The following is a 72,089-nucleotide window of genomic DNA, read 5'->3' as shown; positions in this document are numbered from 1 at the left end:
CTATTCCTGGTAAAAGAAGTTGGACTTGAAGATTTAAAAGTTGGCTTCGACTTCCAGCTCTACCTTGGGGAAAGCACTGAAACTCAGTTTCCTCTTTGCAAAATGGAGATAATAATGTTCATTCTGTTTTCTACAAAGATGGAAGAGGGACCAAATCAGTGATAACAGACATAAAGATGGCTTGAAAAAAATGTTTAAGTATCAAGCAATTTAAGACATACTGTTGCTGTTCAGTCAGTCGCTCAGTCATGTCTGACTCTTTGCAATCCCATGGCCTGAACAACACTAGGCTTCCCCGTCCTTCACCATCTCCCAAAGTTTGCTCAAACTCATGTCCACTGAGTCGGTGATGTCATCCAATCATCTCATCCTCTGACGTCCCCGTCTCCTCCTGCCTTCAATCTTTGCAGTACTACCATGCACTCCCCTCAAAATATAAAAATGTGAGCAGTCTGAAAGATGCATAACACCCTTTTCCCCTCAAGCTATTTCCATGGAGCTTCCCCTTTCAACTTTTCATGTAGACAAAGTGACCTGGGAATTGTCCGATGTCTGCAGAATTCCATCCTAATCAATCTTGATCAACAAGCTCCTGTCCATCCATTATATACATTTCCTTTCAACAAACCAATGTGATACTTCATTTCTATTCTTTGTCGTTCACAAACCTCATTTGCTTAAAAAGATCTCTAAATACTAGCTGGCAGGAGAAAGTAATCCCCAGGTAAACATTTCAAGGAATAAACATAATATCTAACATTTCAAGCTGAAACTTGATTCAGATACTTTTTTTATAATCACCAAATAAACACTATGTGAAAAAACAGGACTGACTACACATCTTAATTAGAGAGTAAGCTTTCATTTTACAGAGATCAAACTCAGATTATTCTCTCTGAATAGCCAGCTTCCCTAAGTGAGACTAAACAGAATTCAATGAAAAAAAAAAATTCCTTAACACAAGTTTTCAGGCAAACACCTGCTGAATAAATAGTGAAGACGACCTTTAGTTGATGAGTAGAAATTTTCCATAATAGGTAAGCCCATCCTCCACATTTTGACCCTACATTTATGTTTAGCATCAAACTACTTCTGTTAAACCAAATTATGACATTGAAAGGTCTAGCAAGAAACGCCAAATATAATGTTAGAAACCTCCCGTGAAAACAAAGGCATCCACATCTTAATTGGCTCTGTTACTGTAGCTACCTTAGACTTGCTGAGTCCTGGGAGTTCTGTGAATAAACACAATCAATATCAAGTCTGCGGCACAAGTGCTTGGTTCATTAATATGACAAATATAACAACTGTACCTTATGCATAAGAAGTCAGGCTGTCCTTAAATTTCTATTGTGTGTAAATGTTCTGATACTGTGAAATTTCACCCAGTTTTGAGTTTCTTCCAATAGATGCTACAGTGGGATTCTGCTGGCAAGTAAGCAGAAAGTGGGTCAGCGACTGACTCTGTAGGTGTTTAAACAAGACTCCTTGGAGCCCAACAGTATCACTTGTGATCAAGAAAATTCACAAGGAGGGGAGACATGCAAATTCTGGCCACACATTTTGCTCCCTATGGAAAAAAATCCCTCTGAGTTTTTCGGATGGTCTTGTGAGCCACTCCCCCATTCCCTGAAGATGCAAACTAAAAACTTCGATAGAAAGAAGGCAGACTCTTTAAATCAGCCTTTAAATCCTCTCCTCCACAGCAGCTCTACACTAAAATGAGGAGCCAAGATCCTGGCCGATCCTTGGCATCAGCTTGGGAAGGCAAAGATTTCTTTGAGAACTCCAAACTCTTGTGGGTCCTCTATTTTGAGAGCCTGGCAGGTTTTTCGCCAGCCAGATTTTTCGCTCTACATGTTCGGAATGTACGCAAGTCGGGTTCTGTCAGTGACCCGGACGCACAGGGGGCATCTGGGCACATCCATGTAGCACCTTACAATCATTCTGGAGTCTAACCCGCAGGCCCTCTTTCTAATCAAGCGACCTTTCCAAGGAGCATCCTCTTACCGTGTCCTCGGGGACCGGTCAGGGTCTGAGCAAGGAGGTTCTGTGACATCCCTGCGCTAAACACTCAACTGTTTGTTCTCTGCAAAGTAACACATTTCGGTGACCACTGCAGCCCCCACTCGCTCCTCGGCTGCTGACCACTGACTGGCATCGGGGACACTGCAATCAAAGCTTTCAAAGGCGCAGATCTTAGTCTCCGGGAACTTCTCTACCACCGCTGTGAGACTGAGAGGGGAGGGAGAGAAGAAAGAAAAGCCCACACAAAAGCAGCCAGCCCTGCAAGCTACGGCAGCACAAAGGCCCGCTCGCTGGTGCGGAGCCGTGAGGCTGGGCTGGAGCGAGGAGTGAGGCTTGTCCTCGGAGGCCTGCGCGCCGCGCCCCACGCTCTCGGAGCTGCCCCCGCGCACCCCGAGCCGGGGCACCGCGTTCTGGCAGCGGCGCGGGGCGCACGCTTGGCGCGCCCGGGGCTGCCGAGCTCCCCAGACACAGCTCCCGGGGCGGCCCCGTGCCGCCAGGGACTCCGGTTCCGTCTCCGCCGGCCGCCCCGTCTGCAGCCGCGGCCGCCCGAGTGGCGGAAGCCGAGCCCGTCCTCACCTGTGAACCTTCAGCAGAGCAGCGCGCAGAAGAAAGCGGCGGCGCCCGCGCTCGGCATCCCCGCGGCGGCCCCTGCAGCGGCGGCGGCTCCCTCCGCCGTCTGGGACGCCAGGGGGAGGGCGCTTCGCTTTGTTGCTTATTCATGAGGCCGCGACTAAGCCTGGGGATTGGGCGGCAAGAAGATGCGCCCGCCCCGGCTCGGCGGGCACGGACAACCCGAGCCGTCGCCCCACGCCCCTCCGCGCCCACTGCCCCGCCTCCGCTCGGGCGGGTCTTACCAGCGTCCGGGCTCACGAGACCCCTTTGAGGCACCCAGCCCTTCTGCCTCTCTTCGCTCTCTGAGCTTCCGCGACAGTTCTTCCTTATTCCCTACAGAGACGAGACCAGGGCACTGTTTTCTCTAAAAGAGCCCGAATTTCTCTGGTCCTTGGGGCGAGGGGCGCAAGTCCGAGGCCGCAGGTTGTTCCTGGTGGAAACTACGGTTTTAGTCTCTTACCGTGCCCATAAGTAGGAACCAGTACAGTAGCCCCTCACGAAGTGTTCCTTTCTCAGTCAGATAAGTAGTAATAAGAAGTACGGTTTATTGAGCCCGTGCTTCTGCCAGGAGCAATGCTAGGAGTTTCACTCTTTGTAGTTGTTTAGTCGGTAAGTCGTGTCTGACTGTGACACCATGGACTGTAGACCACCAGGTTCCTCTGTCCATGGAATTCTCCAGGAAAGAATTCTCCTGGAGTGGGTTGCCATTTCCTTCTCCAGGGGATCTTCCCGACCCAGGGAACCAACCTGCGTCTCCTTCATTGGCAGGCAGATTCTTTACCGCTGAGTCGCAAGGGAATTGGCATTTATTAATAATCTCCTCAGTAACCCTAAAAGATAGATATCGGTAAACCCCACTTAACAAGGAGGGAGTTGAGGCTTAAGGCTGTGAACTTGCCCAAGGTTTTATGGCTAACGTGGGCCCCGGGAATTCATGACTTATCTTCTTGAGTTCCTGAAGGATTCAATTGATTTCCTTTACCTGATATTCCTAATATTGGATAGAAGGAGGTGTCAGGAATCCAAAAGCCATTCTAGAAGAACCCTCACAGCACTTTATGTTTGCAATCCACATGAATCATCTCTTCTACTTATTAACTCTCTGCTTTGTAATAGCTTAGTTCGTTTTGTAGTTATTTGTAAACATCCTGAAGTCAGAGCAAGGTCTTGCACCTTTGACCTCCATATCTAACACTGCACAACTCTGCACTATGTTTGCTATTCCACCTCTCTTTAAAATATTGTGTTTGTATTTCCAGAAAAGTAGTCAAAGAGTTCTTGAACGTGATTGACTTGAATCTGAAAGATCTGTTTTTGATATGTATTCAGTGTAATAAAATATAATATATTGTACTGTGTGACCAGGCCTTCTACCTGGATTCAAGACCCACCAGTGGATAAGCTACACATGCAGCCTGACCAGGAAGTGTTGTAACATTTTGTTTTTATGTCAGATGTCTGAAATTCAGACCACATCTCATAAAAATAATGTTATATGGTGAGATTCTCAGCTGGACCACAAAATTGATTCTATTTACCCAAATGCAGTTAAATAATAGTACTAATTTAAAAACACACACACACAAAATCAATCAGGTGGACCAAAGGATCAAGGAGAATAGGAGAAGCAAGCAGGAGAAAGGGATTTCAGCTCCCCATGCAGGGAGAGTCAGCCCTATACACAAACTTGAAATATTCAGTTTCTCTGACATCTTCCTGGCTCCCTTTCTGCATCCCTCTCAAGCATCCTAGTGTTTTTCTAAAACACCTGTGATTTTCTTAAGTCCCAGCTACAGAACTCCGCTTCCCAGGCTGCCTTATTCTCAAAGTTTTCCATTCTCCAAAACTATCCTTCTCCCATAGTAGAATTCCTATTCTCCTTTTCCTTGATACAAATTATTTCAGCTTACTTTACAGTGATCTTATTGGAACCCATTTATACTCCTCCTTTAGCCTCCCCTCAATGGTTTGTATTGCTTTAAACAGCTCTGATGAATGCAATTTATCTCAACAGCTGCTGTGGGTACATGACAGTGATAATAAGATCCTTTCTTCCACTCCAGCACACACACAAACTATAAATCAGGGAAACTTACATTCTAATCAGTAAATCCACATACAATGAATGTTGTTAGTCTTTTACTAGTAAAGCAAGACATTGTATGTGTACATTAAAAGAGTTTGGCAATACCCAAAACACCAATCAAGGTAACAAGAAAGGAAGCTCAGGAAGACAATTTTGGGGTTGCCAGACTTAGTAAGTTAAAATAGAGAATCTCCAATCTATATTTGGAACATACTTATGCTAAAATGATTTGTTTATCCAAAATTCAAATTTAACTATTTTATCTGATCATCTTTGCTGTATTAGGTCATCACCTGGTTCTGACTGATAAAAACCTGTATCAGAGAGGATCTGGTCACATGAAGAACTGGATAACCAACCCCAAAAGCCAGAGTGGACAATATCCATGTAAATACCACCCAGAAGTGAGTCTTTGCAATAGGATCTGAGCATTGTGGTGTCCTTGGTAAGGTTATCAGTAAATTGAGTAGAAATGCTCTGCAGTACAGCACCTAATTTTCTTTACCAAGTACCAAGTACTCTATCTGACAGCTTGATCCCTCGTGTATGTTGCCCATAAGGCACTGCTGAAATGAGTGTATGTGAGCTGGATTGTGTGTGTCTGTAACCAAGGTAACATCATCAAAGGAAGTACCACTTAAGGGCTCGCATTAAGGGCTCTTGAAAACCAGCTGCAAGACTTCCCCAGACTCTGCACCGCTGTTTGATGAGGATGTTTTTTTGTTTATTTTTGTTTTGTTTTCATTTGAAATTACACCAGCGACAACCATGTGAGGCAACAGAACAAAATAAAATGAAAGAGGCACATGAAAAAAATTCTTCTTGGAAGGCTGTGTTTCCCCGGAATCTCCTCAAAACATTTCCCTCAACTTTCTCCAAGTTCTTTTTTTTCAGTGATTTTCCCTTCCTTTATTTTTGACCCCTTTAAAACTCCTTCCCTGGATTTTGTTGTTCTTATAAGTCTCCCAAGGCAGCCAACAAAGAGATCCAGCCACAGAAGAAGGATAGGAGCTGCTAGAGTCGCAGTCATTTGCATATTGGATATTTTCCTTCTCACTGTAGAAGCCTGTCTTTTCTTCCTGGCCTTCCTAAGTGTTTATGAACACGAGTTTTGCAGCATCTTGCAATGTTCTTCTCCCCAGGTCCTCCCTGACTCAAATTCTCTGTCAAGGGCTTTCTGTTTGCTTTTAATTTCTTAAGTTGAAATTCCTAGGAATAGACTTCCATATGCTAAGTATAATCAACTCACTCTGGGTATTCAATATTTGATGGTTGTGGTGATGATGTACTAATAATGGTAATGACATTAGAATAACGTTAGAATGATGTTAGAATAAGCTGTTGAAATTCTGATACATGTTTTCATTGCATTCAAAACCTTCAAACACTTGACAGTATCTATTTCAGTACTAATGAGCTTAGATTTCTACCTTGTACTAAATTATGTGTTTAATACGAAGTTTATTGGGAAGACAAGTCAGTAGAATAAATCCAATAAAATGATTTTCTTTAAGCAAAGTTTGGAGTGGCAATTTTTTTCTAAGTATAGTTGATTTACAATGTTAGTTCTGGTATACAGCAAAGTGATTCAGTTTTACATATATATATTCATATTCTTTTCCATTATTGTTTATTGAAAGATATTCAATGTGTTATACAGTAAGACTTTGTCTATCTATTTTATATATAGTAGTTAGTATCTGCTAATCTCAAATTCCTAATTGATCCCTCTCCCACCCTCTTTCCCCTTTGGTAACCATAAGTTTCTTTTCTATGTCTATGAGTCTGTTTCTGTAACAGCAAATTTTTGTACACTGTAGTTGCTTTAACTGTCAACACAAAGTCCGTAATATTTACCTACCTTTATTGTTTAACTCTTATTATGCAAACACACAGATGAATCCTCTTGTTTCTCTGCTTTCCCCTAAGAAACCTATTATAATTGTTGAAGCAGAGTATTATATGCTTTATAGTCCCTTCTTTTTAAAATTTGTTATTTTCTATATTCCCTCATTAAGTGTTAGATTTCTTTAGGCCTTGAACTTTTTGATTCTGTTCTAACAAATGGAATTTTGACTGTTGCCTTGAAAAACCAAGATAAGAGAGGAAAGAGCTACTGATGTAGGTACAAAAGCAAAATGTTCGCCAGTACAGCTCTTTAAAAAGAAACTTTTTAGATAAAGTCATGGGTGAAAACATTTATAAGAAATAAATCTTCCTTTTTTCAGCCATAAATAATGTCCTTGTAAGACTGTCAGTAAAAAAAAATAAAAAGAGATTTGAACATCAAAGATCTAATGTCTTCTGTGGAATATACCCTTTAATCCTGAGTTGGTCCTCATGAATAACTCTATTCAAAAATGACATCTATAACTCTAGAAAAGATAAGAATTGCCTTTTACAATGTCGAAGAGTTTAACTCCATCTTTTCTTTTTTTACATGCCTAATGATAGCTAAATCAATGACTTTAATAGATTCATTATATTAAGTAATGAGCATGAGATATTTATTATTGACATGGGGGTGCATGTATGTGTGCTGAGTGCTTAGTCGCTCAGTCGTGTCCTGCTCTTTGCCACCCCATGGACTGTAGCCCACAAGGCTGCTCTGTCCATGGAGATTCTGCAGGCAAGAATACTGGAGTGGGTTGCCATGCCCTCCTCCAGGGGGTCTTCCCAACCCAGAATTGAACACAAGTCTCCCACACTGCAGGCGGAGTCTTTACTGTCTGAGCCACTAGGGAAGCTGTATAGGTGTACACACCTACCGCCTATGTTGCAAAGAAAAATTTACTCCTTTCTGCCTCTATCAAGGATAGAATTTTTCAAAATGGCTTTACCAGGAATGGCAAAACTAGGGCCCAAGGAACAACTCTTGTCAAAGAAAGTTCTTAGAGATGGAAGTAGATTAGCTAAAGAGGTTATATATTCTCTTTTGTTCTAGGTTTCTAAATAAGGATAAATTTTATTTTGGCTGGGATAAACATCATTAGCTCACTCAACAAGGAAATTACAGGGTTAGGTTTAAGTGTGGGAAAACTACCAAATATATTGACTATGGCTCACTATATTGTTGTTCATTATCTGGTTTCCACAAACATTATCTCACATTTTAAAAATGCGACTTGGGCATTAACATCAAACTCAGGATACATTATATCAGTCTGTAGCACACTGACAGCAAAAGCAGAGAACAGGATATGATGAAGGGGTTATCAATACCACTACAATGAAGACATTCTTGAGACTCTTAATCAGAATAGTACCAACAATTTGAACATTTTGAACATTGATTTACTAAGGTTTAAATATGGCATGGATGTAAGTGCAAAAAGAAAAGAGATTTTCCTTCAGTATCGCACTCAACCTCCTGATAAATTCCTTGTCCGTATACATTTTAGTGAATTCTTCTGGCTACACTGTCTAAGAAACAGCATAATTGAGTCCAAGTTTCACAGTCATTAAGCAACGAGAAGCACATCATTTAATGTAGGCTATGCATTTATCTTGGCATTGAGTTTAGCTCTATGGTTAATCAATCAGCATGTATTTTTGTTTTGTGAAAAGAATGTGGTTCTTGTAAAGATATCTAAGTCAAACTTAACTTTCCTCACAGATGTTCATTTTAGCTGAGAGGAAAAGGTTATACACACAAAAACATTATGAATAATACATAATATAAAATTTCCTCATATGCTTCTTCAATAATCTAAAAGTGGCACTGATATTTATTATCTGTTTTCATGATACCACTACAGAGAGGAACTAGCTGATAAAACCTATGTGGAAGCCTATGCAGAAAGGCCACGCCCTGATATAGTAAGTTCAGTTCAGTTCAGTCGCTCAGTCGTGTCCAACTCTTTGCGACCCCATGAACTGCAGCACGCCAGGCCTCCCTGTCCATCACCATCTCCCAGAGTTCACTCAGACTCATGTCCATCCAGCCATCTCATCCTCTGTCGTCCCCTTCTCCTCCTGCCCCCAATCCCTCCCTGCATCAGAGTCTTTTCCAATCAGTCAACTCTTTGCATGAGGTGGCCAAAGTATTGAAGTTTCAGCTTCAGCATCATTCCTTCCAAAGAAATCCCAGGGTTGATCTCCTTCAGAATGGACTGGTTGGATCTCCTTGCAGTCCAAGGGACTCTCAAGAGTCTTCTCCAACACCACAGTTCAAAAGCATCAATTCTTCGGCGCTCAGCCTTCTTCACAGTCCAACTCTCACATCCATACATGACCACTGGAAAAACCATAGCCTTGATTAGATGGACCTTAGTCGGCGAAGTAATGTCTCTGCTTTTGAATATACTATCTAGGTTGGTCATAACTTTTCTTCCAAGGAGTAAGCGTCTTTTAATTTCATGGCTGCAGTCAGCATCTGCAGTGATTTTGGAGCCCCCCAAAATAAAGTCTGACACTGTTTCCACTGTTTCCCCATCTATTTCCCATGAAGTGATCAGACCAGATGCCATGATCTTCGTTTTCTGAATGTTGAGCTTTAAGCCAACTTTTTCACTCTCCTCTTTCACTTTCATCAAGAGGCTTTTTAGCTCCTCTTCACTTTCTGCTATAAGGGTTGTGTCATCTGCATATCTGAGGTTAGTGATATTTCTCCCAGCAATCTTGAGTCCAGCTTGTGTTTCTTCCAGTCCAGTGTTTCTCATGATGTACTCTGCATATAAGTTAAATAAGCAGGGTGACAATATACAGCCTTGACGCACTCCTTTTCCTATTTGGAACCAGTCTGTTGTTCCATGTCCAGTTCTAACTGTTGCTTCCTGGCCTGCATACAGATTTCTCAAGAGGCAGGTCGGGTGGTCTGGTATTCCCATCTCTCTCAGAATTTTCCACAGTTTATTGTGATCCACACAGTCAAAGGCTTTGGCATAGTCAATCAAGCAGAAACAGATGTTTTTCTGGAACTCTCTTGCTTTTTTTGATGATCCAGTGGATGCTGGCAATTTGATCTCTGGTTCTTCTGCCTTTTCTAAAACCAGCTTGAACATCAGGATATAGTAAGTACATGTGCTATATAAAACCATCTTCCTCCTCCCCCCTAAAATTGTAAGTTCTGAATTAAGACAGTGTGTTTTATATAGTCTCACATCTCCCGCAACACCTATGGCAGTGCCTCTCCTTAAGACAGCAGCTGTTCAAAAAGTATTTGTTGACTATTTAATTATGGCCATAAGCCTATTACCAAAATAAGCACTGTGATGCTAATCATTTTACAACTATGAAGCACAAACTAAAACTACTAACCGAAAAGGAAGTTTGACCAGCTTCAGAATGAAATATATTAATCCCAAGCAAATTAGGAAGATATATCCCAATGGAGGGCTTCCCAGGTAGCGCTAGTGGTAAAGAATCAGCCTGCCAGTGTAGAGGATGTAAGAGATGCAGGTTTGATCCCTGGGTCGGGAAGATCTGCTAGAGAAGGAAATGGCAGCCCACTCCAGTATTCTGGCCTGGAAAATTCCATGGACAGAGGAGCCTGGCGAGCTACAGTCCATGGGGTCACAAAGAGTCACACAAATGACTAAGTGACTGGGCACACACACCACATTTCAAGGGAAGTGGCTTTGAGACTCAGGATTTAATTATTTTTTTATATCTTATAAGAAGGAATTATTCCTTGCTTGTATATGTCCTATCTGAAACCAGGGGACTAGGCCAATTGATATATCAAGTCACCTTCCTGCACAAGTCTGCAATCCTTTTCATTGGTAAAGTTCACATTCATTTAAAGAGAAACGGCATATGAAAACAAGATACAGCCTGAGAATAAGATTTGAAAAAAAAAAAAAAAAACCTGCTTCAAGCTGAATTCAGAACTCATATTCTATCCAGGCCCAAATCCCTTGAAATAGTCAAAGCAATTGGTTTTGTTTTTATTTGTTCTTTGTCATGATCTACAATATAAAATGGACGTAAAAGATGCATTTTACAGAATCAGTTCAAAGCAATTCCTCCATAACTGGTGTATAAAAATAGCCAAAGGGAAAAAAATTTCCTTCAGAATCAGAGTGATTGAAAATATATTTCACACAGATAAAATTATTTACTTTTGGACTGGTCTAAATCTAAAGTGTGAGGCATCACCACAAAAGAAGAAATAAATTGGTCCCCAAAAGATTCCTAGTAAGGATACGTAGGATGATCACTTGATGTTCTTCCTTTTCTCTTTTTGCTTTTAGGAGCTTTCTATAAGGGGTTTACAGGCCTAGTGACATATCTTGTTTTCCTTCCATTTCTCTCTTTGTAAAAGGCATTTTAAGGCACTTATCATTGCCAACTAATGTTCATTTTACGACACTGTTCTCAGCAGTCATTTTCCATGGACGAGCACTTTTCACTAAGATCATATTCTGCTTAGCTCATCAAAAATATAAGACTTCTTTTTTTTTCTGTCAGACTTCATTTTTCCTGTAAAGTCTACTTCTGTGGTCTTTTTTTTTTATCACACCTCTGCTTGATTCCTAGATTCCATACTGCTGCTTTTGTAATTTATTGTCTTCTCCAGTGTGTATATTGTTTCTAGTTTTGAAGAGGCAAGTCTGGGCACTTTGGCCCAATCCATTTTGATCTCATAGTCTTTTTTTCTCATTTTCTCATGATCAAATGATTATTTTCAAAGCAATAATATGGAAATCAATATTCTGTCCCATAATTCTGTGCAACTAGGACTATAGAAATGTCACTGTCCCTGCCCCTCATCTTCAAATGAACATTCTCAGGTCTCAACAGCAAGTCTTCCCAAAGGGTAACTTCTGGAAAAACAAGCTATTTCCTTGGCTCATATTTCCCCCTTTTTATAGGATGCACCAACCATATATCCAAGAATATACTGGGGAGCAGAGAGGCATCCACCAAGAAGCCCACAGTGGTTGACAGCCATAAGACTAGAGACAGGCACAAAGGTACAGGTCAACATACTGGCAAAAAATCCATGACAGCTTGGGAGTAGCTCTTCATTTCATTCATGGTGGAAACACAAAACATCCTAGGATGCCCTCTTCCTGATAGATAGTTGCTGTGGAGTCACCAAGTCCACAGTACTTGGATTCTCTGCCAGTGAGCTATACCCTAGGTCTCAGAGTGATCACAGGGAAGCAATGTGTGATGACAGTAGCAGCAGAAGCAGCCATCCCCTTTCAGACTATCTCCCCGATAACTTGGTCAAAGGAAGATCACACTTCTTTCTGTACATTTCCAGAGCCTAATTCCTTAGCCTTGTCACACTCTTGGTAATGCTGTGAAACTTTGCCATGGACCACAGTTCCAAGGACCTCTGAACACAGTCTTAGAGTTAAGCCTGTGAACAACCCACGCTTCCCATGGATGACTGCAATATGCTGAGCATAATAAATGAGTCTAGGAAGCTGACAGATTTGCCACCCCAAAATATTTCGTCCTATTGTTGCAGAAAGCAGCTCATACCCTACCTGGAGGAGCACCGTCATGTACATCAGCGGCTGGGATGGTAAGACCAGGCCCAGGAGCACCTGACTGGCTGCATCAGCCATGAGGGCGCCCGTGGCCAGATGGACAGACAGAGCCACCAGAAAACCGAAACTGTCCCGACTCATGTGCCAGGGCTGTCAGCTTCACTGCCCCGCCTCCCAGCCATTGTTAGAGTCTTGAATTCCAGTATGCCGCCATGTTTGAGGCAGCCTGAGGACGAGAGCCACATTCCATGTGGTGCAACGCCCTATTCACTCATGAGCAGTTGACAGACCCACTACTTTGCCCAAGACACAATCTCAGCAGTTGGCTTCACCTCCTTTACCTGGGGGGAGGAAATGTGGCAGACAAGAAGGCGTCATAGGCAGATGATTTTTTAAAAAGATACGGGAGAAATAAAAACACTAGAATATAGAAACATTCTCCTCATCACAAAGAAAGAAACAAAGGCAAAGAGGACTACCTCTACCCTTTTGCTCCTTCTCCATTCCTTCCTCCAAACCCAGGAGCTGGACTTCCGACCACAGAAATGGAAGAAGGAGGCACTTGAGTTAGGGGACTGAGCAGGAACTCTGAGGTTGCACCTTCTTCAGGAGCAACCTTGAGGGCAGACACTGAGGAGGTGCAGCTTAGGTCTGGGGTGATATGCCTGAGACCTGCCCTTTCTACAGGAAAGCTCAGTGGGGTTGGCCAACTGGGGGATTTTCCTTTAAAACACACTGGGACAGTCACACTGGTTGTTAAAACATTTATCAGTTGGTGAAAAGCCATGATCCCAAGCTGTTACTCCAAGCCCTCCCCTTTGCTTCAACTCCTCCACCAACTCCCCATCATCCCAGACTAAAATGTGGGGGAGCAGGTAATGCCTGGCACAGACAGGGGTCACTTCTGATCAGTTAGTATCAGGCTCACCCCATCTGAATTATTTTTAATAGCTTCTCTGGTTAAAGCAGAACAGTGACATCTTTAGAGAGGGAATATGAGAAAGATCTTCTCCCTCCAAAAGCACATTTTCAGACTAAATAGTCCACAGTGGCATCTTTGTTTCAAAGTGAATCTTCCTACTTTGGGTTCTGCCTGTGCCTTGTAAAAGGAAGTAGAACTTACTGCATAATTTTTTAACTTAATTTTTAATTGAAGGATAATTGCTTTACAGAATTTTGTTGTTTTCTGTCAAACATCAACATGAATCAGCCATAGGTATACGTATGTCCCCTCCCTCTTGAACCTCCCTTCCATTGTCCTCCCCATCCCACCCCTCTAGGCTGATACAGAACCCTGTTTGGGTTCCCTGAGTCATACAGCAAATTCCCACTGGCTATCTATTTTACATATGGTAATGTCCACGATATTCTCTCCATACATCTCACCATCTCTTCCCTTCTCCCCCGTGTCCGTAAGTCTGTTCTCTATATCTATTTCTCCATTGCTGCCCTGCAAATAAATTCATTGGTACCATCTTTCTAGATTCTGTATATATGCGTTAGTATATGATATTTATCTTTCTCTTTTCTGACTTCACTCTGTATAATAGGCTCTAGGTTCATCCACCTCATTAGAACTGACTCAAATGTGTCCCTTTTTTATGACTGAGTAGTATTCTATTGTGTATATGTACCACAGCTGCTTTATCCATTCATCTCTCAATGGACACCTAGGTAACGTCCATGTTCTAGTTATTGTAAATAGTGCTGTGATGAACACTGAGATACATGTGTCTTTTTCGATTTTGTTTCCTCAGGGTATATGCCTAGAAGTGGGATTGTTGGGCCACATGGTGGTTTTATTTCTAGTTTCTTAAGGAATTTCCATACCATTTTCCATAGTGGCCATATCAATTTACATTCCCACCAGTGCAAGAGGGTTCCCTTTCCTTCACACCCTCTCCAGCATTTATTGTTTGTAGACTTTTTGATGATGGCCATTCTGACCAGTGAGAGGTGATATCTCTTTGTAGTTTTGATCTGCATTTCTCTAGTAATGAGAGATGTTGAGCATCTTTTCATGTGTTTGTTAGCCATCTGTATGTCTTCTTTGGAGAAATGTCTGTTTTGGTTTTTTCCTCACTTTTTGATGGGGTTGTTTGTTTTTCTGGTATTGACTTGTATAAGCTGCTTGTATATTTTGGAAATTAATCCTGTCAGTTGTTTCATTTGCTATTATTTTCTCCCATTCTGACAGTTATCTTTTCACCTTGTTTATAGTTTTCTTCACTGTGCAAAAGCTTTTAAGTTTAATTGGGTCCCACTCACTCATTTTTGTTTTTATTTCCGTTACTCTGGGAGGTGGGTCACAGAGGATTTGCTTTGATTTATGTCATCAAGCGTTCCGCCTGTGTTTAATGTGTTTTCCTCTAAGAGTTTTATAGTTTCTGGTTTTACATTTAGGTTTTTAACCCATTTGAGTTTACCTTTGTGTATGGTGTTAGAAAGTGTTCTAATTTCTTTCTTTTACATGTAGCTGTCCAGTTTTCCCAGCACCACTTATTGAAGAGGCTATATTTGCCCCCATAAGATATTCTTGTATCCTTTGTCAGAAATAAGGTACCCATAGGTATGTGGGTTTATTTCTGGGCTTTCTATCTTGTCCCATTGGTCTATATTTCTGTTTTTGTTGCAGTACCATACTGTCTTGATGACTGTAGCTTTGTAGTATAATCTGAAGTTTAGAAGGTTGCTTCTTCCAGCTCCATTCTTCTTTCTCAAGACTGCTTTGGCTATTCAGGATCTTTTGTGTTTGCATATGAATTGTGAAATTTTTTGTTCTAGCTCTGTGAAAAATGCCATTGGTAATTTGATAGGGATCTCATTGAATCTGTAGTTTTCATTTATTAGTATAGTCATTTTCACAATATTGATCTTCCTACCCAGGAACATAGAATATCTCTCCCATCTATTTATGCCTTCTTTGATTTCTTTAATTTTGTAATTTTCTGTATACGGTTCTTTTGTCTCCTTAGGCAGGTTTATTCCTAGATATTTTATAATTTTTGTTGTAATAGTGAATGGAATTGATTCCTTTATTTTTCTTTCTAATTTTTTATTGTTAGTATGTAGGAATGCAAGTGATTTCTGTGTGTTGATTTTGTATCCCGTGACTTTGCTAAATTCACTGATTAGCTTTACTAATTTTCTGATAGTATCTCTAGGGTTTTCTATGTATAGTTTCATGTCATCTGCAAATAGTGAGAGCTTTACTTCTTCTTTTCCAATCTGGATTACTTTTATTTCTTTTTCTTCTCTGATTGCCATACTAGAACTTCCAAAACTATGTTGAATAATAGTAGTGAGAGTGGACACCCTTGTCTTGTTTCTGATCTTAGAGGGAATGCTTTCAGTTTTTCACCACTGAGAATAATGTTTGCTGGGGGTTTATCATATATGGCCTTTACTAGGTTGAGGTAGGTTCCTTCTATGCCCATTTTTTTGAAGAGTTTTAATCATAATTGGGTGCTGAATTTTGTCAAAGGGTTTTTCTGCATCTATTGAGGATATCATAGGGTTTTTATCTTTTAATTTGTTAATATGGTGTATCACATTGATTGATTTGCATATATTACAGAATCCTTGCATCCCTGGAATAAACCCAACTTGATCATGGTGTATGAGCATTTTAATGTATTGTTGAACTCTGTTTGCTAAAATTTTGCTGAGGATTTTTGCATCTATATTCATCAGTGATATTGACCTGTAGTTTTCTTTTTTGTGTGTTGTCTTTGTCTGGTTTTGGTGTCAGGGTGATAGTGGCCTCATAGAATGAGTTTGAAAGTGTTCCTTCCTCTGCAATGTTTTGAAAGAGTTTTAGAAGGTTAGGCGTTAGCTCTTCTCTAAATGTTTGATATAATTCACCTGTGAAGCCATCTGGTCCTGGCCTTTTTTGGGGGGGAGATTTTTAATCACAGTTTCAATTTTGGTGCTTGTAATTGGGTTGTTCATGATTGCTGCATAGGTTACCTGGAGATTCTTGGCCTTCTAGCCTAAGAGAGAAAACAAGTGTTCTCGAACCTAAGTAGAAGTAATGTTTAGGAACCAAGAGGTGCATTAAGCTTCAAATTAGGATAATAATAGTTTTGCTAGCCTAGGATTGTTGAATTAAATGAGATAGTGTGGAAAGTGCTTAGCAGAGTGTCCTTAATGCCCATTATATGTACAATAAATACTATTATTTGAAACAGAGTGCAGACCCAGTTGATGAGATATTGATTTTTAGATATAAAAGGAGGTATTTCTTGAGTTGATGGCTAATGGATTTTCTTTTTCTTTTGAGGACCTTTCTGAGAGCAGAAGTAAACCTATTGACATTCTGCTATTTAAATTTCAAATTTTGATGGACAGAATTATTTTCTGGGCATAGATCTTTTAAGTAATAAGTTTGATATAATTCTGTAGCATTTTCTTGGAATTTCACCAAAGAAATTTAATCAATAAAGTTATCAGATTTAACTAAGGAGTTTGGATTATGTCCACCAGGATCTTCTCATTAACATAAAAATTTCCCCAAACAGAAATATTCTTAAATAGGGAGAAAATATTGTTTAATTTGCTGAGATTATGCTATCATTTAAAATGATTTGGCATTTTATGAAAATGCACTTAACTACAACCAATTACATTGCTTACATAGCTGAAAATAGGTTGGAACTGTAATAGTACCTGGCCTATTGTATGCATGCATGCTCAGTTGCTTTAGTCATGTCCGACTCTTTGCAACCCTGTGGACTGTAACCCGCCAGGCTCCTCTGTCTAGGGGTTCTCCAAGCAAGAATACTGGAGTGGGTCACCATGCCCTCCTCCAGGGGAACTTTCCAACCCAGGGATCAAACCTGTGTCTCCTACACTACAGGCGGATTCTTTACTGCTGAGCCACCAAGGAAGCCCATCTGGCCTATTACAGACATTCAATATATTTATCTACTTTAGGGGTCTTAGAACACTTTATAGTTTTGGAGGTATGTTTCTGCTCCAAATTCCTTATTTATCAAATGAGACTCTGAAACTGCAAAAACCTGCCTGATGCCTGGGAAAAGCCCACCCTGGCCTCTGGATCTGTAGCCTGGCCCTCTTCCTCTCCTACACAGTCTATCTTCAGTGACATGAACTGTTTCAAAGTGTGAGAAACTTGTTTGTCTTAATCGAAGATTTAGCCTGACAGCAAAGCATCATAATCTATGTTGACACACCTCTGAGCCTGGGCTCCTGTTCTTGCCTCTGATTTGCACACTTGTGTCACCTTTCTCCTTTGGCTGACTATGGATGCATGTTCTTCTTCAGGACTCACCTGGAGCATTGCCTCCAGGAAACTGTCCTGATTACCCAGGCTGGGCTGAGTGCCCTTCTTCAGGCCGCATCAAACCTGGACCCAGCTGTGTCATAGCACTCAGGTTCAGTATAGTTACTTCTTAGGTACTCAGTCTCTGCATTGGCGCTGAATGCTCTGCATTCAGGAAGACTGCTTCCTGAATCCTATTCTGGCCTCTTTTCACTTTCCAGCTTGCATCCTCCCCTTATCCTGCATCATGCCCCTGCCTGTATTCCTCCCAAGTTTGTACCACTCCCCAACCTGTATCCCTCTCAGCTTTTATCCTCCTAGCCTATATCCCTCCCAACCTCCATACCCTCAACATATTCCCCATCAAGCAATATGACTCTCCAATAAGTCCATATCCCCAGCCCATATCCCTCCAAGCTTGCATCCCTTCCTATCTCAATGTACCCTAGTTTGCATCTTTCCCCACCAGACTGTGTATACCCACCTAATCCCTCCAGCCTCTATCCCTCTGTGAAAGGAAAAATTCTAAAACAGCTTCCCAGATTCCCAGCCCTTGATATGCTCACACCTTCTCCCATGTATTCTAATTTAGGTGCTGCTGTGAAGGGATTTTGCAAATGTAATTGAGGTCCCAAGTTGACATTAAAATACAGAGATTATCTGGGTAGGCCTCATCTAATCACATGCATGTATGCATGCTCAGTCATTTCTGACTGTTTTCAAACCCATGGACTGTAGCCCACTAGACTCCTCTGTTCTTGGAATTTTCCAGACAAGAATATTGGAGTGGATTGCCATTTCCTTTCCCAGGGGATCTTCTGGACCCAGGGATCAAACCTGTGTCTCCTGCATTGGCAGGTGGATTCTTTACCACTGAGCCACCTGGGAAGCCCTGATCTAATCACATGAACCCTTTAAATCTGCGTCTAGAGGTTGGAGACAGAGAAATGAGGGAGATGTGAAGCATGATGGCAAGGATCGACAGATGTCCTCTAGTTGCTAAGAGTGGCTTCTGCCAACAGCCTGCAAGAATAGGGGAGCCTCTGTCCTATAACTACAAGGAACTGAATTCTTCCAACAGCTGTGTGAAACCTGGAAGAGGACCCTGAGCTGTAAAAAGGAATGCAGCCCAGCAGACACCTTAGATTTTAACCTTGTCATACCCTGAATGGAAAATTCAGCCACACCATGACTTGGACTTCTAATAAATGGATGCTGTTTTAAGCCACCAAACTGTAGAAAACTAACACAACCCCACCCAGCCTGTATCTCCCCAGTGTGTATCCTCCTCAGTCTATATCCCCCACCAGGATGTATCTCCCCAGCTGGAATCGTTCTGCAGCCTGTTTTGCACCCCCCGCAACATTGTTTTCCCTGGCCTGTGTTCCTCCCAGCTTGTACTATTCCCCAGCATGAGTGCTCCCTGCCCACATATACATATGTCTGTCATATGCAACGACCTCATCAATGCAGACATACACACTCCAGTATCCCTAATACCAGCACTGACCCATATGCCCAGCACATCACCCTAAGTGATAGCCCAAGGAACACACTGGTCTAATCCACAGTCTACATTACCAGATGGAAGTTTTGTCTCCCTTCCAAGTCCAGTGAGCAGGGCTGGGCATCCCAGAAGGAAAACTGGTGTCTCTCCTCCTTTGCTCCCTTCAGCCTCAAGCCAATCATGAGCAGCCAGTCAGCCCTCCAGGTGGCCAAAGGCATTCCCTTTCTAAAGGAAATAAACTGGCCTCAAACCCACTGGCCAAAATCCTTTCCTCTCTCCTCTCTAAGGATCTGAAATGCCTTTCCTTCAGGAGTATTGCTGACATCCCTTCTTCCTCTGAATTTCCCACCTCTGTTCCAGGGCCAAGCCTTATTTCCTCTTCTCTTGGACTTTTTTTCCCCACCAGTGCTATCCCACAACTTACACTTGCAAGATAGTGCTTTCTCAGTCATGTATTCCTCCATATTATATCCTTGTACCTAAACTGAAATTCTCTCTGAGGTGTTTGGGATGAGTGGCATAAGTAGCTAATTGTTGTTGTTGTTTAGTTGCCAAGTCGCGTCCAGCTCTTTTTGACCCCATGGACTGTGACCCACCAGACTCCTCTGTCCATGGAATTTCCCAGGCAAAAGTACTGAGTGGAATGTCATTTCCTTCTCCAAGGTATCTTCCCAGCCCAGGGATCGAACCGGCATTTTCCTGCATTGGCAAGATTCTTTACCAGTGGGCCACCTGGGAAGCCCAAGTAGCTAATACCTACCTTCAAAAAGCAAACATTAGGTGAAGAAGGTGGACTATCAGACTAGAAGGATAAATAATTTTATATATAATAACCCTGCAAGGTATAGTTATTACCTTTATTTCACAGGCAAGGAAATTGAGGCTCAGAGAGATTAAGTAAGTTGTCAAAGGTCACACAGCAAGCAAGCAGCAGAACTGAGATACCAACTCAGGCAGTCTGGCTCCAGAGTCCATCCTCTTGCCTGCTCCACTGAACACTTAGTATATGTCAGGATCCCTGTGCCAAGCAGAGTATGTGTATTATCTACGTAACAAAGGAGAAGGAGAGAAAGCAGAGACAACTGTGTGCTGAAGTGATAGGGAAATTTCCCACAGAGCAGTGTGGCTTGAGCTAGCATGACAGGAAACTTAGGACTCAAGGTTACAAGGGTAGGGTGTTCAAGTCGGGGGAATGGGATCAGCTAGGCCTAGGAGTGAGAACATACATTTTCTGGTACCTTAATTTGCATAGGAGAGTCATAGGAAACAAAGCTGGAGATCAGATTGCTTAAATAAATAAATAAAGCTGGAGACCAGTCTTAACTACTGGACCACTAGGGAAGTCCTCTGTGTCATATTCTTATTCCCTGCCCCACCTCCAAAAAAAAAATTAAAAAAATGCGTTACATGTCATCAGCAAAATGCTTGGGTGCGTGCTGAGTCGATTCAGTCGTGTCTGACTCATTGCAACCCTATGGACTGTAGCCTGCCAGGCTCCTCTGTCCATGGGATTCTCCAGGCAAGAATACTGGAGTGGGTTGCCATGCCCACCTCCCAGGGATCTTCCCAATACAGGGATCAAACCCATGTCTCTTATGTTTCCTGCACTGGCATTACCTCTCCTGCGTTACCACTACTGCCACCTGGGAACCCCCCATCAGCAATATCCCTTTTAGCAAACTCTCAAAACATGGAAGAGGCCCATAGCTGTTAGTTCCCTTTCTATTTCCTCAGTGGGCAGCAAGAAGGAAGCAGTGGAGGTAACAGGATTTTTCATTAGGCATCTGGGCCAGGACCAGGACCAGGGACACCAAGAGAAGGCAAGGCCTGAAGAATAAGGCTGGGTCCCAGGGTGCTGGTGACACGCCTTCACCGCTGGCGAACAGCTTGCTGGGATCAACCTGCAGGGCTTGTTCACAGATGTTCATAGGAAGGTGAATGGAGTCAGAAGTGGGCCCCAGTGGAGGTACCAAACACCTGAGATGACATGGAAAAGGAAGCAAGTTTAAACAGGAAGTATGCGTATAGAAGATGGGAATGAGAATGAGGAGGGACTTTGGAATAGAGTGGGGTTTACAAAGTGCTGAAGGCAAGTGCTTTCAATTAAAAAAAAAAAAAAAAAGCCAAAATCGGAAAATCTTTGTCCTGGGACCAAGATTCAGGGACAGCCTCCCCTGAGAAACTGGTGAGAAAAGGACCAGGGTTTGGTGACAAAACAAAGACCCAATTATCAAAACTGGGATAGAAAATGGGAACAAGGTTGGAGCTGGGTGACAAGATCAGAGCAGGAGGAACAGCTGTGACCCGGTGCTGAGTCACTGTGACCTGATGCTGAGTCAGTGGAAGACAGACCTGATTGGACCCAGGCTTGAGGGCACAGATGGAAGTCCAGAGCCCTCACTGTGAGCTGGGACGGACTGTGAGAGCAGGAACCTGAGTACTGAAAGGGAAAGGGCACACATTCGATGGAATCGTGCAGACAGGTTCTCCCAGGCAATAGCAGATGACAAATTCTTTTCACCATTTTTGCCTGTCACTCATCTGGGGGGAGCCTGTTAAAAATGCTAGTGGCCAGCGCTCCTCAGACTTAACGAATTAGAATCTTTATTGGTAGGGACAAGTCATCTGGATCAGGGGAATCTGATGCACACTAACACTGGAAACTGAGAGGTTTAGATTCTAGATTTTAGAAGGATAGTCTTCCTTACCTTGTTTCTGAATTTTTGTATTTGTTTCCCCCCTACCGTCTAAAGAAAGTAACTTGCCTCTAATAACCACATGCAGTTCAGACTGAGGTAGGTTCAGATAGATTCTTTTTGATGTGGCAAAATATATATAAGATAAAACATACCATTTTAAACATCTTTAAGTGTAAAATTCAATGATATCAAATTATGTTGTACAACCGTCACCGCTATTTATTTTCTTTTTCATCACTGCTAACAGAAATTCTGTACCTTTTAACCAATGATTCTCTATTTCACCTGCCCCCAACTCAACTCTGGTAACCTCTAATCCACTTTCTGCCTCCACAGTTTTGACTATTCTAGATATTTCATGTAAATAGAATCATACAGTATTTGTATCTGGCTTCTTTTGCTTGGCATAATGTTTTCAAGGTCCATCCGAGTTGTAACATATATCAGAACTTCATTTCTTTCTATGGTTGAACAATCCCATTGTAGGTATATCATGTTTTATTTACCCATTCATCTGTTTACGGGCACTTGGGTTCTTTCCACTTTTTGGCTATTGTGAATAATTCTTCAATCAACATTAGCATGTAGGTATCTGACTGAATGACTCTTTTCAGTAGTTTGAGTATATTCCGAGGAGTGGAATTGCTGTGGTAATATGCTAGGTTACATGTGTTTAATTTTTTTGTTGTTGTTCAATCATTCAGTCGTGTCTGACTCTGCAACCCCACAGACTGCAGCATGCTAGATTTCCCTGTCCTTCACCATCTCCCAGAGCTTGCTCAAACTTACGTCCATTGAGTTTTTAGGGAACTGCTAAACTGTTTTCCACAGAGGCTGCACCATTTTACATTTCCATCAGCAATGTACTATGGTTCCACTTTTGCCACATCTTAAATAACATTTGTTTTCTAGTTTTTAAATTATAATTATCTTAATAGGTGTGAAGTTGTACCTCTTTGTAGTTTTAATTTGCATGTCTACAGTGACTAATGATGTTGACATCTTTTCACGTGTTTACTAGCTATTTGTATACCTTCTCAGGGGAAATGCCTATTTAACTCCTTTGCCCATTTTTAAATTGGGTTGTTTGCCATTTTGTTGTTGAGTTGTAGGAGTTGTTTACATACTCTGTATTTTAAATCCTTATGAGATATATGATTTGCAAATATTTTCTCAAATTATGTAGGTTGTCTTTCACTTTCTTGATGCCTTTTGATGGACAAGAGTTGTCAGTTGTTAATGACGTCCAGTGCATCTACTTTTTTAAATTGTTGCTTATGCTTTTGGTGTCAAATTAAGAATTCAGTGCCAAATCCAAGGTCATCAAGGTTTACTCTGTTTTCCTCTAAGTTTTATAGGTTTTCCCTTATATTTAGGTTATTGATCCATTTTTCATTAATTTTTATATATGGTATGAGGTAGGGTGGTTCAATCTCATTCTTTTGTGTGTAGAATTCCCGCTGACCCAGAACTGTTTATTGAAGAGATTATCCTTTCCCTAGTGAATAGACTTGCTGCCTTTGTCAAAGATTAATTGGTCATATTATTACTGTTCAATGGGTATAGAGTTTCAGATTTGCAAGATGAAAAGAGTTTAAAGATGGATGGTGGCAATAGTTGCTCAACAATGTGAATATACTTAATGTCACTAAACTGAATACTTAAAAATGGTTAAGATAGATTTTATATCACATGTATTTTACTACAGTTTTTAAAAGTAAATTGACCATAGATGAATGGGTTTATTTCTGAACTCTCAATTCTGTCCCACTAGTCTATATGTCCATGGGGTTGCAAAGAGTCGGACACAACTAAGTAACTGAACTGACCGACTGACTGAATCTATACAACTATCCTTATGCCAACAGCACACTGTTTCAATTACTGTCGCTTTCAATAAGCTTTGAAACTGGAACGTGTGATTACTCCAATTTTGTTCTTTTTCAGAATTGTTTTGGCCTTTTGGGTCCCTTGCAATTGCATATGAATGTAAGGACCATCTCTTTCATTTCTGCAAACACTTTTGGAATTTTGATAGGGATTGTGTTGAATCTGTAAATAGGGGTATTACCATCTTAACAATATTAAGTTTTCTAATTCATGAATACAGAATGTCTTTCCATTTATTTCAGTCTTCTTTCTTCTTTCTTTCAGAAATGTTTTGTAGTTTTCATCTAGGGTGGGTTCTTAAACTATAATGTTTTTCTTCCCTTGCTTAGTATGACACACTTTAGATCAAATAAGAAAGGAGTAAAACTTACAGGAAGGCAATCAACATTTCCTATATTTCGTTGGCACCCACCTATGAGAAAAAAGACTTATAGATCACTCAGTATTAAATGAGCATTTATTGATAATTCTTTCTATTTTGAGCCCTGAACTAGGTGCTGGTTTCCATAAGTTTAAAATAGTATGAGTATCAGGTTGAAATCCAAACAGTGATGCTATAATGGGAAATACTACAAAGCAGCCTTGGACAGAAAGCTGAGGGAACAGAAGCGAAGCAGAACTAAGGTCTGTAAGGAGAAAAAGGCTGTGAAGGTGAAGTGAAATTTTGCCAGCTAGAAAAGGGGAATGAAGACAACATTTGAGGGTGAGGATGTGAACCACGGCATGGGGCAAGGCAAGTTCAGGAAATGCTAAGGATAGCTGCTCATTTGAACAATTGTTAAAAAAAAAAAAAAATGAAGGCACATTGTGTGTGCTATGTTGCTTCAGTCATGTCCAGCTCTGTGTGACCATATATATGGACTGCAGCCCACCAGGCTCCTCTGTCCATCAGATTCTCCAGGAAAGAATAATGCCTTCCTCCAGAGGATCTTCCTGACCCAGGGATTGAACCTGTGACTCTTACATCTACCTGCATTGGCAGGCACGTTCTTTACCACTGGCACCACCTGGGAAGCCCCTAAGGCACATTATCTGTTAATATATTCCTTTCAAAAAAGATGATGGATTTTATTTTATTTTATTTTTGGCCATGTATCACAGTATATGGGATCTTAGTTCCCTGACCAGGCATCAAACCTGAGCCCCCTGCAGTGAAATGGCAGAGACTTAACCACTGGATAGCCAGGGACGTCCCAAGATGATGCATTTCAAAAGTGAGGAATAGAATAAAGGCTGCACAGTAAATAATAGTATTTTCATCAATGTTAATTTCTTGATTTTGATACTTGTACTATGGTTAGGGGACTTCCCTGGTGGCTCAGATGGTAAAGCGTCTATCTACAATGTGAGAGACCTGGGTTCGATCCCTGGGTTGGGAAGATTCCCTGGAGAAGGAAATGGCAACCCACTCCAGTAGTCTTGCCTGGAGAATCCCATGGAGGGAGGAGCTTGGTGCACGCTACCATCCATGGGGTTGCAAAGAGTCGGGCACAACTGAGCGACTTCACTTCAATTCACTATGGTTAGGAGAGACAATGTTTTAGGAGGTACACACTGAAGTATTTAAGGGAAGGGGGCACCCTTTAGCACAAGTTACTTTCAAATGGTTCAGGGAAAATAATATGTTTGTATAGAGACAGAGAGAAAATCACAAAGTAAAAATGGCAAAATGCCAACAAGTAGAGAATCAGAGTGAAGGGTGTAGAAGGACTTTTGTACTGTTCTTGCAACTTTCTTATAATTCTGAAATTAATTTAAAAAAATCTTCCCCCAAAAGTAATGATGTCTCTTCTCTACAATACAAATGGAATTGTAAAAAAAAAAAAAAAGAACAAGTTCTGTTTAAAATGTTTTTATACACATAGAAAAATATCTAAAAAGACACCAAACTACCTATCAGTGAGTACTTCTAAAGAGTGGAAGTAGGTTGAGAAAAGGAGTATTTAAATTTACTTTATACATTTTTTGTATTGCAACTATTTTATTAAGAGCATATATTAATTTTGTAATTAAAACTAAAACCACAGAAGACATTTTAAAAGACCTGGGGGTAATAATGAATGACTGAGGAACACTTTTCTATTGTATGATAATAGGGAAAGGGTGGTAAGAAAAGATATTTTTTAATAAAGAAAAATACATATCTTATATACATCAAAATATACATAAAAATCAGCAAATAGATGTGAACAGGTAAACAATTGTTGGTACTTAATGAGAGTGGTTTTTATGTCCCTGAGAAGCTTTTCTTCAGAAACTGAGAAGTCAAAAATCTTACCTCGTTGTTCTCCCTGTTTAATGCTCCATTGGTAAGGAAAATCAAAGAAACTCTCCTAGTAATTTAAGCAAAAAGCCTACATCTTCACCTTAATTACTGCCTACATTTGCAGAAGCCAAGGTTGTTTTTGTTCATTTGACAACTTCTGTGGGATGACAAAAAAAATAAAATAACATGACAGCCTGTTGTATTTTTCTAAGCCCACCCGAATGATCAAACTGAATTAAATACTCACTAGAATCACACACTTTAAAAAAGAGAGACGTTCCATTTAGTATATGTATAGATGAAAAGGGAAATATAAAAATGACACCAATAAGCCATTACCCAATATCCTGCTTCTGGCCCCAGAATAGAAAGACCACCAACTCACCCTTTCCCCAGGGTTAGAAGTGGCTCAAAAGAGAAGTGATGTAAAGCGTCCTAAACCAAGGCCATGGATATGCTTCATCTGCTCAGTTCGAGAGAGGACCAAAGGAGGTAGGTTAAATCTTGGGCATCAGCCTCTGTGGAATAGCGAATGGCAAGCTCAGAAGGCTCAGATCATCGGGGTTCAGTCTATTTTCTCCCAATTCCTCCCACTGCTGAATACATTGTCACGGTCCCTCAGCCTCAAGGGCATAGGCTTATCTGTTGCTGTCCTGGGTTGTTAACTCCCAAGACTCAGTAGAGGAGAGGACTGTCTTGAGTTATCTGTCCTACTTGTGATTCTTTTTAATAAACGAGGACATTCTTCTGGTTGGATTCTTTTGTATCCAAGGACAACATCGTTCAACTATTGATACATTTTAAACTAAAATATGCTCAGTATATAAAATCTGGATATGAATATGACATAGGTTTCTTCTTTAGTAAAAGAAAAAGTTACAGAAGAAGCTCCCCAATCACAGGTTGAAAACCACCTCACTTTTTAAAATTCTAAATCCCAAATTTAATGATTGTGAATTTATTTTTTAAAGATATTTACCTTAAAGCTTGAATATTCATCTATTTATTCAAAATTATTTATTATCACTGTGATTTTCAATAAAACATATTTCCTCCCTTAAGAATCATATACACTAATGTTTTTTGTTTTTTTTTTTTTACTTTTAAAAAGAGACCAATAAGAAATCACCTAAATATATCATCTTCAGTTTAGTTCAGTTCAGTCGTTCAGTTTAGTTCAGTTCAGTTGTTCAGTCGTGTCCGACTCTTTGCGACCCCATGGACTGCAGCATGCTAGGTTTCCCTGTCCATCACCAACTTCTGGAGGTTACTCAAACTCATGTCAATTGAGTCGGTGATGCCTTCCAATCATCTCATCCTCCGTCATCCCCTTCTCCTCCCGCCTTCAATCTTTCCCAACATCAGGGTCTTTTCAAATGAGTCAGTTCTTCACATCAACTGGCCAAAGTATTGGGAGTTTCAGCTTCAGCATCAGTTCTTCCAATGAATATTCAGGACTGATTTCCTTTAGTATGGACTGGTTGGATCTCCTTACAGTGTAAGTGACTCTCAAGAGTCTTCTCCAACACCACAGTTCAAAAGCATCAATTCTTTGGCATTCAGCTTTCTTTATAGTCCAACTTTCACATCCATACATGACTACTGGATAAACCATAGCCTTGACTAGACAGACCTTTGTTGGCAAAGTAATGTCTCTGCTTTTTAATATGCTGTCTAGGTTGGTCATAACTCTTCTTCCAAGGAGAAAACATCTTTTTTACCAGTTAGACAATATATTGTTTTGGGCAAGTTTGCTGAGTGACACGCATGCGTTTGCACGTGCTCACACACACACAGACACACACAAACACACACACACACAATAATAGAATCTTGCTCACAAAGAATTGTCTTGTATTGGTGACACTAAATTCAACTTCATTTTGCACTACACCGTATGTAGGTATCTAGCCATTTTGTATTTTATTCTCCTAAGATCACTTAATTTTGACAGCATTTAATTTGTCTTAAGGTATATTCTGAATTAGAATAAATATTGGATAAATAGCGTCCTCACTAAAAAAAGAAATGCTAAATCTCAGGTCATACTGTAGAACAATTGAAATAAAAGTCATATTTTAGCAAAAAAAAAAAAAATGGTGTCCTCACTGACATTACAAAGCAACAGAAAGCAGTTCTGAGCAATAGCATTGAAAGGAAGCTCATGTGTTTTCCTTCCTCAGGTTAGCTCTTGATAGAATTTCAGAAGTACCATTTTAAAAATTGTAGCCATTGAGATAACCATCTAACTACTCTTAAAAAGCTGGATCTCTGTATTCTTTCTTTGCAAAAATGTATCCGAGGTGGATCAGAAATTAAATGTATGACACCATAAATGTCATAAAATGGGTAAATTTTTTTATAGCCTTGCCTTATGGAAATATTGTCTAGATATTATAGTTATTCCAGAAGCCATAAAATGATAAAATAGTTCACATAAAAATTACAATTCTTAAAGGTAAAAATTACTTTAATAGAGTTGAAAGAAAAACTAAGAAAAATATTTGCAGCAAACATGACATAAAAGGACTGATTTGTTTAATAAACAAAGAGCTCTTATAAAAATAAAAGCAGTGATGAAATCAAGGAGGAACTGGGAGATTGACAGGCTATTTCCATTCCCTGTTCTCTCCTCTTTGATAAGGACAATTGACTTTTCTCAGTCTTATGTAAAGTACTGTGCAATCACAATTGCAAGCAAGGTCCTTAGCTTTAATCTTTCCCACAAAGTTTCTTACCTTTGAGCTCTTCCTATATAGGAATTCTGGTGTTGCCACTAGTAAGATATCATCTCAGTAAAAGAATTAGCAAAAACATAAATAGGCAATATAAAATAACCACATGTGGTTTTCAATACCAATCATTATTATAAAAAAATTATATTAAAAAATCATGCAATACCATTTTTTGTCTATCAAATAACCAAAGAATAAAAAGATGATACCTTGTGCTTGAGAAGGTGAGAAAATGGGCGTTCTTATTTACAGCTGGTGGGAGTGTAAATTGGTACAATTTTGGAGGATACATAAAGGATATATCTATCTATATAGATAGATACTGAAACGGGACTAGCAATTCTACTTCTAGAAATTTATCCCATAGATATACTTGTCCATGTTCACAAACATTCAGGGATGTTCATTAGCTTTTGATAATAGTGGAAAGCTAAAAATAACCTAAATGTCAACAATAGGTCTCTGAAAAAAAAGAGACTATAGCTATTAAAAAGAGAGAGGTGAGAGTATATTACAGACTTAATTAGATTTCCAAGTTATGTGAAAAATAAGTTTTAGAACCAGTGATCACATTTGTGTAAAATAATGTGTATGTATCTATACATATGTGGGAGGAAAGAGCACATTTTACATATTTCTGTACATATTCCAAGAAATAAATGTTAATAAAAGATGTGGTATGGACCTAACAGAAGCAGAAGATATTAAGCAGAGGTGGCAAGAATACACAAAAGAACTGTACAAAAAAGATCTTCACGACCAAGATAATCACAATGGTGTGATCACTCACACTCATCTAGAGCCAGACATCCTGGAATGTGAAGTCAAGTGGGCCTTAGGAAGCATCACTACAAACAAAGCTAGTAGAGGTGATGGAATTCCAGTTGAGCTATTTCAAATCCTACAAGATGAGGCTGTGAAAGTGCTGTACTCAATATGCCAGCAAGTTTGGAAAACTCAGCAGTGGCCACAGGACTGGAAAAAGTCAGTTTTCATTCCAATGCCAAAGAAAGGCAATGCCAAAGAATGTTCAAACTACTGCACAATTGCACTCATCTCATACGCTAGTTAAGTAATGCTCAAAATCCTCCAAGCCAGGCTTCAGCAATACATGAACCGTGAACTTCCAGATGTTCAAGCTGGTTTTAGAAAAGGCAGAGGAACCAGAGATCAAATTGCCAGCATCTGCTGGATCATCGAAAAAGCAAGAGAGTTCCAGAAAAACATCTATTTCTGCTTTATTAACTATGCCAAAGCCTTTGACTGTGTGGATCACAATAAACTGTGGAAAATTCAGAAGGAGATGGGGACACCAGACCACCCGACCTGCCTCTTGAGAAACCTATATGTGCCGGAAGCCAGTGTGAGGAATCCCACCCGTGACAAGGTCATGAGGGAGGAAGCTGACATACACAAGGCCGTGATCAGACTTCAGGAGTTCCCCCTGGCATTTCCTGAGCATCCACCCCCCAAAATAAAAATCTGCCGGCTTTTGTACTCTGCTTTTCCACTTTTCTGATATTTTCTGGAAAAAAGTCAACTCAGGGCTTTAGTCTTCTGCATTTGAAAGGGATGTTTCAGTTAACCCCCTCTGATTGCTCTCTATCTTGCCTAACAGGTTCCCTGGACAAGCTTGTGAATTGCTGGCAGCCCCCAACCATGAGAGGCACAAAGCTTAAAAGCATCTTAAAGATACAGAGCCTTTTCTAAAGAGTTAAAAATTATATTGGTGATGGGATTTCACTGTTGACTCAATGATTGCTGCCAGGCCTCCATATTCTTTATCTTTTAGGCACCTGGGAGGATGTTAATCAATGTAAACGGGATATGGAAAAAGATATATAATAGTTTTGATGTTACCAACACTAGACTTTTGAGTTAATTACTTCTGTTGTATATCACTGCACTCCTCTTGTGTCCTTGTTATGTAAGAATGTAACTTTATTTAGTGCTTTCTGAGAGTGGCACCAGACTTTGGGAAGATCAACACAAATAAGTCTTCTGGTTGACAAACCCTTATCAGAAAAAAGGCTGTAAAGTGTTAATTGGCCCCTTTTGCTGGAAGATGATGTAAATTACCTAAGACTTATGTATACAATTAGGTGTGCAGAGAGAAAAGCCTGGTTTTGATAAGAGTCTGGACTGCTAACGCTGCATAACTTTGTGTTACCCATTGATCTCCATGTTTTATCAAAAGTATAAAAGGCCTTCTGAACAATAGAGGCCGGAGCCAGTCGCTGGACTGGTTTCCCCCGTGTCTCTCTCTCTTTCCTCTTTTCCCTTTTTCTCCCTCTGCCCTTTGCCTTAATTTCAGGCTGAATTTCCACCTGGGGCGCGGAGGCTCGCCAAGTCTACTTACTTGCCCTGGCTGTTAAGACCCGCGCGAAAGGGAGCCTAAGGCGAGGCACCCTTAGATATTCAAGCGAGCGCCGGTGGCCCAACGTAGATGGTGCAAATTCCTTGTCTGGAATTTTATTGGTCTTCCACGTAATCCAAGCTATTCAGCCCTCTTCCTCCACTTAATCTTCTTACTACACTGTTGTTTCTTAATCTAATATTATATTAATAAGTAAATAAGTCTTTCCTCGCCGACTCCATCCACCCTTCAAATTCCCTGGATCCACTGGGGCTGGACCCCGGCATATATGCAGGACAGCAAGCAACAGTTAGAACTGGACATGGAACAACAGACTGGTTCCAAATAGGAAAAGGAGTACGTCAAGGCTGTATGTTGTCACCCTGCTTATTTAACTTAATGCAGAGTACATCATGAGAAATGCTGGGCTGGAGGAAGCACAATCTGGAATCAAGATTGCTGGTAGAAATATCAATAACCTCAGATATGCAGATGACACCACCCTTATGGCAGAAAGTGAAGAGAAACTAAAAAGGCTCTTGATGAAAGTGAAAGAGGAGTGTGAAAAAGTTGGCTTAAAGCTCAACATTCAGAAAACTAAGATCATGGCATCCGGTCACATCACTTCATGGCAAATAGATGGGGAAACAGTGGAAACAGTGGCTAACTATTTTTTTGGGCTCCAAAATCACTGAAGATGGTGATTGCAGCCATGAAATTGAAAGACACTCACTCCTTGGAAGGAAAGTTATGACCAACCTAGACAGCATATTAAAAAGCAGAGACATTACTTTGCCAACAAAGGTCCGTGTAGTCAAGGCTATGGTTTTTTGAGTAGTCATGTATGGATGTGAAAGTTGGACTGTGAAGAAGGCTGAGCACTGAATAGTTGATGCTTTGAACTGTGGTGTTGGAGAAGCCTCTTGACAGTCCCTTGGACTGCAAGGAGATCCAACCAGTCCATCCTAAAAGAGATCAGTCCTGGGTGTTCATTGGAAGGACTGATGTTGAAGCTGAAGCACGAATACTTTGGCCACCTGATGTGAACAGCTGACTCATTTGAAAAGACCCTGATGCTGGGAAAGATTGAGGGGAGGAGGAGAAGGCCACGACAGAGGCTGAGATGATTGGATGGCATCACCGACTCAATGGACATGGGTTTGGGTGGACTCTGGCAGCTGGTGATGGACAAGGGAGGCCTGGTGTGCTGCGGTTCATGGGGTCTCAAAGAGGTGGACTCGACTGAGCGACTGAACTGAACTGAAAAGATGTTTTTATCCTTTGGACTTAAAAAAAGGTGATTGAATATTGTCAAAAACTACAAAGCATCTTTGAATTTTTCCATAAAAATAAAATTATATTTGGAAAAATAGTTGTTCAGTGTTTAAGACAAAACCTCTGCCAAGTGTATTTAGTTTGACATTTTTTCGTGTCCTGTTTACCAAACTAGAAACAAACTTCGAATCAGTTAACTGATATAATTAGAAAGAAGTGCTACATCAGAATGATATGTTTAATGATATATTTGCACTGTGGAATACATTGATCTATAAATGCAAAAAAAGACTACAGCCAGGAGAAGTGTGTAGAGTTAAGCAGCATGATACTCACTGAGATAACCCAGTTCTCCTTAGTTATCTTCCCCATTGCCTTCTCTCATATGCAAGAGAGAATAACAGTGCAAACATCAAAACTATTTATCTCTGGGAAGTCTAAACCTAGGTGGTCCTGACAGATTGTGTTCACCATACTAAGAAATCTAGAATTTGTTAATGATAACCATTAAGCAGTTTTAAGTAAGAGGAGGGCATGATCAGGATTGGGTTTTACAAAAATCTCTTGGGCAGCACTGTGAGAAATGTGAAGGAGAAGGACAATATTTAAGGTAGAAAATTGCAGTAACATAGGAAAGGGATGATGAGTACTTTTGGTTTTTAAAGAACATATCAAGTTACAAATGAGGACACTGGTCCTCTGGTTGGACCCTGAGGCCCTGGGAGGAACTGTGGAGGATAGTGCTGAGGCAGTTTATGGAAGCCTTTGGCAGTGATGGTCAGGCCTTTGGAGGCAAAGGCAAAGACAAGGAGTGGTACTTGTTATACAAGGTGGCCCACTTGGCCAAAGCTATGGAGGTTACTTCCCTGAAGGACATTTCTTCTCTTTGCCCATCTTAAGAGTCTGACGTTTTTTCACTCCTTCCCAGGGAAATCCCTCAAGGTCCTGAAAGTCTTGTCCATTCTGAAACAGATCCAGGGAAGTAAATGATTGAGGTTGAAGGAATTTGTGACCACTGGGTTGATCTGGCAGTCCAAATGCCCCAAGAAAGTGAAACTATCATCCATGGTGCCATCATTCTGACCAAACCACCTTAATTCTGTGAGATGAAGCAACTGTAGGGAAAAACAAAATCAATAAGTGCTTATTCTTGCCAGGATAATCTCTTTGCAAGGTAACAGGGTGCTGGGTCTCATTAGGGACACACCTTATTCTTGCTTCTAAAACAACTTACACTATCTCTCTGCTCTTTTGCCTAAGACACTGCCGCTAATGACTGATGTGGACAACTGCTGTAACCCTGCTAAGAGCTGTACTTCTACTTGAGCAGCTTTGCTAAAGCCATCTTTCATGCCATCTCCAAGTCCTGTAGCTATCAGACCCCTGAACTCTGCAATAAGATTGGATTCACCAAATTTAACTCTCAGGGATTTAGTGATCATATAGACTCAAGTGACAGTGCAAAGAACCCAGAGACTCCTTCTGTGGCTACCATGTTCAGCTCTTGTAGTATAAGCAAAAGTAAAGAAAGAGTGAGAAAGATAATGAAGATCTGAATTAATCTGAACTACTAGTGCAGCATTAGTAGCAAGGACAGAGAAAGGGTAACAGACTGAGATATACAAGAAGGAGAAATCATAGGCCTTCATGACTGACTGAACGTGGGAAGTAAGAGGGAGGGAGACATTGAGAATGATTACTTTGTGTTTCCAGTTTAGGCTCCTAGAAAGGAGGGCTTTCAAAATGATAAGAAAAGCAGGCTATGGAGCCACTTTTCAAGAGATTACAAATAGTTAAGTTTGGGACATACAGCATTTAAGACGGTTGAAAGACATACACCAAGATCAACATGTAGTTGGATAATATAGCTTTTAAACTCAGGCAATAGTATTGGGCTGAAGGTACAGATTGTTGGAGAGTGGGTAGGTGGGTAGGCATGATTATAAGATGGTAAATGAAGCTGTTGAGGAGAAAGAGATGACTCAGGGAGAGTGTGTAGAACTGAGAAGAGAAGTGAGCAAAAGATAACAATTCTTGAGACAAATGGTAGAGAATTTGCATTAAGGGGTAAATAGAATAACAGAAGTCTCCAAAGAAATACACATAAAATATGTTATAAATATTATACATCTGTATATATATAATGTATATATTATCCATAATATATTATGCTATATATTATATAACATATATAGGGCATATGTCATATAACATAGAGAGAGCATAACATATATAGGGCATTACTATAGAAGCTAAAAGAAGAGAAAGCTTCAAGAATTGTTAATTATGCCTATGATTTATTTGAAGCCAAAATTTTGAAGTACTAGGACCCCAAATTCTTTTTTGACCATGCCACTGGCTTGTGGGATCTTAGTTCCCTGACCAGGAACTGACCTGGGCCCTTGGCAGTGAAAGCGCCAAGTCCTAGCCACCGGACAACTAGGGAATTCCCTAGGGCCCCTGATTCTAATGTTTCTGTGGAAATAACTCTTGGCTTTATAATAATCCATTTTTGGTGCAGTTCCCAAGAATATGTTCTGGGGAAAACAGGAGCCTATATAGACTTGCTTTTTTTTTAATTGATAACTTCTCTTTATTAATTGATAAACAGATAAATTGCACATTTATATTTGTGCATTCTATACATGTTAATATATATTATATATGGAGGGAATTCTTAAGTCTTAAAACTATTAACAAAATTCTGAATACATAATTCTAAAATCAATTCCAAAAAAAAAAAAACAGTTTGAAAACTTGAAGAGAAGTGATATATGTTAAAAATTGAGATGTGTCCATTGGATTTACCAAATAAAATCACTGATGTGTTAAGCAAGAGCAATCTTGGTCAAATGGCAAAATCTATACTGCAATGAGGTAAGAAAGGGAAAACAAGGCATATGGTTGTTGCTAGAGAAGACAATAGTCTGAGAGAGGATTTTCTTTTGGGGAAAGATGCTGCTACGACAAAGACTAAGCTTCCCAGGTGGTGCTAGTGGTAAGGAATTCACCTGCCAGTGCAGGGGACTCAAGAGATGCGGGTTTGACCCCTGGGTCAGGAAGATCCCCTGGAGGCGGAAATGGCAACCCACTCCAGTATTCTTGCCTGGGAAGTTCCATGGACAGAGGAGCCTGGTGGGGTACAGTGCATGGGACGGCAAAGAGTCGGACACGACTGCGCGCACATGCGTGTGCACTGCTGAGAAAGAAAAGGAGGCAGATAATTGAAGAAACGTGCCAGCAAAGAGGAGGGGGGATGAGGTCCAGAGCCCAGCTGGAGGGATTAACTTTGGAAAAAAGAAGGGCTGTCATAGCCTCTTTCCCATGAGAAGCAGAAAGTCATGCAAATGTATTTCTATGAGACATCCACCACCCACCAAACCTTTGTGATACAAAGCTTCTTGGTGCTGGAGTTCCAAATCAGATGGAGAGTAGGCATCTGCAATGCTGTAAGAGGTGACAAGCAAACTCTTTCCCTGGGTCATCCCATTTCACAACTTTGACAAATACCGCATCTCACATGTTTAGCAATGTCAAAAGCAGAGTGAAAACCAAGTCCTTAGTGTTCCTTAGTTGAGGTATAATTTACTCAGTAAGTATCATAAAATATTTATTAAGGTAAATATCATCAAATGCACCAGTTTTAAATATACACTTAAATGATTTTTAGTAAATGTATCAAATTATGCAAGTGTCACTGTTACCAAATCAAACCGGGGTCTGTTTGCCCACGCACAGTAAAGCCAGTCTACTAATACCAGACTGTGGAAGGAAGTGAAGTGAAAATCACTCAATCACGTCCAACTCTTTGTGAGCCCATGGACTATACAGTCCATGGAGTTCTCCAGGCCAGAATACTGGAGTGGGTAGCCTTTCCCTTCTCCAGAGTGGTGAAGGAAAGTACATTGTGTATTGCAAGGCCAACCAAAGAGTATGGACAGCTAACAATCAAAAGACCTAAACTCTCCAGTGGATTTTAGGAAAGGGTTTTTAAAGACAAAGTGAGGGAGAAAGTGGGAGGGTGGGTGATCAACTAGTGCACAGTTCTCTGATTGGTTAATGATGAGGTAACAGGGTGATGTGTCACAGGGATTAACATCATCAGTCCTCAGGCTCCAGCCAGTCTGGGGTCTACCTGTTCTTCAAGCAGTTGGCTTCTTCCCTCTGGTGGGGGTTTTAGTATCTGTAAAACAACTCAGAAATGTGTTAGACACTATCTGTGTCCTTCATGGAGGGACTAAAGATTCTCTGACCCTACCATTTGGCTGTTCCATTTGTTCAAATTGTTACCAGTTCTTCTTACCCAACTGCTATCGATTATTATTACAAGTTAAGATTCTTCTGGTCATTAACTCTTGACCCAGCATTTTGTGACTGAGGGTAGGCCTGGAAAACTTAAGTTTTTCTACACACAAGAGGCAAGCAGAGGCTAAGGCCCATTTTCAGCTAATCCCCATTTCTACACCAGCCCTATGCAACTACAAATCTATTTTTCATGCCTATAGCTTTGCCTTTTTGGACATTTTATATAAATCATACAATATGGTTTGGGTGGTCTTTTTGGCTGGCTTCTTTCACTCAGTATAACTGACTTTTAGGCCTATCCCTGTTGTAGCATGAACCAGCAGTTCACTCCTTTTTTATTGCTGAGTAGTATTCCTTTGTATGGCCACACTACATTTTGCTTAACTATTCACCAGTTGAACATTTGCTACATTGCTTTTGCTTCCCCCTTTGACCCTGAGTGACAGAATCTAGACTGACAATTTTCTCTAAGTTCTTTGAATACGCCTGTTTACAACGTTAAGAAAGTGTTAAGCTAGGCTTTGCCAACTTTTTGGTGAAGGATAAAGTCAGCTGGGGGGAATTGGTGAAGATAAAGATATTGTGATCAGACCCAGTCACCACATCAGTGTCTTACAAATTGTGACAGGATGTATACCTGCCACAATCACAGGAGGATAACTCACATACTCTGAAGTTGTGGCCACTGCAATTTACCAGCACAAAACAATAATGATAATGACAGCAATAGCCACCACAATAAAACCTCCCAGGAAATAATGGCAAGAATGATGCTATCTGGGTGGCGGGGTGGTTGAGGGGGGAGACCCAGTGAGAAAAATGACATTGGTTATGCCAAAATAGGAATAAAAATGTTGTCCTAGTATAAAGATTGTCCTCTATGCACTGATGTCCATGGATGATAAGTGACCCTTTCAGAACATACCTTGAGAGCTGTATGTACAGCCTAAATGGTTGAAGGCAAGGTTATCATAAAATGAATATATATCCCAAGAAGTGATTCAGTCATTTTGTATTTTTTACTTTTACTTTTTAATACACAAAAGTATACAAATGAGTATAAAAAGCCCTCGAGTAGCTATCATCCAGATACAACAACCCGCAAACCATGGCCAATCTGCCCCATCCACAAATTAATTCTACCCCCCGACACACACAAATTAGTTCTGCCCTCCCATATTATTTGGCAGCAAATCTCAGGCATCATTTAGTTTTATCCATAAATATTTCATCATGCAATTCCACAAGAGAATTTTTTGTAATAACATAGCCACAATACCATGATCACATCTAAAATGTTATAATTTCTTAACATCAAATTTCCAGTCATTGTTCCTGTAATTCAAATTTGTAACTTAAAGCAACCAGCCCAGATGGCAAAAGAACCTCTGTCAGATGAAGACTTGGAGAAGAGGGGTTCATGCATGTCTCGATAGAATACACGAGGTAACATTTCTTCATATTGCCAAGTGATCTTGTCAGGCTGGGGTTTTAAAGGACAGAAGGGAATGTAAAAATAAGCTTGGAAAACATATGCCATATGGACATTAGAGGATTACTCTTCCTCTTTTGGATATGAAATGACTAATTAACTATTTGCACCTAAAATGTGTGGGATCTTTTTCAGAAAATGGAATATATCTTTCCCTCACTAAGCATATTGATTAGAGACATAATCTAGACTGTCTGGGAATAGTTTTTATGTAGCAGAATAAATCACACCCTTATAATAAAACACACCCTTTGATGTACTGTTTAATTTTAGATAAATCTTGACACATTTATTTAAATATTTTGGCACTGGATTTTTTTCCCTTTAGGCATGCCTGATGTCCACATTTATAATTTAGCTGTCATTTTTTTTTCTCAAAAGGTTGTGTGAGGCAATTGGAATAATCAATCCCAAGTTTTGTCATTTATGAGCAGTATGACCTTATACAAGTTACTTAACCTCTCTGAGCAAGAATTTTTTTGCCATTTGTTGGCCATTAAGGATTTGTGATGATTAAATGAAATGATGAATCTAGCATTATGCCTGCATGAAGAAATCATAGCTATCATTAACAAAAGATGATTTTTCTATAATAAAAGTGTGCTGCTGCTAAGTCGCTTCAGTCGTGTCCGACTCTGTGCGACCCCACAGACAGCAGCAGCCCACCAGGCTTCCCCGTCCTTGGGACTCTCCAGGCAAGAACACTGGAGTGGGTTGCCATTTCCTTCTCCAACGCATGAAAGAGAAAAGTGAAAGTGAAGTCGCTCAGTCGTGTCTGACTCTTAGCGACCCCATGGACTGCAGCCTACCAGGCTCCTCCATCCATGGGATTTTCCAGGCAAGAGTACTGGAGTGGGGTGCCATCACCTTCTCCAAATAAAAGTGTATAATTTATCAAAAGTTCCCCCAATGACAGTTTTTCTTTAGCTGTATTATTTCTTACTGATGGTTCAACAAAACCATACTGTTACTACACATGATCAGATAGCTAAGAAATACTTTACATTGTCTTGAATGTAAAAAATGGCTTACAGGAATAGAATTGTAACTGATAGACACTCTTAAATCATTCTATTTTGAACCTACTTTTAAAAAATCAGTTCAATCCAACCATCTTTATCTATTCTATCCTCTCAGAATAAAATACCAAACTTTTCTGTTTGAAACTAACAGACAAAAATAATCAGAAAAGACCAAAAAAGTCTCATTCTCTCATTTTAGAGACAATGCCCCCAAAATTTCAAGTCCTAGGTTCAATTCCAAACCTGACCCTGGCCTGAAGTATGCCTTGGGGGAAAAACAGAAAACTTCCATTTTTTTTTCCATCCATTTGTAGGCATAGAATGAAAATAATTTATAGTAGAATATTAATGAAATAGGTTGCTAGTTCAGCAAACATACTTTTATGCTCAATGAATGGTTTATTAAAATCTGTGTTAAATACTTAAGCCAGTTGTCTCTGCCTCTACAGGTTTAAATATGCTTTGGGCAACTGATTTTGTGATTGATGGTTAAGATCTTGCCATACCTCATAGTTAGCAGTAAATCTTCATTATGTAGTTCCTCAGAAATGAAAAGTATGATAAATCAGCCCAAATGTGTACTGACCTTAACACAGTTCCTGGTGCTATTCTCTAGTGAATTGCTTCCCTTTAGTAAAAGGGGACACACCACCATAATTCCAGCCTATTATAAGCTCTGATTCATTACTTGAAGTTTTATTACAATGTGTCATGAGTGTTCATGACATGTGGCATGAGATATTCCTTGAGAGGTCAGCTTCAAAAGCGCTACTGTGGTCAATCATGTAGATGGATAGCTGCATGCTGAGTCTAGAGCAGTTTTCTATGTCCTTTGCTAACCAGCTACAAGGTGAGCTGGCTGGCAGCAGTTCAGCGGGCTACTTTTCCATGCTACTGCTGCCTGTGTGCTCAGTGGCTCAGTTGTGTCTGACTCTTTGTAACCCCATAGACTGTAGCCCACCAGGCTCCTCTGTCCATGGGATTTCCCAGGAATGGGTTACCATCTCCTTCTCCAGGGGATCTTCCAGACCCAGGGATCAAAGCCAAGCCTTCTGCATTGGCAGGCAGATTCTTTACCACTGAGTCACCTAGGAAGCCCCAATGCCACTGTTATCCATTCAAAAAATGAATGAGGCCCAGGCCTGCTCCACAGTCAATTCTATACCTGGTGCGTCTACAAACTCCCTGCTGTCTGGGTGGAGGCACAGTAAATAAGAGATCACTTTACAGTAATAAGTGTTAGTCACTTATCAAATATTTATCCAGAACCTCCTATATGCCAGGCACTCTGTTAGGTCACTAGGGACACAATAGTAACCTAAACAGATAAAAATATTTTAATGTGCTGTAATGTGCATAGGATGCCATGAAGGCCCAGATAAGAGGATTTAAATATACTAATAAACTTGGGGTCAGGGAAAGTTTTTCAGGGGAGGTGATACCTCAGCAGAGTTTGGAAAGATTAAAAAGATGCCAGATAAGGAAGGCATTCCAGGCACATTATGAGAGGTGTGAAGCAGCAGGATACATTTGGGAAACTGGCAGGTTGGTATATAGATGCTGCCTTATCTGAAAAACAGCAGAAGTCAAGCAGGGACTTCACTGGTGGTCCACTGGCTAAGACTCTGCACTCTCAATGCAGGGAGCCTGAGTTCAATCCCTGGTCGGGGAACTAGATCCCACATACTGCAACTAAAGATCCAGTATGCCACAATGAAGACTGAGGATCCCACATGCCACAATGACGCCCCAGCACAGCCAAATAAATAAATCAATGATTTAAAAGGAAGAAAAAAGAAAAACTTGAAGCAAAAAGTGTCATGATTACATTCACATGTGAGAGTGCTCATTCTGCCTGAAATACAGAAAATGGACTGTGGAGAGGATGGAGAGGCCAATTAAGCAGCTAGAGTCATAACCTTGATTGCAGAGTAGGAGTGGAGCAGATTAGATTTATACTAAACTTACTGCAGGACTCTGCAACTGATTAGGATAGGAAAAGACTGAACGACAAGTGACTAGGACACAGGTTTCTGGCTATAAATGCAGTGACTTGAGATATTGGTGCTGATGAAAACTCTTGTTTATCAACTAAAAATTGAAGCGCTTTTCTAATGTACTCAAGAAGCCTAAAGGTTAGGCCACCTTACCAGCCACTCTAGACCCAAAACTGGCCTCTGAGTTAAAGCCAATGAGTTATTCCTGGAGACAGAAGTGATCATTAGCTTTGAGGAGGGTTTTGATGATGAAGAATGAACAGTTTGTTAACATGGATTCAAGAGTTAGTTATTGTTTTCATTTTGGTAACATAACCTGCAGAAGTAGTTGAAAAAGAGGTTAAAAATAAAGCTACATTATGAGATCTGCAATTATGATCACATCTTGTACTTTAGAAAAGATTAATTAGGAGGCACTAATAAAACTGGAACTATAAAGTCTCTCTGATAATGTAACTTAATGGTTGATTAAATCAGAATATTATTTTTTCTAACACAGTGCTTGAGAAAACAGCTTCAAACTGTCATCAATGCCTTATTACAATTTTATTCTTAATAAATAAAGAATTACATCTTTTCCCAATGGATAACATTTTCAAGGTAATTTGTCACATAAACATGATAATTCTCTAATTAACAGTCATCATTTATCTCCTGTACTGGGTATCCTCAGTTGTGTCCAGCTCTTTTGCAACCCCATGGACTGTAGCCTGTCAGGCTCCTCCGTTCATGGGATTATGTCAGCAAGAATACTGGAGTTGTTTGCCACTTCCTCCTCCTCCAGGGGATCTTCCAGACCCTGGGGATTGAACCCACATGTCCTGCATCTCCTGCATTGGCAGGCAGATTTTTTTACCACTTGAGCCAGTTAGGAAGCCCTATTTCTCTTATGGACTCTTGTAACAGCTTGCAAATTGGTTTCTCATCACCAGTCTCAGTCCCCTCCGTTTCACCCTAGTCTACCCCACTTCACAATAAATGAACACAACTGATTAAATTGAACACAAACTTGACATTGTCTTTTCCGTACATATTTTTAACAGTGACTAATAACTGTAACATAAAGTCAAAACTCCCCAGAATATTAGTAAAGGGCTTAATGATTTGGGTCCATCACTTCTTGTCAATTGACAGCATAAGATCCTACATGCTGCAGAGTGTGGCCAAAGAGGGGAAAAGTGATTCTTGTAGCATTTTCCCTTTTCTTTTTAAAACTTTACATGTATTAGCAAATGTATTTTCAGTATCTTGTAGATCCCAACCAGTCATGAGTTCTCTGTTCATCACTGGAACCATCTGAGGAGGTAATTCTCATCACAGATGGACATTAAAGTCTTATATTAGGTTGGAGTTCAGACTTGAAAAACTTTCATGTCACTTCAGATACTAAGATTATATAATTCTATGATAAAATATAATTCTTTGAAATAATATAAAACTGCATTATAATCTAGCTATATAGTTTTGGCCTGGAGTCAGACAGTTTGGGTTCAAATTTCTGCTCTATTACTAACCAGTTGAAAGGCCCTGGGTATGTGATTTAATATCTTTTGGCTTCAGTATCCTCATTTGTAAGATGGAGAAAGTTACTGTGGAGAAGGGCACAGCAACCCACTTCAGTATTCTTGCCTGGAGAATCCTGTGGACAGAGGAGTCAGTGGACTACAGGCCATGGGATCACAAATAGTTGGACACGACTGAAGCACCCTGAGCACATAAAGCTATTGTGAGAATCAATGGGATTACATACAACAAATAGAGCTAGCAAATAGAACTCAACAAATATTAGCTCTAGGTATATGCAGGGGAGTGAAAGAGGTTATTAAAAGAGACAGTATACAATAAGAAGAAAAGAAGTCTGAGGGCAGGGCTATGGAAGAGAACATTTAGCTGTTGGGCAAAATGTTGCCCAACCCCAAATGGATTGCACAGTATTCCCTCCAAATTCTTTTCCACTGAAAAACTTAAAATGTGATATTATTTGGAATTAGAATCTTTGTGGATAAAATCAAGTTAAAATGACATCATACTGGTTTAGGATCAAGGCCCTTATCCAACTGACTAGAGGGAAATTTGGACTCAGAGAATGACAAGAAGGAAAATGTGAAAACACTGGGAAGAGAATGTTGCATGAAAACAGAGACACAAGAAGACCAGGTGACAACAGAGACAGAGATTGGAGTGATGCATCTACCAACGAAGGGAGACCACGGGCTGCCAGCACCCACCAGAAGCTGGAGAGCCTTCACAGAGAGCACGACCTTTCTGACACCTTAGTCTCAAATGTCTAGCCTCTACAACTATAAGAGGATACATTTGTATGGTTTAACCTTTATTCTTGGTTGTGCCACAGGGTATGTGGGGTCTTACTTCCCTGACCAGGGATAGAACCTATGCCCTCTGCAGTGGAAGTGTGGCATCCTAACCACTGGACTGCCAGGGAAGTCCCCATTTCTACTGTTTCAAGCCAAACAATGTGTTGTACTTGCATCCCTAGAAAATGTTGTAATGGCATCTCTAGAAAATTAATACAGTTGATGAGCAGTCAGGGAAAACAGAATGTCAGCAGATCTTCTCAAATACCTTGAGAAGTGGCAGAACAGTTTACAAGATAAGAAAATCGATGATCAAAAGTATTAGACTCTTGACAGAAACAGAACTTAAATCCAAGAGAAGAGTGCTGTTCAAACACTCTGACTCTAGTGAGCAAAATGCTTCATTCTTTCTCTTTTTGAAGTTTCCTTCCTCGTCACAACTCCAATTACATCCTCTTACCTCCAGCAACTCACTTTCAGGAAGACCACTGATTAGTGAATTCTACTGTCACACTGTACAAGTTTATGCACTGTATGTAGCCTTCACTCTTATAGAAAGAACGTATCCCTCAGTAGGGAGGCTCAGGCATCTACAGTAAGAAAGACACACTGGGGAAAAACAGAAAACAGATCATTTCTCTTTCTATAGTCAGAGAGACAAGCCAGCAACCTACACCACTGACTCCAGTTTTCAAGGGCAATTTCAGCAGAAAGAACAGAGCAGTGACATGACAAATTTATAAGTAGTCTATATCATACTTTCTACTGTGTATTCATACTGGCACAGAGGCTTCCCAGGTGGCGCTAGTGGTAAAGAATCCGCAGGTCAATGCAGGAGACATAATAGACCCGGGTCTGATCCCTCGGTCAGGAAGATTCCCTGGAGAAAGAAATGGCAACCTACTCCAGCATTCTTTCCTGGAGAATCCCACGGACAGAGGAGCCTGGGAGGGGGCTACAGTTCATAACGCCGCGAAGAGCGGAACGCGACTGAAGCTACTTAGAATGAATGGGCACAGAAAGATAGTTCACCAACTTTTCTCCGTTTTAAACAGGACCCTTGGTTCAATGTTCCTTCCATTAAACCCCCTTGATAGTATTGTAGATGCTATTGTTTTTTAAGATTAAAATGACCTTTCAGCCGAATGACTACCAAGTAAAAATTTGTCTTTACTTGTTCTTCTTTAAGGGATAAGTAGCACAGGGTTTGAAATCAGAAAGTCTTCGGGTCCAATCCTGGCTTTAGATGGGGCACTGGGAACATTCGGTTCGAACAGGCAAGGAATTAACCAACTTTCTGTGTTTCTTGCGAAGAATAAGTGATAGGCAAAACACCTGGCACAGCAATTTCGTCCCAAGAAGGCACGAATCAAAGCTTTTGAGGTCGTGTCTTCCCTAAGAGAGCTCGGCAACGGATACGTTCTGACACCCAAGCCACAAAATCGCTCCTAAGACCCTTACCCCAAGGGGCGGTCCGGAGGGAAGGACCCGGGCTTGGCTCCGCCCCAGCTAGGGGCGCCCGGCGCGCCTGATCGCCTCGGCCCTCGGTGTTTTCCACCCCCTACCCCAGCTGTATGCAGAACAGCGGCCGCGTGCACTCGTAGCTTCCTAGTGCCCAGGACGCGGGCGCCTGCGAGAGTTCAGGACCGACGTGGAGTGAGGCACAGCCAGGGACAGCCCGGGCCCCGTGCGCCGCGCCCACGCGAGGTCCCCGCCGGCGCCGCCGCACGCTCGCCGTCCCCCCCCCCCCGGCCCCGCCCCCCGAGCGCCGAGATCTGTCGGCTGCCGGGGTCGGTAGGTCTCAGGGTATTTACCGGCCTGTTTGCTACCATGCCGCTGTACGAGGGCCTGGGAAGCGGCGGGGAGAAAACGGCGGTCGTGATAGATCTGGGAGAGGCTTTTACCAAGTGAGTGACTGCGTCCGGGAAGGGAGGGCGGGTAGCCGAACCCCAGGCCCAGCCCCGGTCCTCATCGCAGTCTCGGGGGCGGCTGTTTAGGCCTCCACTTCGCCCCGGGACCTCCGCAAATGACGGCCCCTGTTACCTGCACCGTGGGCGATGCGAATCCCGGCGATCCGTTGGGCGGGCTGGTCCTGATTCCTAGAGAGGCCCAAGAGGCTTCGAGAGAATGGCCTTCACTGCAGCCCCTGTCTTCACCCCCAAACTGAAGGGACCCTTTGGGGTCACCTATGCAGGGGATGACAGCGATGACCTAGGCCCTGCTTATCTTAGTTTTGTCTCCTTAGGGGGCAGCCGAACTGTAATACTTGATGGCGGCCTTCATTATTAAACATTTATTGAACAGAGATGCTGTTGGTGCTGGAAATTCATATGTATCTTGCTTCCCAAGAGTGGGACGTCGAATTAGGAAGACTGAATGCGTAACGATCCGAAACCCTGTAGACACTAGAGAGCCTTTGTTGCCCCCCACGGCTTTTAGATTAAGAAATTTACCATATTTTAAAAGGCAACTTGTAAACACTAGATTAGTGATTCTCAACCTTTTGGATGACATAGATCCTATTGATGACCGAAAGAAAGGCAAAAAATACACAAACCTTAAAATATTTGCACACAATTTCAGAGCTTGGTGGACCATCGCAGTGGTCTGTGGACTCCAGATTTAGAACCATTGCACTGGGCTCAAGAAAAAAGGAACGTGACAGCCAGAATTGCATATATATATAATGGAAACTATTCGAAAAAATTTTGTATATCCCTGAATAGTGCCTGACATATAGTGTGTAATAACTATTTGTTGAACAAGTGGTCAGAAGAGCCTGTTTAAGAAATTGGAGGAAACTCCCTGGCGGTCCAGTGGTTAGTTCTTGGTGCTTTTACTGCCAAGGGCCTGGGTTGAATCTCTGGTTGGGAAACTAAGATCCCATAAGCTACCAAGCATGGCCAAAAAGAAACAGAATTGGACATCAGGTGCTCCATAATTGGATTAAACATAGTTCTTGGTTCATGATATTCTCTTACTGTTCTATGCAAGATCTTCCCACAAGTGCATTGTTAAATTTATTTTAAAGGTTTGTTTTAATAGCATAGTAAGTACCTTGAGGCTGATACCCAAAGATAATTACTTTAGGTATATTGAGGAAATGAGAAGTGGAATGCTATTATATAGGAGAATGGTTATTGACAAAGACAACAGGAAGGTGATGAGATGGGTTTATGCATCCAACCAGTGGGTTACATCCTGGAGTTTGAGGAGCACTGAACCAGGTCAACCTGGGGGTATAGCTAAAAGAAGATGGAGAAAGCTATTTGGGAATATGAGGAGATGAGTACTGAAAACCAGACAGGACAAAAAGAGATAATATTGAGACTGAACTTACATGGTAATCGTTTTTAACAGCATTTTTAGCAAAGTTTTGTCTTGTGGGAAACAGAAATGGAAATACTTAAATAATCAAGAAAGGAAAATATTTTTTTAAAAAAGGATGAAATATTATATGCAATTAAAAAAATGATGGCGGTGAAAACTAATAGTTTGGGCAGAAGCTTATTTTATGAATTCATGTTATATGAACAGTGTGATTATAATTATGTCAGATATGTATAGTTTTAAAAATAGACCAAAGGAAACTTCAGTATGGAAACTAAATAATATTAGAATGATGGAATTATGAGTAACATGAACTATAGGAATGAAATCAGAAACTGGAGTACAGACTCATGGCTGTAGAGATGTATTACCTAAAATTCAAATAAAATTGAAAACTGAAAAGTTAATGCTACCATAAAATAATACACTGGTTTATTTCACTAGTACTAATTCAAAGTGATTTTATTTTTTTTACCTTTAGTTTACTTAATGAATAGGCTTCCCTGGTAGCTCAATTGGTAAAGAATCTGCCTGCAATGCAAGAAGCCCCAGTTTGATTCCTGGGTGGTATTCTAGGTCTTTCCGTGTGGCTCAACTGGTAAAGAATCCACCTGTAATACGGGAGACCTGGGTTCAATCCCTGAGTTGGGAAAGTCCCCTGGAGAAGAGAAAAGCTATCCACTCCAGTATTCTGGCTTAGAGATTTCCACGGACGTCCATGGAGTTGCAAAGAGTAGGACACGACAATAGGTGATACGAACTTTTCCTTAGTTTTTTTTTCCCCTTGGAATAGATGTTTCTAGATGTTTTTGTGACCACTGCTTTGAAAAAAATACAGAAACCTTGTTTCTGTGACAAATATATAGAAAGAATGTTATAATAGTTGAATGTATCAATTTTCTATTTTATATGCAGATGTGGATTTGCTGGAGAAACTGGTCCAAGATGTATAATTCCCAGTGTGATAAAAAAAGCTGGCATGCCTAAGGTATTTTTTTTAAAAAAACAAATTAGCAAAATAAATGCTGTACTGTAAAATATTTTTAAATGTGACTTTAAATAAGATTGATTAGAACAGTGCTAAATGTATAGCTTAGAGTATTAGCCAAGAAAACTTTTTTGATTATTTAGGTTTAATTTTGCATATCATAAAATTTACCTACTTTAAGCACGCAGTTCAGAGATTTTTAGACTATATCAAGTTATGCAGCCATCCCCACAATTCAGTTTTAGAACATTTTTATCATTCTAATAAGATTTCTAATGCCTGTTTATAGTTGATCGTCATTCCTACCCCACCATGGATGCTGTTTCTGTCTCTATAGATTTGCTTTTTCTATACAACTTGGATAAAAATGTAATTCTATAACATTAAGAGAAAGTTTTTAAACTTAGTAAAATAATTGCATGAGCCTTGTAATGTAATTATAGAATCATTTTATTCTTACCCTGTTCAAAAATATGAGCCAGATTCTCATTTCTTTATCTGTAATTCAAAGGATCTGTGAAAAACACAGTTTTTAAAAGAAACTTTCTTGCCAAAGTTAATTTTGCAGATTAGGAATTGTAGAACAATAGAATAATTTTGCATGCCATAAAATTTGCTTGTTAAAATACAAATATTCCTACCATAACTCAATATTTGCATTCCTGAAAAACCTCTTCTTGATTGCAAACAGACAGGTTTGGGGGAAAAATAGGGTTGGAGCACATAATTTAAAACCCACGTAACTTTGTAATCCGAGCCCTAGCAAAAACAAAAATTAATACCTCAGGAAAAAATTGGAATAACTTTAAGATACAACTGAGCTGAAGGCTCTCTTAGAGATATTTAAAATAAAATAAAATAGTTGAAACTGTTGATTGATGGGTGCTGAGACAATGAAGATACAGAAGTGAGCTCTGAGCCTCTTGAGCTATTGTTAAGGTGGGACCAGGAAGAAATGCAACCCAATAAAAGGTCTTGAAAGGGTTCACCCTGGTATGGTAGCCCCCAACATGCTGGATCATTTAAACTTTTTAAAACTAAATCTCAAAGAATGCCCATTTCTGTGACCACTGAGTTGATGACTTCCTTTACCTTGATGAAGGTTATAACTCTGCTATTATCATTTCAGCTCCTCTTGCCTAATATGAACTGTACAACCTTCCTTATTATATAGATATTATTCCCTTATTTAACAAATATGAGCATATTTGTTTTTATAAACACACAAGTTGGAGCAGGATGCAGTGAATGGAGCCCTTGTGATGTATTAGTGGTGACTTAGCAGCAGCAGCAGCACCACCACCCTGGTTTGGTAGTGTTTGCTTTAGTGCTAATGGTGCATGTTTTTATTTTTCCACACATATTTATGAGTTGATTTACTTTGGGACTGTCCCTGTGTCAACTAAAAGAGAATATATCAAGTGGAATGATACTACAAAAGGACAAGTGTCAGTGTTTTGGGACTAAATAACAGGAACTGAACCAAGTCTGGAGTATTTGATGAAGCCTTTGATGCTTTTTAGTTGATGGTGCTTTTTACTGATGATGGCAAAATAATGTCAGATGAAAAATGTAATGAGCACTGGTCTTTACTCACTGTGTGTACAGACTTATTCTGTAGACCAAAATGTTTTGTCATTTTGGACATGCCATTTCTTAAAGATTTCTAATTTAAGTGATTAATCTATTTTTAATATTTGCATCTAGTCTAAATACAAATTGCTTTTGACTTATTGAGAAAATCCATTTGTAAAATAAATAAGCATGTTTAATTTGAGATTATTAATATAAATTAATAAATCATTTTAATTTTTTATAGCCTATCAAAGTTGTACAATATAACATCAATACAGAAGAACTATATTCCTACCTAAAGGAATTCATCCATATACTGTATTTCAGGTAAAATGTAATTGTGTTTTCTTTGCCCCCTACCCCCCAGCTTTTCCTAGTGCCCATAATAGTGATATTTGGTCATATTACTTCTCATGTAATAGAAGAGGTTAATTTCCAATTGCCATTTTAACTTTTTTGTTTTCAATCTTTTCAAAAGCATGTTTGAAGACTAGAAAACTGGTAAGCATAAGGACATTTACTATGTCCATTAGTAAAGGGGATTGGATAATTTAATTACTGTATTAATAGATTCATATCGTAAAACACCGTATTGTCAAAAAAGTTTTATATCCATATGTACTGATACATAAAGGTCTTAGATATTCTGTTAATTAAAATCTTGTAGAACAGCATCTATGGGATGAATATTTCTGTTAAAATATATACATATACATACACAGTAATGATGGAGAAGGAAATGGCAACCCACTCCAGTATTCTTGCCTCGGAAATCCCATGGATAGGAGATCCTGGAGGGCTACAGACCATGGAGTTGCCAGGGTCGGACACGACTTAGCAACTAAACGACAACAACACACAGTAATGAAAATATACAAAGTGCTGTTAGTAATAGTTTCTGGTCAGAAGAGGTATAAGGTATTTTTGTACTTTCCAAGTTATAAACTTCTATAATATTTGGAGTCTTGTGAGTGTATACTACTTTTGTAGCTTAAAAAGACAAAACATCCTTTTAATTACTCAAGTTAGTATTCATAATAGGCTGTAGTTTTTGTTTTCTGAGATAGATGAATAAATAGGTGTAAATTTCCTGACACAGTGCATGACATATAATAAGAGATCAAAAATGTTGTCTTTCTATGGCATATATACAATGGAATACTTCTCAGCCATTAAAAAAGAATGAAATTTTACTATTTGTAGCAATATGGATGGATTTGACCGGCATAATGCCAAGTGAGGGCTTCCCTGGTGGCTCAGACAGTAAAGAATCTGCCTGCAATGCAGGAAACCTGGGTTTGATCCTTGGGTCAAGAAGATCCTTTGGAGAAGGGAATGGCTGCCCACTCCAGTATTGTTGCCTGGAGAATTCCATGGACCGAGGAGCCTGGGGGGCTATGGTCCATGGGATCACATAGAGTTGGACATGACTGAGTGACTAACACATGCAAAGTAAAATAAGTCAGACAGAAAGACAAATGTTGTATGTTATCACTTCTTTGTGGAATCTAAAAAATACAACAAACTAGTGAATATAACAAAAAAGCAGCAGACTCACAGACACAGAGAACAAACTAAAGATATCAGTGGGGCAACATAGGGGTAGGGGAGTTGGAGGCACAAACTTCTGGGTGTATGATAGGCTCAAGGCTATACTGTACAACATAGGGAATATAGCCAATATTTTGTAATAACTGTAAATGGAAAATAACCTTTAAAAATTGAATAAAAAATTTTATAACATTAAAATATTCAGCAATAAACGTTGTCTTTCGTGGATCATAAAATGAAGATGTCTTTTATAAAGCTTCTTAAGTGAAGTTGGTACAGTTTCTTTAACCTTAACAAATTGCATTATGTGAAAAAATACAAACTTTTAAACTGTTTAAAACTATCACTTTTCAGGCATCTGTTGGTGAATCCCAGAGACCGCAGAGTTGTGGTTATCGAGTCTGTATTATGTCCTTCCCACTTCAGAGAGACACTCACTCGTGTTCTTTTCAAGTATTTTGAGGTACCTGTTTTTTATGTTGTCTTTAGTAGGTACTCAAAGCTTAAACTAAAAGGTCCTCATTTTACTTGCTTCATTGAAAAGAGGAATTGGATGACAAAATAAACTGACCATCTGTTTTCTTTGTATGGTTATTTCATGCATAATTTGCATTTTCTCTAATACGTAGATAATTGGATAATTGAAGATTCCTATTTATTGCTCTTTCTCTTACTTATTTTACTACAGGTTTTAAGTTTTGGGTTTGTTTTTTTTCCTCCTGAAATGAAAACTTCTTTGGTGAAGTTTATGATGTTTTTCTTCCAGGTCTCTCTAGTTTTCATTTTTTAGGTATGTTGACTGTTCTAAATTTTCCAGCTCTTTCATTTTCATTTCGTAGGCTTTAAATTCCTAGTAAATGAAGTATTCAAATAATGTCTCCCATAGAGTAAGTGGACATTGCCAGGAATGGCTCTTAGATCTTGATATTAGTGATATTATTCATAACTATCATTTTATATGAGTTAGTAAGATTATTTTAAAGACCAAAATTATGACATAAGATGATTACATTTCATAGTAGGCCAAAATCTTTATTGTTCAACATTTTAAAAATCTCTGCCTTGGAAATTTAAAGTTTTTTAGCAAGAGTGTATAAAATGTGTACAATATATAAGAAATTGAGCACATATAAATTTAATTTTCATACACTCTACTGAACACAAAATATATCAAAAATTACAATTTATTTATGAGATAAGGGCAATTAATTTTTCTAAGTTATAATTTAGTAGGACAGATACAGAGAAACAGGTTATGTACCCTCTTATACTTAACTGATGTCACTAAATCAGGAATTTGGTTTGCAGTAGAGAGAATGCAAAACATAGTAAGAAGTTACTTCAGCTCTTATCTAAATAAAATAGATGATTTTCTGTATTTTTACTGGAACTTAGCATTTGAGTTTTGTTTATGTTAGTGTTCTTATCTAGTATATTACCAGAATACCTGCTGTACTTAGGTAAGGGAAATGTATCCATTATTTTGTTTGCCATTTGGTTATGATGGACTTCCATATTTTGATTGAATATTTATCTGATATTTAGGGTGTTAGATTTGGCAGGATTTTCACTGAAAAGTGTCACTTAGAACTAAGGATTTTTGTAGTTCTTCACTTTTGTTCTTAACTACTATATTATAACATTTAAAAAATATAATTCATATTATAAACTTTGTAAGGACAGTCAAGAATTCTTTTTCTCTGTTTCTATTTCAACCATTTTATAGCACTAAATAAAGAATTAACTGATTGACTTGAATTCACACATAATCAAAATATACTGTAATACACAAAAACATTCTTTAAGTTCTATAAGTTGTTTCATTTTGAAATGACAATTATAAAGCATTTCTATTGACTCAGTTCTTTCTCTTTTGGAAGGAAAACTGAAAACAATAAAGGGATGGTCCAGAAACATACATTCAAAGAAAATGCTAAATTTAAAAAAGAAAGAGATGGTTTTATCTTTTTTTTTTTTTTTCCTGCTCAGCCTGTGCACATGGGTTGTGTGAAGCATTAATTGATTTAATTTTAGTAATTTTTTTCTTGATTTCTTTTTTTTAAATTTATTTTAATTGGAGGCTAATTATTTTAAAATATTGTAGTGGTTTTTGCCATACATTGACATAAATCAGCCGTGGGTGTACATGTGTTCCCCATCCTATTTCTTTGTTTCTATCTATACCAGATAAGAACACTAACATAAACACAACTCAAATGATGATAAAGATACCTCTTTCTTTTTTAAATTTAGCATTTTCTTTGAATGTATGTTTCTGGACCATCCCTTTATTGTTTTCAGTTTTTCTTCCAAAAGAAAGAACTGAGTTAATAGAAATGCTTTATAATTGTCATTTCAAAATGAAACAACTTATAGAACTTAAAGAATGTTTTTGTGTATTACAGTATATTTTGATTATGTGTAAATTCAAGTAAATCAGTTAATTCTTTATTAGGTGCTATAAAATGGTTGAATAAGAATCATAATTATGAATTTTTTCAAATATATTTGAAATGTAAAGGAAACACCTTCAACTACTGATGTTCATTCTGGTTTTGTTGTTTCCTAGGTTCCATCTGTCTTGCTTGCTCCAAGTCATCTAATGGCTCTTCTTACACTTGGGATAAACTCTGCCATGGTCCTAGATTGTGGATATAGGGAGAGCCTGGTGTTACCTGTATCTTTTTTTGTAAACCAGCTAATTTTGCAGTTTTTACTCTAGTTTGAAATAGTTAGGCTTATTACAAATTGTTTTTGTTGCATCAAGCTATTTTGGATTATCATGTACAAATATGATATATGTGGAAAAAATTGACAGGATTTTGAGATTTAAATGTGCTTTCTGTAGAAATTGTCATTATGGTTTGATCCCAGTACATACTCCAGAGATCAGACCTAGGATCAAAGAAGTTGGATAGGATAGTCAAGTTTTAAGATAAGTCATATGAAGAGTAATTGGAAACAAATGAGAAAGTTAAATCAAGAAAAATTAAAACCTAATGACAACATGAGATCTGCCTTCAAATAACTGAAGGGCTCACTGTCGAAAAGTAAATTCCTTTTTTTTCTCAATTTCCTGAGGCTATCATGGGGACAGTATGGCATAGGGTTTATGAGTTTGGGGTTTGGAATCAAATATATAAGTTTAAGTCTCAGCTAAGCTTTCTAGTTGTATGATGTTGGGCAAGTAGCTTAATCTCCCCTTGGCCCAGGTTTCCTCATCTGTGAAATGGGAATTATAATAATTGCACCTCATAGGGGTATTGTGTGACTAGAGTGAGATAATATGTGTAAAGTATTTGGTATAGAACCTGGCACATAACTTGCACAGTAAGTGCTATGGGTTTTGTATCATTTGCCATAGGGAAGAACTCCCTAGTAATTTCAGCTGTTACAAAATGAAATTACTGATTATAAACTGGTCCATTCCCAGTCATTAAATGAATTTAAGTAGAGAATAGGTATAAATATTTCTTATAAACGTTAGAGTAGATATTTGCTACATTTGAAAAGGAATTTGAAGTACGTAAGTGCAAAACTCTTGGAATTTTGAGATCTATATGTGTGTTATAAGAAATAATCATGGGAAGGAGATCAAGGATCATTAGCTGCTCAGGAACTGAATTAGGCAATAGCTTTTTAAAATAGAAAGTATTTTGTGTGTACGTCTCATAACAAAAAGTATTATTATATAAATGAGAAGCTGAAAGTTGAGAAGATAGGTGGCTGACCCAAGTTAATAGAAGTGTATAGCCAAGATACAAACCCATGTTAGTTTTCAAAGCCAGTGTTCCTACCCATAGACTTTTTGCTTTTCATAAATAATGTACTTTATGAAACATCAGGAAAAACAACATGTAAAATAAGGTAGCAAATCCATAGTACAGTATCGTTCACTATTCTCTCAGCTCTAATAGAAACACAGTGTGAGACGTGTAATTTAAAATTTTTCTAAGAGCTACAGATTTTACAAATACAAATGAAGGAGATGAAATTGTAGTGTATTTAGTGTATTAAATAATATATTTAAAATATTATTTAAATATATAACAATAAATTATAGTGGGATATTTTACGGTTTTATTTTTTTTATTACTCAGTTTTCTAAATTTGTTGTGGAATTTATTCTTATAGTGTATCTTAGTTCAGACCAGCCACATGTGGACAGTGGCTACTTTATTGGACACCCAAGCTCTAACAGATGAGTTCTCTGTGTGTGTTGTTTACCATGTATTTGTATGTATATATTTAGCTATTTTCTTTGGAGAAGAAAAAAAAGACTGATTTTTCTGTAACTCCTTAAAGAATTTAGCCAGCTGATGTAGAATAATAGTGCAGAGGTGAGGGAAACACATTTTTACCTCCTCAAATAGTAATATCCTTGACTACTTTATAGATATATGAAGGAATCCCAGTACTGAATTGTTGGGGAGCACTCCCCTTAGGAGGAAAAGCTCTTCACAAGTAAGTTTCTTGGCATTTAGCACATTGCTTCACCTGTACCAAAAAATCAGATGTTAAAGAAATAAAAAACAAACAAAAGATAACAACAACAAAAAAAAGATGCTGCTTTTTTGACAGTGATCAATAGAAGACTTGTAATGTGGACATTCATTGTTATTTATTCCATTGTTTACTTCCCTGGTGGCTCAGACGGTAAAGCATCTGCCTACAATGCAGGAGACCTGGGTTCAATCCCTGGGTCAGGAAGATCCCCTGGAGAAGGAAATGGCAACCCACTCCAGTACTCTTGCCTGGAAAATCCCATGGACAGAAGAGCCTGGTAGGCTGCAGTCCATGGGGTCGCAAAGGGTTGAACATGACTGAGTGACTTCACTTTATTAACTTTGAGTATGTTCATCTTTTAAGGGTAAAACCACTGTTACTTAAAGCATCATGTTATGTTATGAACTAAAAGTATTAAATAGGAAAAGGATATCAATTGCAATATTTTAATTACAGTAACTTTTTTTTTTCTTCAGGGAGTTAGAAACTCAACTGTTGGAACAATGTACTGTTGACACAGGTGCTGCTAAAGAACAGAGCCTTCCCTCTGTGATGGGTAAGATCATTTAAATCGATTTAAGGTTTACATTCAACTCATTTTTTCCCCCCACATTGCATACTTATTCTCATTTTCTCACATCACTCTGATGTCCTGGCTCCAATTATAAGGTCATTATTGAGCTGTTATTAATCACCAGATCTAGTAGTTAAATTTTAATCATTCTTTCCAGAACTTTTGACATCATGGATTATCATATACTCTCTTTTTTTAAAAAAATTTTATTGAAGTATAGTTGATTTACAATGTTATATTTCTGCTGTGTAGCAAAGTGACTCAGTTATATATATATTTATCTTTTTTCATATTATTCTTCACTATGGTTTATCACAAGATATTGAATATAGTTTCCTGTACTATACAGTAGGACCTTGTTGTTTATCCATTCTATGTGTACTAGTTTGCATCTGGATTGTCATATACTCCTGATACTATGTCTTCCCTTAGCTTTCAGGACTTTTCTTCCTTTGTGGTTTTCTTTTATTTCTCCAACTATTCTTTCTTAGTTTCCTGCTTTCTTTCCCTGCTGATGTTCTTCTAGGGATCCATTTTTTGTTCCTTTTTTTTTCTCCTACTGGCTTTTTAAATGTGATCTCATGTGTTCCCATAACTTCAGCTACATCTGTATGCTGTTGATTCTTAACTGTATCACTGAGCCTGACCCTTCTTCTAAACTTCATATTTTCAGCTCATTTTAGATAGAAACTACATATGCCTTTAGGCACCTCTAACTTAAGGTTTCTAAAAGTAAACACATTATCTCTTCCCCTAAATTCATTCTAACAAATCATTGTTAGATTATTTCTTCCTGAGCTCACATTTTAGAAAACTAGGGTATCAATCCTTTCAATTCTCCCTCAGAAATCGTTTTTTTTGTCTCTTTTTTTTTGTCCTCTATAACACAGAACATTTGAAAACAAAGACATTGTAAACTAGGTCCTCATTTCTTCTTTCTTGGAGCCTACTCTTTGGACCCATTTAGTCTATTTCATACTCTTGCCAGGAATAACTTTCACAGAATTAATTTGATTACATTGTTCTTTTGCTTGAGAATTTTTGCTGGTCTCCACAGGTTAAAATCCAAATGATCAGTTCGATACACGTTTCTTTACAATCCAACTTTGTTCTACCTTTTAACTTTAACTTAGCTTTAGCTTTAACTACTAAACTCAACGCTTTGCACCTTATTTCAGCTGCAGTAAATTTCATACCTCTTCCAGGGTATAGTCCTGGCACCATTGTTCTTCCATAACCCCATGCCTTCATTTATACTGTTTCTTTATCTGGAATGTTTTTCTTTACCTATTTGAGTTTTTGATCTCTCTCCTTGACAGAAAGGTCATTTGAATTGTGAAGCCTTCCTTATTTCCCTAAGCAGAATAAATTACTCCCCTCTCTTGTTACACCCTCAGCAGTATTAATTATAGTACATTTTAACTTTTTCTATCAATAGACTTTGAGAATCCCTGTCTTGTTTATTTTCAAGTGCCTGGAAAGAGAAGGGCAGGTTGTTAGGACTTTTATCCTTACATATATTGTTTCCTGTTGTTCTTTAGATAGTTAAGATAATAGCATTCTTTATTCTGTAGATCAGATTATTGTTTATCCATTCCAGATAAACTTTGTTACCTTTTTAGTGTAGTTTAGTGTAGCATCCCAAGATGTTTTTCTTTTTGGTTCACGGCATGCGGCATCTTAGTTCCCCAACCAAGGACACGAACCCATCCCCCTGCAGTGAAAGCATAGAGTCTTAACCACTGGATACCAGGGAAGTCCCCCAAGATATTTTTAATAAAAGTCTTCATTAAAATTGACTTTGTAACGTTTCCTTAAAATTCTGAACTGTGTGTTCTTAGACACTTTTTTTCCTTTCCTTTAATCTTTAATTGGAGGATAATTGCTTTACAGTGCTGTGTTGGTTTCTGCCATACATCAGCATGAATCGGCCATAAATATACATATTTCCCCTCTCTGCTGAACCTCCCTCCTACCTCTGTCCCACCCCACCCCTCTAGGTTGTCACAGAGCACCGGGTTTGAGCTCCCTGTGTCATATAGCAGATTCCCACTGGCTGGCTGTTTTACATTCGGTGATGTATATGTATTAATGCTACTTCTCAGTTTGTCCCACCCTTGAAATTAAAAGACCCTTACTCCTTGGAAGGAAAGTTATGACCAACCTAGATAGCATATTCAAAAGCAGAGACATTACTTTGCCAACAAAGGTCTGTCTAGTCAAGGCTCTGGTATTTCCAGTGGTCATGTATGGATGTGAGAGTTGGACCGTGAAGAAAGCTGAGCGCCAGAGAATTGATGCTTTTGAACTGTGGTGTTGGAGAAGACTCCTGAGAGTCCCTTGGACTGCAAGGAGATCCAACCAGTCCATTTTAAAGGAAATCAGTCCTGGGTGTTCTTTGGAAGGACTGATGTTGAAGCTGAAACTCCAATACTTTGGCAACCTCATGCGAAGAGCTGACTCATTGGAAAAGACCCTGATGCTGGGAGGGATTGGGGGCAGGAGGAGAAGGGGACGAGAGAGGATGAGATGGCTGGATGGCATCACCGACTTGATGGACGTGAGTTTGAGTAAACTCTGGGAGTTGGTGATGGACAGGGAGGCCTGGCGTGCTGCGATTCATGGGGTCGCAAAGAGTCAGACACGACTGAGCGACCGAACTGAACTCCTTCCACTGCTGTATCTATAAGTCTGTTCTCTGTCTGCCTCTCTGTTGCTGCCATGCAAATAAGTTCATTAGTACCATTTTTCTAGATTCCATATATATACATGTCAATATGTGGCGTTTTTCTCCTTTTGACTCACTTCACTCTGTGTAACAGGCTCTAGGTTCATCTAGCTCTCTAGAACTGACTCAAATTCGTTCTTTTCTATGGCTGAGCGATATTCCATTGTATATATGTACCACAACTTCTTTATCCGTTCATCTGTTGATGGACATCTAGGTTGGACACCCTTTTCTTAACCAACTGTCTTAAAGTCTGCTTCTAATCTTTCCTTCTCATATGCACCAAAATCTTGACTCTGTCATAGTTAGCCATATAGTCCCAGTAGTTGAGGAATGAAGAATTCACTTAGAAGGGAGACTCCCTTGATGGCTCAGACAGTAAAAAATCTGCCTGCAATGTAGAAGACTCAGGTTTCATTCTGGGTCAGAAAGCTCCCCTGGAGAAGGGAGTGGCTATCCACTCCAGTATTCTAACCTGGAGAATCATGGACAGAGGAGCCTGGCAGGCTACAGGCCACGGGATAGCAGAGAGACAAAACTGTGTGACTAACACTTTTACTTTCCACTTAGGATCAGAAATGCAAATATATTTAAATATCTCTTGTCATGGTTTTGGCAAAGATTAGATCTAAGACCTACATATACTTGGGTATCCTTAAGTGACCTCTTTATTTAGTATTTAGAACTTTGTTCAAAAAAGAATAAATATACTTACTTAAAACTTACAAAGACTAAATACATTGATTTGAAAAGTGTAGTTGAAAAGTAAATTATATGTAAAATATTATACTTATTATTCTAAATTAGCTGAAATTTAAATATGACTTTTCAAAGCTAGAGCCAATGAATACCTCATTTGCAGTGTCTAAATGGCTGTGATTAAACTGATAAGATTGAGAAGCTCCTTCCAAAAGCCAGCATCTACTCCTAACTAAAATAAGCCTTTTATTTTCAAGCTTGCCTTCCATGTTGCCTAGAGAAAACTTTCTAACATTACCAAATGTCTTTGGCACATGTTGGAATTCATTTGAATATTCCTAGAGAGAGTTTAGCACATGTGAAATGTTACAGTTTTTAGCACTTATTCTTAAATTTGTACATTCTTTATAATCTAGTTACATTTCTCTCATCTATATATAGCCAGGTTTAAATTGATTTGGAAATCTTTATATTCTCCATGGGATAAATTTTAACATTTAACTTTAGGAGTCTTCAAACTTTTTGATCACACACTGGCCTCACCAGTAAAAAATTTTGAATATATACCTGCAATACATACTTACATTTATACTAATTTATAAAGTTTATGTATATTATTATTACTGTATTACAAAACACAAAAGAATTTGGGAAGGACCATATAATAAAGGTAAAATAATAATTCCAAAGTCATATTTACTAATAGTAAATTTTTTTGCTCCCTCTCAAAAAAGGTGTGATTAAATAGTTTATTAATTTTTAAAGATTATGGCTTAGCATCTTAAAGATGTGGTTTTTAATTTTAATTCTTTCAGTTTCAGTAACTGACAAGATACGTAGCTCCAGATGGAAGAAGTGCATGATTACCCTTACTAAATCATGATTCCTTTTATAGCTATACATTTCTGTTTTTCTTGACATAAATAATTAACATATCCAAACATTATCTTTTAAAATCTTTCTAAAATTTCAAAGAAATCTATATAATAGGTACTTTCTCACTCATTTTTTAAAATGTCACGTTTACCTTGAAGAAAAAAATTGTCTATGCATGATCCTTTTTACAAATATGTATTAAGTTAGTATGTCACTCACTGACGGTCATTCATTATCATAGGAAAGATAAGCAAACTTGCAACTTCCCTTTTTGTAAAAGAAAAGTAGCTAGCTCACTTTTAAGGCTATTTCTTGTAAGTATTTTAACACAAGAAAATCAGCAAATCTTTTTATGGTAGAAAAGATTTCCTTGGTCAGTTCCTATCCAATGCCATTTATTCTGCTATATTTTGAAGGTCTTTTTTTTTTTTAATCAAATTTATGAGTATTAGTCACATTCTTTAGTACTTTGTGTACATCTGGCTTCAACTTCTGTGCTTTGGCTTGACTTTGAATGCTGACGTTTCTTCCCTAAAAGTAAACCTGATTTTTCTATTTGTCTTTTAAAAAAAATTATAGTACTTTTTAATAGTTTGCTGAAATGGAAGATGGAAATGTGAGTGCAATTTAATAGACTGTTTCTGCTTATTGAAGTTCTATAGTTGTAAATAAAATTTCTGTTTTAGGTTCAATTCCAGAAGGTATCTTGGAGGACATTAAAGGTAAACTAAGTTCCTATTTTTTTTCCTTTCATCATTAAGTATTCATTTGGAGGGCATGTTTCTAAGTATACAGATACAAAATGTATTAAATTTATAATGCAGTAACCTAAAACTACTTAACATATACCCTGTGGAATAATGTATATAAAATTTTGTTTTTTCTTCAAATTTGTGGAAGTTTTTGGCATTATTTTTTTTTAATTTGGCCACACCACCAGCTTGTGGGATCTTAGTTCCCTGACAAGGGGTTGAACCCAGGCTCTCAGCAGTGAGAGTGCAGAGTTCTAAGCACTGGACTTCATGAGAATTCCCTTCTGTCATTACTTTTAATGTACTATTAAAGAAACTTCTCAGTGATAGAGATACAGAGTTACTAGTGAATTAGTAGTTTTCACAGTATGAATTAACAATTATACTGCTTATGGAAACTACTGATTTTGTGTTGTTTAGCATTTTTTTTTTTATTCTTTAGTATTTTAAATGAATTTTATAATGTTAAAAAAATCATTTTACTGACTTCAGAAATTCTACAGTTGGGTAAATATATTAGATTCACTTTAATAAGATATGTTATTAATATTCCTCCTTTGCTAGAGTATATTTTTATGATAATGTTTAAATTGAGTTTTCTGGTATCTTGATTCACTGAGAGGAAATCAGTTAAACTATAATGTTCTTCATTACTGTCATGTAAAATTAATACTCTAGAATGTTTAATAGAGAATTAGACAATAATGAATTTTAAAATTAAATGGGACCTGGAGATATTCTGATACAGCTGGGTCCCTGAGATAGTGAATGATTTGTTCATTGTCACACAGTGGGTAAGGTGAGAGCTAAGGCTGCAAAATGGATCTTATTCTTCATTACATTGCTTACTTACGTGGCATAATTATCTAAAACCTCTTCAGTTATTATAAAACTTCAGTCATTTGTTCATTCTTTCTGCAGAAGCTCAAATAATAGAGGAAATATCTCAAGTGAAATGAATAGTTTCTCTTCCATTCTTCCAGTCCTATTCTCCATAATGTAACAGTTGATAACTTCTTGGAATATTTCTTTCCATATAGCTTCCAACTTGTGAAAAGAAGTTTCCATTAGCCAGGCAAACATCATATTGGCAAAAATTTGAAAGACAGACATTTAGTGTTTGTGAGATTATGGGAAAATTAATATATTGCTATTAGTAAGAATTGAAAACTAACCTTTTTGGAAGGTACTTTGGCATATTTATAAAAATTGAAAAATATGCACCCTATGCAAGAGGGAATGTGGAATGAAATTTGAGACCTTCATCATAAGGATTACCATATGGCTTTTTATTTATTTATTCGGTACCCCAGGTGGGACCCATATAACTTCTAAAAAGGACAGGATAAATGTATTGATTTGGAAGGGTATCAATAATATATGAAGGGAAAAAGCATGTTGCTGGAAAATGTGTGTAGTAGGAACCCATTTATATTAAAAACAGATATGCAGTATGTATAATTACTCTCACAAACATTATGTTACTTATGTAATACCTAAGTTTTTTTCAATTATTTTAAAATCCTTAAGTGTAATTTATCTGTTCTCAGATTATTAATACAGTGAATTTAGTTTCCTTAAAGAAGAACACCTTCATGTGCTAAGTATGTAAGATGTTGAGGATCTGAGTATTTACATTTCTTAAATAGTTAATGAAGACTTAAAGTTGTAACTTGAGCACTAGCTTACTGTCTAACATATTAGCATACTGTAAATTCCTTTTTAAAAAAAAATTATAGTTGACTTACAGTATCTCAGGGAACAGCAAACTGGTTCGGTTATATATATCCTTTTCTTTTTTTTTTTTGCCACACCATGAGGTATGTGGGATCTTAGTTCCCCGACCAGAGATCAAACCTGTGCCTCCTGCATTGGGAACACAGAGTTTTAACCACTGGATTGCCAGGGAAGTCCCCAGTTATACATCTTCTTTTTCAGAATCTTTTCCATTATTACAAGATATTGAATATAGTTCCTTGTGCTATGCAGTAGGTCCTTGGCATATTTTAGATTCTTCACAAGTATATTTTGAATTAGTAAATGAAGAATTTTGTATAATATAACATTATGTCAACATGTTTTGTAAGTAAGTAACCAAATCATTATATTTCTTGCTCTTAATGTCAGTTTTGTCCCTTCGTGAAAAAGTTTTTTATTTCTTACCTATTTATGAAAATAATTTGAAGCCACTTATTATAAAAGGTACTTTGCAGCAGAAATAATAATTAAAAGAATAAATGTTCAAAGTGAAAAAAAGAAGGTGATGTAGTGTGCAAAGAGGGAGAAAAAACAGTAAACTAAAGAGTGTTACTGCAGCTAAGGCCAAAATTTAGCTTTGTGTTCTGACCAACCAAGATTTTTTTTAATGTGGCTTTGTGGCAAGAACATGGAGCATGTCTTATGATTCTGTGGTGAATGAAAAGCTTTTTAGATGTGAATAAATTGTAAGCTAACTAAAGACAGAGTTAGTTTATAAAATCGGAAAGAATAGATGATTAACATGTTTACTTGAATTGTTTTAACTGGGACGTTGACTCAATCACAAACCATAATGATGTCTCCTTTTCTTTTAAGTGCGCACTTGCTTTGTTAGTGATCTGAAGCGTGGACTAAACATCCAGGCAGCAAAATTTAATATAGATGGGAATACTGAGGTAAGCTGAAAAAGAAATGTATATTCTTTTTGTAGGTTGTACTTTGTATACTTACGCTTGTGATATTTATATTTCAGCGTCCCTCACCACCCCCAAATGTTGACTACCCATTAGATGGAGAGAAGATTTTACATGTACTTGGATCAATCAGGTTAGACTTTAATTTTTACAAGCAAAATAATGAACTAAAATAAATTTTTGGCATTAATATTTTTGAAGCCTTTAGTATTATTAATTTACTAATTATGTGTTTTTCATTAAGCTTCATCATTCATCACTGGCCTTTCCTGATAGTTCAGATGGTAAAGCATCTGCCTGCAATACAGGAGACCCAGGTTCAATTCCGGTATCAGGGCGATCCCCTGGAGAAAGAAATGGGAACTTACTCCATTATTCTTGCCTGGAAAATCCCATGGACAGAGGAGCCTGGCCAGCTACAATCAATGGGGTCACAAAAGAGTCGGACACGACTGAGTGACTAACACACTATATCATTATTTTTATTATTCAACTTTTTAAAACTTAAAAAATAATTTTTTTCCTGTTCTTCAGAGTAATTCAGAATTAGCCGTTCTTTGAGTTGGAGAATAAAGTATGATGCTTTAAAACAGGATTCATCAAACTTAAAAAAAATTTTTCTTTGTTTCTGACTGTGCTGAGCTTCATTGCTGTGTGGGCTTTTCTCTAGTTGCAGTGCGTGAGGGCTACTCTCTAATTGTAGGGGACTCATTGTGTTAGCTTCTCTTGTTGCAGAGCACAAGTTCTAGGGTGCATAGACGTCAGTAGTTGTGATACATAGGCTTGGCATTGTGGCTCCCAGGCTGTAGTGCACAGTCTCAGTAGTTGTGGTGCATCGGCTTAGTTGCTCTGCAGCATATGGGATCTTCCTGGACCAGGGATCAAACTGGTGTCTCCTACATTGGCAGGCAAGTTCTTTACCACTGAGCCACCAGGAAAGCCCTCAGACTTTTTCTATAAAGGACCAAATGCTAAATACCTTAGGCTTTGTGGGCCATATGGTCTCTTTTGCAACTTTGCTCTACAGTTGGAGTGCAAAATCAGGTGTGTGTGTGTGTGTGTGCCTGTGTGTTTTCAATCACATCTGATTCTGTGCGACCCCTATGGACTGTAGCCCATTGGCTCCTCCTAATGACTTTCCAGGCAAGAATACTGGACTGGGCTGCCATTTCCTCCTCCAAGAGATCTAGGGAGTATGTAAATGAGTGAGCAGGACTAGGATTCCAGTAAAACTTTACAAAAACATACAGTGACTGGTTTTAGAAAAGGCAGAGGAACCAGAGATCAAATTGCCAATATCCGCTGGATAATGGAAAAAGCAAGAGAGTTCCAGAAAAACATCTATTTCTGCTTTATTGACTATGCCAAAGCCTTTGACTGTGTGGATCACAATAAACTGTGGAAAATTCTGAAAGAGATAGGAATACCAGACCACCTGACCTGCCTCTTGAGAAACCTGTATGCAGGTCAGGAAGTAACAGTTAAAACTGGACATGGAACAATAGACTGGTTCCAAATTGAGAAAGGAGTCTGTCAAGGCTGTATATTGTCACCCTGCTTATTTAACTTATATGCAGAGTACATCATGAGAAATGCCGTGCTGGAGGAAGCACAATCCGGAATCAAGATTGCTGGGAGAAATATCAATAACCTCAGATATGCAGATGACACCACCCTTATGGCCGACAGGGAAGAGGAACTAAAGAGCCTCTTGATGAAAGTGAAAGAGGAGAGTGAAAAAGTTGGCTTAAAGCTCAACATTCAGAAAACTAAGATCATGGCATCTGGTCCTATTACTTCATGGGAAATAGATGGGGAAACAGTGGAAACAGTGGCAGACTTTATTTTTGGGGGCTTCAAAATCACTGCAGATGGTGACTGCAGCCATGAAATTAAAAGATGCTTACTCCTTGGAAGGAAAGTATGACCAACCTAGATAGCATATTAAAAAGCAGAGACATTACTTTGCCAACAAAGGTCCATCTGGTCAAGGCTATGGTTTTTCCAGTGGTCATGTATGGATGTGAGAGTTGGACCGTGAAGAAAGCTGAGTGCTGAAGAATTGATGCTTTTGAACTGTGGTGTTGGAGAAGACTCTTGAGAGTCCCTTGGACTGCAAGGAGGTCCAACCAGTCCATCCTAAAGGAAATCAGTCCTGGGTGTTCATTGGAAAGACTGATGCTGAAGCTGAAACTCCAGTACTTTGGCCACCTCATGTGAAGAGTTAACTCATTGGAAAAGACCCTGATGCTGGGAGGGATTGGGGGCAGGAGAAGGGGATGACAGAGGATGAGATGGTAGGACATGAGTTTGGGTAAATTCCAGGAGTTGGTGATGGACAGGGAGGCCTGGTGTGCTGCGATTCATGGGGTTGCAAAGAGTCGGACGTGACTGAGCAACTGAACAGACTGATTGACTAACAGTGACTGGATTTGACTTGCAGGCCATAGTTTGCTGATTTCTGTTTTAAAATACTGTCTAGTTAGAAAGAACACATTCTTCCAAAGGTACTAAATCTTTAGGACCAGTTAGTAATTCACTTTTTTATTACTATGATAATGCAGTTAAGTTGCCAAGGACTTGCATAATTATACTGGTAACAATGTAATTTTTGTTTATACCCAAGCTATATGAAATCTGTATTATAAAAGTTTCATCTGTAAAATATTAGATCAGAAGATGCACAGAAAAGAATTATATAAATATGAACAATCCTGTTAAGATTTTGAGATAATTAGCATAGAGTTTGAGATACTAAAAGGATAAACATAGACATACAGATGTTAAATATAGTAGATTGGGGAAACAAAAATGTGAGAATGTAATACTCTTTGGTAGTAACTTTTTATCATTATACCTCTTATTTAAATTATTTTCACTAATGTACTGTTTTAAAATTTCTCCTGATTGTTTACTGGAGCCCAGAATAAAAAATGAAGAAAATAAGTGTTTATTTTCTACGTTACTATTTCATTGCTTAAGTGTGTGCATGCTCAGTCACCCAGTTGTGTCCAACTTTTTGTGAGCCCGTGGACTGTAGCCCACAAGGCTCCTCTGTCTGTGGAATTTCCCAGGCAAGAATACTGGAGTGGGTTGTCATTTCCTTCTCCAGGGGATCTTCCTGACCCAGGGAGAGAACTTATGTCTCTGCATTGGCATGTTATTTCTTTACCACTGAGCCACTTGGGAAGCCTTCATTTCTAAAGTACTACTTGTAAAATTATGTCTTTTCAACATCACATTAACTGACAAAGTTTTGGAAAAAGAAAACTGATGCTTTGTAAGTATTCAGCTCAGCTGGTAGAAGCAAAGTGTGCAGGCCTAGAGGCAGGTGGCTAACGATGAGTGAATGAGTGTTCAGCATACTTAGGCCTCAGTATCCTATACTCATGAGATGGACAGTTAGCAAGTATGTTAATATCAGGAAGAGAATTTTATGTTTCGAAAAAGATTCAAAAAAACTTTAAAGTAGTGTGTATAGTGTGGTCCAAATTTTATTTCAACATTATATGTATATTTATATATATAGTATTGTATTGCATTGGTTAGGGTTCAGTTTGATTACCAGATATACAAACCTGAAAATACTGGCTTCGACATGATAGAATTTGTCTTTCACTTAAAAGAAGTTCAGAGGTAGATAGTCCAAGGATGGTATAAAAATTGCCATCAGGGACCCAAGTTTCCTTCCACCTATCATCTTTGGGGGCATAGCCCTTGTTCTTGGGTTCCAAGGTGGTTGCTGGAGTTAGCCACTACATATGTTTTTCAAGCATGCAGTCAGTCCTAGGAAGGGAAAGAGAAAAGTGTTTTCTGTCTTTGTAAAGGAGACTTTCTACCAGTCCCAAGTACCACTTTTGCCTCCATCTCATTGTCTGGTGCTTAGCTACATTCTGCTGCAAGAGAGGCTGTTAACTATAGTATTTCAACTGGGGAGGGGCTTTGTATCCAGCTTAAAATGTAGTTTTATCATTTTTTAAAATTTTCAACTAATTATAGATTCATAGGAAGTTGCAAAGGTAATATAGATATGTCCTATGTAACTCCTCATAAGTTTCTCCCAATGGATACATCTTATATAAACCATAGTACAATATTAAAACCAGTAAAGTAGCATTGGTACAATGTGTATATTTTGTTCTGTGATTTTATCATGTGTAGGTTTCTGCATTCACCACCACCACAATCAAGGTAGAGAAATATTACATCACAACAAAGATTTTCCTTGTGCTACCAAAAACAGAGTTCTTTTAATTTGAGAATGAACAGGAAAATGAGTATTTTATTAGGCAACTAGCCATCTTTGCCACGTATTGTTTTTACCAACAAAGAAATACTTTTGGCTGGGTGGGGTAAGGTTTGTTTTTAAATCTGTTGTATCACTATTGATCTATTTGTTGAATTCCATTAACTTTTACAGACTTTCACTCCTTTTTTGTTATTAGGTTTAAGGTGGACAAAATACATGTAAATCTTTACATGTGTGTGTCAGTTGCTCAGTCATGTTCAATTCTTTGCTATCCCATGGACTATATAGCCTTCCAGGCTCCTCTGTCCTTGGAATTCTCCAGGCAAGAATACTGGTGTAGGTTGCCATTCCCTTCTCCAGGGGCTGTTCTGAACCCAGGGATTGAACTGGGCTCTCCTGCATTGCAGGCAAACTCTACTGTTTGAGCCCCTAGGGAAGCCCCCAAAATCTATACATAGTGATAGTTATAGCTAGTACTTAGGGCATTCCTTGTATGTGCCAGGCGCTGTTCTATTAAGTCATTGCATCTTTATTGCAACACCTGTGAGGCAGGTACTGTTGTTCTTCTCATTTACAAATGCAGGCACCTTGTGTTCTAATCATTACTCTGCATTCACATAGTGCTGGCACTTAATATGTCTGTAGACCTGTTGTATTGTGTTGTGTTACGTGATACCAACAAAACACTGTTCTTAATTCATTAGAGATTCTGTTGTGGAGATCCTTTTTGAGCAAGATAATGAAGAGAAATCAGTTGCCACTTTAATATTGGATTCCCTTATGCAGGTATATTTTTATTTTGTAAATGGTTTCTTTTTATGATTACAGTCCTTTATAAAGAATTTTTAAAAATCTGTATTTTTTATTTTAGCCATTGGTTACATTTTTATCTTTTATGTGAAGTTTACTTTACATAAAGTTACTGAGTTTTACTTTAGATTGAGATATGGTACCGACAGCATTTCAAACCCAGGGTAGTTTGTGCTATAGATGTATCATGCATTCTTTTCCATGGTAACAATACCAGATTTTTATTTTGTACTTAGTAGTTTCTTCACATGCACGTTTGTGTAGTATTAAGTTTTTCATTCCACAGGATATTTATGTCTCTTTTATGTAATGACTGTGGAGCCATAGAACTCCTGTAAAAAACTTAGGGAGATATTATCTACTTCTCCCACTCTACCTAGGGACTTTTTTGAAAATCATAACATCAGTGAAGGATTTTAACATTCCTGATGCTTAGAGAGAACTGTTGTGGAAACAGTTTTTCCAAGAATGTTATCTTACCTCTTGACAGCTGACTCTGGATATGGAAATAGTACCTTCGAAAAATTAGATTTCCACAAAAAGTTATTATGTTCTGTGCTCAACTCAGACATTCTACCCTGAAAATGAGAATACTCCCATATTACTACTATATGCCCTCTGGAATTTAAAATTCTACACTATTAGCTTTTAAATCTTTAAGGATTTATTTAAGTACATGGTAATATTATGGTGGTATATTTGTCACAGGAAAAAAATCCCTTGTTAAAGAAACCTTGCTGTGACCGTTTTTTGTGATACAAATGATCACCTAATAATCTGTATATTTTCTTAAATTCAATCAGGCATTATTTATACAGTTAAAGTTAATTTTTTTTTTTTTTTTCTGTTAACAGTGCCCAATAGACACCAGGAAGCAGCTAGCAGAGAATTTGGTAGTCATAGGTGGCACATCTATGTTGCCAGGTTTCCTTCACAGACTACTTGCAGAAATAAGGTATTTGGTAGAAAAACCAAAATATAAAAAAACGCTTGCTACCAAGACATTCCGAATTCATACTCCACCTGCAAAGGCTAATTGTGTAGCATGGCTGGGAGGTAAGAATTTTTTTTTTTTTTAAAATTTTGTTTGTTCTGGCCTTACCTTGCAGCTTGTAGAATCTTACTTGTCTGACCAGGAATTGAACCCAGACCCCCAGAAGTGGAAGTGAAGAGTCCTAACCACTAGACCACCAGGGAATTCCCAAGAATTTCATTTTTTAAAATAAGGATAATATAGTAAATGGTTCCTGAATGACATTACTAATGGTTATAGATGATTCATTATTAGAAATTGCCTACTTAGTTAATAGAACAATTAATTAATCAATTTTCTTTGACCATTTACTTTTCCTTACATTATTTTCAGAATTATGTATCTATTTTCTCTTGGCATTTGCACTTTGATTTTTTTTAAATGAACTTCTCTCCATTAAAGTCATCCCACATACAGTTTTGGCTAAGAAAACTAAGATTATTATTTATTTTGTGTACAGAGTTGAAAATATTTCCACTGTACTCTACCTGCATTTAAACATAGTAACACAGTCATTTTCACTATAGTTTAGGCCATTTAAGTTATTTTCAATACAAGAGTTATGGCTTACCCTGTTTTTCAAAATATAGGATATCGAACAGCTTAACTGGAATTAATCTGAAGACTGTGAATATGCTTTACTGAATTTTACCCATTCTCTCTTATCATATAATGAAGTGGATATAGTGTACATAAATCTTCCAGTAAAAGTTTTCATATCAGCTATAAATTTTTTATTTTTTTTTTTTACCACACAGGAGCTATTTTTGGAGCACTGCAAGACATACTTGGGAGCCGTTCAGTCTCAAAGGATTATTATAACCAGACAGGCCGTATACCTGATTGGTGTTCTCTTAATAATCCACCTTTAGAAATGATGTTCGATGTTGGGAAGAATCAGCCTCCTCTGATGAAGAGAGCATTTTCCACTGAAAAATGAAAGTTTGATTAAAATTCAACTTTGCTTCTTTTCGAATGTCTCATCAATTAGAAGCAAATTGTACAAAGTGTATAGAATGCTGTTAGAGACGACACTAGTAGAAGTGAAAGCATTTCTGTAATTATTTGTCACATTAATACTTAATCATTTTGACTGGTTTCTCTTGTTTAATGGTAGAATGGTAGCTGATGCTTATGATATTAGTTGTATTTATATCAATAAAATATACTAAAACGGTTTCATTTTGGAGATTTGTTACATAGTTCAGTTTTCAAAAAGAGGAAAAGCATCTCTCCATAATTCACATAATCTGTCTTGGGCATCAGAGACTTCATTAATTTCATTATTTTCATCAATTATTTCATCTAAAGAATAATGTTATCATTTCTAGTTATTTCAGATATTTACATGGGTCTGTGTCTTAAGATCCTTTTGTTTTGATGTTTGTGTCCAGGTTATAATAATGGTACTTTTGGACTAATTTTGGGTAGCATAGTTAAGCATTTGGTAAGCAAAATGTGGAAATGTTCACTTTCTTAACTTTATAGTTTGTGAATTTCTAAGGAAAAGATATTTTATTTTAATGCAAAGATACTCATGCATTTTTATGCAACTGCTGTTTAAACATGTATTCATAATGTCTTTACTCTTTTGTGCTTTTTATTTTCTAAAAGCAGGGTTCTTTGTAATATGTACTCAGTCATTGCTTAATTTTTTATTTTTGTTTTTCTTCCTTTGTTTTTAATGAACTACCTCTTACTAGAATGTTGCTGGTTTCATTCTTTTTAAGTACCTGTGAAGATAGGAAATATATATGTATTCTCGTAGTCCTGAAGACTGAGTAAGAATTTATACATTTTTTAGATTATATGTCCCAAGTCTGTTTTTACTTATAGTTTGATCATTTTGTTTGTTCTTTTTCTATAGCCTGCCTAGTTTTGCTATGTGCTCTGTATATGAAGATACTAACACCAAGTAACTCTTGAAAGAGTTGGTTCCTGGCATTAAGAATAGGAAAAGATTCATTTTTATCTTTGTGTATGTGTTGCTTTTTAAAATACATCTAGGTTTACTTTGTCACTGTGTACTACTATTTTAGTAGCCCCAAACTATGATTCATTCAGTATTTATTGACTCTTGGCTGTGTACCTTGTATAGTTTTAGATCCTGTAAATGCTACAACAGTAAGACATGGACCTCTGCCCTTGGAAGGGTTGCAGGTTAGCAGAAGTGGATGTGTACACAACCAGTGATACAAAACAGAATGTGGTATGTGCCATCAAGGGATCCATTTCTTGTTACCAGTGTAGTTAGTTCTGACCAGTGCACCAGGGAAACTTCGTAGAGGAGGCTTCTGACCTTGTTCCTGAAGAATGAGGAGAGTATCCATAATTGGGGATTACTCTAGCCTAAGTGAGCTGATTGCTCTGCACAAAATCTTAAAGCATTTGACACTGAGATGAGGCATTACTAAAATAATTTACATTTAGAC

At 38.5% G+C, this 72,089-nt stretch overlaps 2 protein-coding genes and 1 pseudogene across 2 annotated transcripts in view; 1 reads left to right on the top strand and 2 right to left on the bottom strand.

Annotated features, from left to right (window-relative positions):
* The window catches only part of ARMH4 (armadillo like helical domain containing 4), a 141,436-nt gene extending 138,758 nt beyond the window's left edge, over positions 1-2,678 (bottom strand). The window contains exon 1 of the mRNA XM_040226367.1: positions 2,605-2,678. The gene's annotated coding sequence lies outside the window, so the exon portion shown is untranslated. The remainder of the gene's footprint in view (positions 1-2,604) is intronic.
* Positions 2,679-11,392: 8,714 nt separating this feature from the next.
* Positions 11,393-12,249, bottom strand: LOC120852891 (annotated as a pseudogene).
* A 32,815-nt stretch (positions 12,250-45,064) lies between these two features.
* ACTR10 (actin related protein 10) lies at positions 45,065-71,674 on the top strand. The gene is made up of 13 exons (XM_040226366.1): positions 45,065-45,221; positions 47,560-47,632; positions 49,452-49,534; positions 51,113-51,221; positions 53,328-53,435; positions 55,155-55,222; positions 55,741-55,820; positions 60,828-60,863; positions 63,468-63,547; positions 63,625-63,698; positions 68,519-68,600; positions 69,479-69,680; positions 70,416-71,674. Exons 1-13 carry the CDS (start codon positions 45,145-45,147, stop codon positions 70,595-70,597), a joined length of 1,254 nt encoding a protein of 417 aa, XP_040082300.1. The 5' UTR covers positions 45,065-45,144; the 3' UTR covers positions 70,598-71,674.
* The last annotated feature ends 415 nt before the right edge of the window (positions 71,675-72,089 follow it).

The sequence above is a fragment of the Oryx dammah genome, unplaced genomic scaffold, assembly GCF_014754425.2.
Source record: "Oryx dammah isolate SB20612 unplaced genomic scaffold, SCBI_Odam_1.1 HiC_scaffold_26, whole genome shotgun sequence".
NCBI lineage: Eukaryota > Metazoa > Chordata > Mammalia > Artiodactyla > Bovidae > Oryx > Oryx dammah.
The sequence above is the reverse complement of the archived record's forward strand: the minus strand, read 5'-3'. Positions and strand labels throughout refer to the sequence as shown.

What these genes read in the sequence shown, in the direction of transcription:
- ACTR10 (XM_040226366.1), top strand. Translation starts at nt 45,145, where the DNA reads ATGCCGCTGTACGAGGGCCTGGGAAGCGGCGGGGAGAAAACGGCGGTC. An exon ending in ATCCATATACTGTATTTCAG is followed by an intron (nt 49,535 to 51,112) that starts GTAAAATGTAAT and finishes ATCACTTTTCAG; the next exon opens with GCATCTGTTGGTGAATCCCA. An exon ending in GGGAGAGCCTGGTGTTACCT is followed by an intron (nt 53,436 to 55,154) that starts GTATCTTTTTTT and finishes ACTACTTTATAG; the next exon opens with ATATATGAAGGAATCCCAGT.